The sequence below is a fragment of the Schistocerca piceifrons genome, chromosome 2 (assembly GCF_021461385.2).
Source record: "Schistocerca piceifrons isolate TAMUIC-IGC-003096 chromosome 2, iqSchPice1.1, whole genome shotgun sequence".
In the NCBI taxonomy this organism is placed as follows: domain Eukaryota; kingdom Metazoa; phylum Arthropoda; class Insecta; order Orthoptera; family Acrididae; genus Schistocerca; species Schistocerca piceifrons.
The window spans coordinates 848,994,019-849,054,966 of record NC_060139.1 but is presented as its reverse complement, the minus strand read 5'-3'; the positions used below and the strand labels follow the sequence as shown (position 1 = coordinate 849,054,966).

The window sequence follows — 60,948 nt, the reverse complement described above, 5'->3', positions numbered from 1 at the left end:
GAGACAGTAGTGTTTCAAAAAATCCCCTACCAAGTTGTAATTTGAAACATCCATATTTTCCTATTTGTGTAATAGTAAATATTGATTTATAATTTTATTACCTATTGTAAAACTAAACTAGGAGCATAGCTCGAAGTCTGGAATTCATTTCATTGTGTTTTCTTTCATTGTTGTGATGCAGGACGTCTGCGAATTTCCAAAGTGTTTCATGTAACACGGGGAAACGGTATATCGACAATAAGAGCTATTGTTTCTTTAATTTTTCTCTGCAGTTGTAATCTATGTTAAAATGTATCTTAAAACTGATCTGTTGTCAACATATTCAGTGTTCTCGTTATTTCGATAGATTTCTCATTTTTCGTTTATAAAGTTTTCCGGTTTTTGTATCTTGCTGTAGAAGGCAATCGACGGCTTTGACAGTTTGACTATTCATAGTACTGACAACATTCCGGATAAAAAATATTAAACAGAATTTGAATTTGTACGGTGAAAATACGTTAGCTAAATGTAACAAGTCGTTTACATTATTACTATTTTACAAATATTTTGAACAGAAATGGCAAAATACATGGAAATAACAACAACTTCCTACTGTCATTGAATATCATTTTTGCGCCACGTCGTTTGCGCTTCTGTAGCATGTGGACCAATCAACATCAAACACATCCAACCAAAACAACTTTGCAGTGCGGGAGGATGGCATCTGCGGGTGTGTGTCTTCTGCTATGTGTAAATTTGTTTTTTAATGTACTGATAGTGCTGGCAGGGTAAGTATGTAAAATACACGTTAAACCTTATTTGTAGAGGAGTTGCGTTTTATATCTGTAGTATTTTTTGTACGTTGTCTATCTGTACACAGTGAATCGTAAATCACATGTTCGTGGAGTATTTTATCAGAATAAAAAATGCATTAGCTGTATCACTTAACAAAATGAAAATTTCTCACTAATTAAGTTGTATGCGCGTGTACGGTTCTTAACACACTCATTAGTACCTTCACTAGTGGTGTGCCCAGCAGGTTGTGCATGTTTAAGGAAGTCCTGTTGTAATCTTTCAACTATTTATTGCAGACGTGATTTTTACAACATATTGGGAGTATCACGAAGTGCAAACTTAAATCAAATAAAGAAGGCGTATCGCCGTCTGGCGAAGGAGCTCCATCCGGATAAAAATCCTGATGATCCTGATGCTTCACAAAAGTTTCAAGACCTTGGTGCCGCGTACGAAGTTCTCTCTGATGAAGAGAAGAGGCGGAAATACGACCAATGTGGCGAAGAGTGTTTGAAGAAGGATGGCATGATGAATGGCGCCGATCCATTTGCAAGCTTTTTTGGGGATTTTGGGTTTTTTGGAGGAGGTTCTAGCAACCAGCAAGAAACACCTAAAGGTGCTAACATTATTATGGATTTGTATGTGACATTGGAAGAACTATATAGTGGAAATTTCGTGGAAGTAAGTTATACCTAATTTACTAGTTAATTTCGATCTTCATTGTTTGTGGTCTATTTGTTCACTTTACCTGCAAGTTTTTGTTTACGAGTATGTGTTACAGAAATATTGCATGTTTGATTGGGGTTTTCTTAGTTAATTAATTTGCATACAAGAACCAGCTCTCATCTCCTGTTTGAATGGATTTATATTGCTGTTACTCAATAATTTTCAGATTGTTTGTATATTTGTCTTGACCGAAGCTTCATACACTACCTAGCCCTCCCAAAAGAAGTTTTTGTAGTACAATTTTGCTGATAGCCAGAGTAAGTATAATGTAATTGATCAGATCTGCTCAAAACACAACACTATCAAAAGTGATCCAGGGAACTAGGGTCTATGTGAATTTCGTCAAGACATAGTAACGTATGTTATAAATAGTGTGAGTACTTTCGTGTTTCATTAAAAAGAAACTGGCTATTTAAAAGTTTAATTTACATCTCAGAATTGGGGGATTGAATAGTTTATATGAGCTCTTATTATATTATTTTTTGTACAGATTGTGTGAGGATGCACCGATAAGTGGTGCAAAACCGGTTGCAGATTTGGTAAAAATTTGAATTCTCCTTTATTTGTAAAGCTGTAGATCATATTAGTTGAGCTGCTAGATTTTTGGATGTTATCTATGGGAGATTAAGCATATTAAAAAAAGGTTCTATCTTGAAAACTGTTGAATTCAGAGAGACTTCACAGGTTGACCAGAACATGTTTTTAAATTTTCATGTTGTCATTGGAAACCAATTCACCATTTCATATCTTCAAATATATATATATTCTTCCCTTATAGGTTTTAGTTGTGTGACATAGTTTCATTGCTACATACTGTTATAATTTTTTTTTACATCCTTCTTTAATTGGTTAGATATGATTGTGTAGTGCTGTGCATTTTGGTCTCTGTAGAAGTCAGCTGTGTACCTGGGTCAGTTAATAGTTAATTATGCAAGTTCACAACCATTTTCTTAAATTCACAAATTTCAAGAGACATATTTTTACATGTTTATATGATGTGAGTCCTTCCTAGAATTTATCTATTCTGTATCACTTCTTTCACCTCTGGAAGTGCTTTGTTAGTTTGAAAAGTACCAAGTCACATTGTGGCTTGGAGTCTACATTATTTCTAGGTCCCCTGAAACTGCCTGGGTAAGTCAACTCAAAGATCAGACCAAGGGAAGAGCATCTTCTCTCCCATAGGTGCATGGTGTTCAAACTATATTTCAGGTTGACAACTTTTTACGGTGTGTTTTATCTTCTTCATGGTAGAAGCAGTTTGTTATATTCATGACAACAATTTTTTTAGCATACATAATTACATCTCAGTCGCAGAATGGTTGTAGAATATTTTTTAGGGACGTTTCATTGTTATGCACCAATCTCATCACTGGATCTGTGGTTGTATATGTTTGTGTAGTGGTGTACTTAATCCGGATAATGTGTTTGCCATTGTTCTGCACATTCTTCTTACAATTTATTGCTTTAAGTGGGATGTGAAGTAGGATGCTAGGACTTTATCAAGATGTCTTTGCTCTTTGTACTCAGCTTGTTTTGCTAACTGGTCTGCCTTAGCATTATGTGGAGTGTTGTTACATGCTTTCACACGTGTGACTACCCACTTTTTTTGCAGTAACACCCAGTCTACTGTGACTATCAAAATATGCCGTATTTCTTATATGCTGTGTTCTTCAGCAGGTGGAAAGCTGATGAGTAGTTTGACATTACAGTAATATCTTATGACAAGTATTTGATGAATGCCTCTAAGGTTGGTACCTGCTGTTCTGTTGTGTAATGCAAAATGGGTGTTTGTTGTATTAGTGTAAGCACTTTTGATTACATTGTTTATTTGTTCTCCCCTTTTTTTATATATATAAAAAAGAGTTGGTACTGCATATTGAGTAAGAGTTTCTTTGAGCTATTCTTGTACTAGTGGGTGGAAGTTCCTTTTTTACCCAGGGTTGTTAGGCATTGTATAGCTAGGCTTTGGACTGCGCGAATTGGGTAAATGTTCATCGGTTGACTGCATTTGACTTTAAACTTACTTAAGTTGCACAGCTGAAATGTAACAGTAGTTCTAATACCTTTACCAGAAGTGCATTTGTTGTCATCAGTTTCTCACTCCCGTACTTGCTCTTAGTTTAACTCACAGTACAGTCAGTAAAAACAAATAAATATAGGTAGCAGTACTACTAGCTTTTGGAGTTTTATTTTACATCTTCTAAGAGAAGAGTAGAGTTGGCCGAGGGAAATTTTGATGGCTGGACAGGGGATTTAGAACTTGGGCTATGTGGGCCCTAAATCCTGATACCCTGCTGCAATATTTACACTTAATACTGTATATGTTAACTGTACTATTGTGATACAGGAGGTCCACATTTGTCATTGAACTTCAGTCAGGGGATGCAGATAATGTCTCTGGACTTTTCATTGTTTAAATAGAAGAAAAAATCTTCAAGGTAACATGTTTGCAAGGATAAATTCTAGCATATGATTCCAGCTTTGATCAGTGGCATCATACTGGACCCAGTGGTGAAAAATGCACAGAATTTCATAATGGCAATAAATACTCATAAGTTTCCACAGTACCAAAATGCAATCACGAATTACAAAATTGTGGGAGCTGTTAATAATGAATATAGAAACAGGACAAGTGTGAGAAAATGGGGTTCTGGGTAGCTTGAAACTAACATATAACTTAAGAACTAACTTAATTACTAGTAAAATACATGAAAAAAGACAGTGACAGGAAGAAGATATTGCCAAAAATCGCATAATGTAACAAAGCTTGGAATTGGCTGTTAGAATTGACCTGTGTAGCACAGTTACAGAGAGAGATACCAAACAAGTAAATTATAAGGAAAATCACAATACCCTTCTAATGACTAATCACAAAAAAAAAAAAAAAAAAAAAAAAAAAAAAAAAAAAAAAAATGTGAAATCAGAAACTAAAATTTAACTGTATGGCTGAAGTACAGAGATACCAAAAAACTAATCCTAAAAAGATCGCTCTACACTCTTCACACAAAATAACAAAATCTAACGGAGTGCAATATTGAAAAAATAAATTCAGGTGTATTACACAAGGTAAGATGCCAACACAAAAATGAAAAAGCAACTAAAACATAAGGAAACTAGATTCATTAGAAAAATGTAACATACTTGACATGGAATTACAGATGAGTGAAAGATCAAGCTGACACCAACACATCACCAAAAAAAAACCATAAAATACAGTGAAAACTAAACTACTCAGATACAACTTAATCTACAAGAATCAAAACAATAGTCATACCCAGCAGTTAACAGAATGGAATGCCAAGCCATGAAACACCTCCCACACCTATTGGAACCATCTCCACAAGGAACACAGACAACACACCGCACCAACCCAACCAAACTGCTCCCTCCCTCAACTGAGCCGAGCCACCCTCTCCATCCAACTAAACAAAAGTTATTAAAAATTCCCCTTCATACCTCTTGAAAGAAGGACCAAAATACAAAAAAACTACAAAAATAGAAAATCCAACCACACTCAACTGGAAACATGTGGCCTGTACATTTTCCCAAATAATTTCATAAAAACTTGAAAAACACAAAACCTCTCCAGAATGCTTGTTTTCCAACAATACTCTTGCAAATGGACCTGAAGAACAGAGTACCACCTCTTACCCCTTTCAACAACAGATTTAATGGCTCTTCAGTATTCCTCAATAGTGTTGGTTCACACTTCAGTCTCATAATTCTTAAATTTAATGTTATGATTCACCACCAAGTGATTGTGCCACCTATGGCCCAACCCCTTGTAAGACAAAAGTGCATGAGACATCATAGTTGCCACCTCTGCTAAATACTCTTCTATTAAAGATGTGAGAACCTGTGTAGTATGATTCATTACCACCATAAAAACAACATTTGCACAACTCCTACCTGAAATAACTGGCCCAGAGACACAAGGCCAACAACATCATGTCCCCTTCTACTCCCTCTCTTCCTAAAATGTGGTTCATCAATTTCAAGTCTGTGAACCTATTCCCCCACCCCGTGCATTAAATCCCGATACTTAATAAATTACTCACAAACCGCTCAACATAAAGAAAGCCAGTCAACAACAGCACTACAAGCAACCCCAGATTCATGCATGATGTAGCAGGCAGATGATTTTGTAAAGAAAATGAGTCAACATGACAACGACCACCAGTGTCAGCATCAGATATTCTTGAAAGAGGGCCTTGCTCAACTTCATATTAGTAACTACATATGTATTACTTACAGTAATTGCTGATGACTCCTAATTTCTGCAGAATTGAATACCTGACACAGGGTCCCTCACCTGTTGCGAGAACTTCCGTGCACTAGATAAAACTGTTGCATCTGGTACAAAAATACAGAAAACATGACTAATATTTGGAATGGGGGCCTGATGACCTTAGCTGTTTAGTCCCCCCTTAAACATCCCAACAACCACCACCATGACTAATACAGAACAGTCTCAATATCTCAATACACAATCACTATTGAAATACCAATGGGCCTATCACAAGCACAATATGATAAGAAACCAAACAAATATACCACACAAATACAGGATAATACAAATGCAACCCTTAAATTACAATCATAGCTCAAAGGTGTAGTGGCGAGTAAAGGAAGCTTATTGAGCCCATGCACATTGCGTTTCACAGCCACCCCCCCCCCCCCCTCTCTCTCTCTCTCTCTCTCTCTCTCTCTCTCTCTCTCTCTGGGGAGGGGGTGTGTCTTTGAAATCTTAAAAAGCAACTCCTACTTTATATTGCAGATTTGGATTCTCCATGAAAAAATACATAACTTTTGTATGAAACATTTCTTTCGTTTCATGATAGATAGTGCCGTAATCGGCACATACGAATATGGGGTGACAATTGTTGGAAAACAGTAATATCTCACAAAAATGCACATCCAGTTCGGAAAATCAAAGTACATTATTTGATATTTGGGAAAATGCTAACATGTGACACTGTCTGCCCTCCTGCAATGCATTCTTAGACTGCATTTAGTGTTACCACTTCGCGGTGCTTGATTACTGTGAGTCCCCGTGCCTCTCACTAGCTCGCGGTCCTTGATTACTGTGAGTCACCTTGCCTCTCTCAAGTGTTTCAATGCAGCAAATGTTTGATATGTTGGCCATTGTTTCTTACACATTGCAACTCAGTGTGTGAATGACAATCCAACATGTATTAATGTCTCTGCACCAATATTTGCACTTTCATTGCGAATTTGCTGCCGCATTTATTAAGGGGTTGTTGGTACATCCATGTAAACTCTCTATTTTAGCCATCCCCACAGAAAAAATTAGCAGAAGTCAAATCGGGTGAATGTGTGGAACATCGTCCATTATTGTGGATAAAACACCGTCCACAATGTCACTTTACATTACCTTCTATGAAGTGCAGGAAAGTTACCTGCGTACGTAAAATACTGCACCAAGTGTTAACACTCCATGGGTGTTGATGTTCAACTTGCCTTATCCTATGGGGATTCTCCACTGACCAATACTGCATATTATGTCGATTCACTTGACCGCTATTTGATTCATTGGATAAAAGTATCTGTGAAATGAAATTCTAATTGACTGCCAGTTGTTCCTGTATCCAGTTGCAGAAATTCAGGTGATTGTGAAAATCGTCACCATGCAGTTCTTCACGCAGCGATGAATGAAATGGATTTCATTTGTGTGAATGCAGTATGTGCAGAACACTTCTTTGTGAAATTCCTGAGAACACTTCTTTGTGAAATTCCTGAACCTCTTGTGGTTTGGCGAGAACTAATGTGAGGATTTGCGACAACCGCAGTAAAACTCTCACTCTGTTGTTTTTGTTTGTCACAGTCCACAGTTGAACCCTTTCTCTAGGTTTAACACTTTCCGTTTCAGTAAACTGGTGGACAGTACTGCGAAAAGTCATTGCTGATGGAACAATCGTATCAGGGAACAGAGTAGCATGCCTTTGACGACCTCCAACAACATTTTTATGAGCCTGAAAATACGCGGCACTGACATCGAACCTTACTGCAATCGTTAACATCGTGGAACAATCGTGATGAGATGTGTACAGTCCGAATCACTGAAGTAACATGCACAATCTGACCGCGGACTGAGCGCATTATTGTGGTCTGTGCTTCATTAAATTGTGGAGGTGTCACATGGTAGCATTATCAAAAATATCAAAAAAAGTACTTCAATCATCTTAATCGGATGTACATTTTTTTGAGATAGTACTGTTCTGCAACAATTGTTGCCTCATTTCCATGTTTACCAATTACGGTGCCATCTGTCATGAAAGAAATTGTTCATACAAAAGTTACAAATTTTTTCATGGAGAATCCAAATCTGCAATAAAAAATGGACAGTCCTATTTAAGATTTCAAGGTCACCACCCTCTCCCCCTCCCCTCTTGCCCCCGCCCGAGAGTGGTGCAGGGGACTTGAACATTATGCTAATGGATTTCCCTCTTCGAGGTGAACAACGTTTATTACTCCTTCTTCTAATCCAATGTGTGTTTCGCCAGACATTCAGACAAACAATTTTAAATGCCTCACTCTCTCTCTCTCTCTCTCTCTCTCTCTCTCTCTCTCTCTGTATACACACACACACACACACACACACACACACACACGTGCGGGGCCTGCTATTTCTGTGCCAAATAGTGTTGGAATTGGGTTTGGCTCGATTTCAGCCACATTTGGCACAGAAACAGCAGACCTCACAACTATCAGCTCTGTGGAATTTATAACCTCCTAGCTCCAATACAGCGGAGATATGGGCAAAATGAGTCTTTTCCTGCCCCAGGCATATAGGCTGCCTTGCACGACTGTGTGGGAACAGTATTGGCCTTCCAAATCCACTTGCTTTGCAAGGTAGTCCACATGTCAGGTGCAGGTTTTCCAGTGTCTGACATGTAAGGTGCCCTGTGTGACAGGCATATTGTGTTGGAGTATTATCAGGGCCTCACATGTAAGCTGCCCTGTATTACAGGCATGTTGTGTTGGAATAGTATCAGCATGCTATATTAACCTGTTTTGCATGCTGCCTGTATGTTAGAGGCAAATAAATGATTTTTCAAGCCCCTGGTGTACAGCTTGCACCGTGTGGCAGGCAGGTGGTGGGAATAGTATTACCCCACTTTATTGAACTGTATTGCAGGGGTTAAATGGGCCAATGAACATGGATGGGGACAGTTTGATATGGGTAGAGGAGGGGATGAACACAGTGATTGTGAGGAGGAAGTGGACAGAGAGGGAAGAGGAAGGGGAGATGTACGAGATGGGTGGAAGGTGTAGAAGGATAGTGGGCAAGTAGGAAAAGGAGAGAAAAAGGAGGGTATGGACAGAGGGTGGGGAGGAAGATACAATCAGAGAGAGGGGGTGGAGGAAATGGACAAAGCGAGGGAGGAGGAGGTGAAGAGACAGAGAGTGGCAAGGAGGAGATGGATAAAGGTGGGAGAATAAGGTGGGCAGACAGAGACAGAAAGAGGTGGTTTCAGAGAAGGGGAGGAGGCTCTGTGTTCAATGTACATGTCAAATGCATATGCAGGAGAGCCCTGGGGGAAAGACTAGTATGTACATGCCTTTTCACCAGTATGCTTTTGTCACTCGTATTGCACACATCTCTTCCTTCCCCACTTTTATCTCCCCCTGTCTCTTTGATAACCTCATCTCCCCCTGTCTCTCTGATAACCTCATCCTTTAGCAGTTTTGCGCCCTAAAACCATAAAAAAACCCTCATCCTTCTGCATTTGTCTGTACATGTGCTCCTTCCGACTCTCTCTATCTCCTCTCCCCCCCCATTCTAGTCCCCCCCCTCAACTGTATCTTCTCCCCTTTGTCCCATCGTCTCCTCCTCCCCCCCCCCTTTGTCCCATCGTCTCCTCCTCCCCCTCTTTGTCCCATCGTCTCCTCCTCCCCCCCCTTTGTCCCATCGTCTCCTCCTCCCCCCCCTTTGTCCCGTCGTCCCCTCCCCCCTTTGTCCCGTCGTCCCCCCCCTTTGTCCTGTCGTCTCCTCCTCCCCTCCCCCCTTTGTCCCGTCATCTCCTCCCCCCCTTTGTCCCATCGTCTCCTCCTCCCCCACCGCCCTGTGGCACATCACCTCCTCACCTCTTCCTTTGGCCCGTCACCTCCTCCCCCCTCCCTTTCTTTGGCCCGTCACCTCCTCCCCCCTCCCTTTCTTTGGCCCGTCACCTCCTCCCCCCTCCCTTTCTTTGGCCCGTCACCTCCTCCCCCCTCCCTTTCTTTGGCCCGCCACCTCCTCCCCCCTCCCTTTCTTTGGCCCGCCACCTCCTCCCCCCTCCATTTCTTTGGCCCGCCACCTCCTCCCCCCCTCCCTTTCTTTGGCCCGTCACCTCCTCCCTTTCTTTGGCCCGTCACCTCCTGCTCGCTCCCTTCCTTGTTTGGCCCATCACCTCCTGCCTGCTCCCGTCCTTTGGCATGTCACTGCTTGTCCCCCTTCACCTCCTCCCCTCTTCCTTTTTTGGCCTGTCGCCTCCTCCCCCTTCCTTTTTTGGACCTTTACCTCCTTCCTCTTACTGTCTGTCCATCTCTTCCTCTGCCTTTCTGTGTCCACCTCATCCTGTCCACTTTTCTCACCAAGCGTCTGCCTCCCCTCCTCCTGCTTACCGGTGTTCATTTGCAAATGTAGCCCCTGAAAGACATGCTGATACTACTCACACAACATACCTCCTCCCCGTCTCTTTGTCTGCCCCTTCTGAACCCCTTTCTTTGTCCATCCCGTCCTGCCACCCTCTGTTCCTATTTGTTCCCTCTATCCACTGCAAACTTCCCTCAGCTTCGCCCTTACACACATGTAGCTCCTGCAAGTTGGGTCGATAATGCTCGCCGATACTACTCCGACAATCAGGCCATCATGAAGGGCAGCCTGTGTGTCAGTGGTTGGAAAACCATTTTTTGCCCCTGAAGTATAGGATGCACTACAGAGGAGGTCAATAGGACAGGCCAATACTACTACAACGCAACATAGAGCATAATCTTGCCTGTGACATGTAGGTTGCCCTGCAAAGGAGAACAATAAGGCAAGGCAGACCCGATAGAATTCCTTATATTTCATATCTGCTCTCTGTGTGTTTCCCAAGTTTTTATCTGGATTTGTAATTACAGTACTTTCAATATGTGTAGACCAATTTAAGTTAGTTGGAATTGACATTTAAGCTCCAAACTTGCAACAGTGTTGCAACTCGCATTGTCAGCAAGCAGCCACCACATCAGAAAAATTATTGGACTCATTGACGTAGTTTATATTATTCTTGTTGGTTATGTGAAATACCTGATTCGGCAAAAGGAGATTTTAAAGTTTCATGCCACATTGCATTTGTTATCTACAAGCTTCAGAAAATTGAGATTTTTGTCAATATTTAACTCATAGCAAATATATGGTTTAAAGTCCCTCCTACATGCACACACAATCTGAAATTCACATGTGGTGTATCTCTATAGTGTTGCTAAGCATGGCCAACACTTATTCTTAATTTTAATTAGGTCTAGAGATATAGTTTTATCTGAAATAGGTGAAATTTTTTTGCCCAGAAGGATTTTCTGTTTGAGAACTGGGAGAAACAGTTCTTTATGCAGTGAAAGTGGCTACAGAATGAGGGCCAAGAATTCCAGTTTCTGATTACTGTATTGCTGGCAGGAGGATAATTGACATCATGTGACAATCTTAAGTAATTAATTGTTTGACGTCAGCCTAAAGGAAGACTAGTACTTAATTTTGTGCTTGGAAAAAATCACTAGAGCACAAATATATTAGTGACCATGCTGCAGTTTGCTTATATAAAACAGTCAAGGAAACTTAAAGTGTAGTTCAAAGTATTGTCTACCAAACATCTCATATTCAGTAGGTCATCAACAACGTGTACTGTTTCCAGCTGCTAGTTGGGTCAGTTTGGAACAGCAGTCTCTCAATCATCTTCTGTCCTCCCACCATCTGCCCATCTGCACCTTAACCCAGTATTCTTCTTTGTTTTGCATGCAATCCTTTATTCCTTTCAGCCACCTGTCTTACGGTCTTCCTTGTCTTTGTCCCTTCCTTTTCATCTTGTGTATCTTTCTGGGTATCCTCATCTTCTCCATTTGCTTAACATGTTCATAACATCTAAGCTGTGATTCCTCTAGCCTTTCCTGTATTGTCTTCTTGTTAACTAATTCTGTGATCCTCACATTCATTAACTTATCAATCTTTGTCACGTCAGTACTATTTCTAAAGAATTTCACCTCACTAGCTTACATTTTGCTTCTCTCTCTTTCATCATCCATGTCACCGAGACATACACCTCACACATAGTTCACCCAATATGTAACCCGTATTGTGTTCCTCAGAATACCTTAGCTTCATATTAAGCTTCTTACAGTCTGCCGATATTTTTCTGCTTGTCTCTTTCACTCATTTACTTCTATGTTGTTTTTTCCATTAAGGTCCCCTGATACATGAAACTCTCCACCATCCCCAATTGTTATTCTAGTCATGATTCTCTCCTTCTTTCTGGTTGTGATAATTATTTCATACTTACTTATGCTGACTTTCATCCCATATTATTATACTATTTTTTACTATATATCCAACTGCTCCTGCACTTGCTTTTCCTTGTTTTATCAAATCGTAAAGTAGTGTGCAAGCACCACTGCTTTCATCTTTCCTTCACCAATTACTCGTGCCACTCTGGCCATTATCTCACCCATCATCACAGTGGAGAGTGTGGTGAGAGTGGTCTTCCGTGCGTTAAGCCATTCTTCTCTTCCAGCCAATGTGATCGCCTTCCTTCCATTTTTACTTAGAGCACACTCTTGTTGCACATTTCTCTTATCCTTAATACAGTCTGCTTTTTTACGTCTTTGTTTTCTAAGGACTTCCATAATTTATTTTTACATACGCTGTCATATGGTTTTTCAATGTCCAATGTCCATATTCATAGTGTTGTTCCTGTTGATGCCTTACAGTGAAAATTAGATCTGCTCTGGATGTTCCTGCTGTGAACTCGTGTTGATCTTCTGTCAGTCTTCCTTCTAATTTTATTCGAATTCGTGTTTTCTAAACATTCACAAAGATCTTTGCACAAAGGCTCATCACCATGATTCCTCAATAGTTTCTGTACACTTTCCTATTACCTTCCTTGAAGATAGTGACAATTATTCCTTCATTTTGTCTTCTGGGGTCCCCTCTCTTTCCACACATCATTGATAGAGCCATTGTATCCCAACTTGTTCTGCTGCTCTGACCATCTCTACACTCAGCTCATCCAAACCTGGGAGACTTCCCTCCTTTCATTTTTGCCAATGCACCTTGCATTGCTCTTCGTGTTAAGTCATCTTCTGTTTGCAGTCCCTCTCCTTTCTCCTCAGTTTCTCCCTGCTCACTCAGGTCTCCATTTGCGTTAAAGCATTTTTCAAAATACTCCCCAACATGATCTTGAAGAGTAATAGAATTGTGCTACATTCATATCCAGGCAACACTGGTTATTCAGCTAGTAAAAAATAAAAATGATTCTCAACTTACAAAATTGAGTTAAATGTTCAATGATTGAAATGAATTTACAGAAAGTCAGCACCTCGCTGTTTGATTCTGTTATGCAATTTTTCTAGTCTGTTCACTTCTTCTGTTCTTTTATAACTAAAGTAGCTGAGTATTCAGTGTTGTCCTGGTGCATGTTTATTCCACTTTTGTTACGTCTTCTCCACTTCCCCCCTCTCTGTCAGTCTCCTTTGATAACCTTTCTGTACATTCCCTCCTGCCCCCCCCCCCCCCCACCCCCCGCTCTCTCTCTCTCTCTCTCTGCGCCCATTTCCACCTACCCATAATTGTCTGTCCATCTTTTCCCCCCTCCCTCATACTCTCCACATTATCACAGTAACGTGTACGAAGTTTGACTGAAATTGATCCAGGAGTTTAGGATTTTTTTTTTTTATCTGCAGCTTTGACCGCATATGCATTTGTCATGTATATCTCAAATTTATCAATATATCTCACCTGCATGAGTCACTAATTTCATTCTGTAATTTCATTTTCATGCAGCTCAATGTCTGATGTCATATCTCTGGACCTGTATGTCGGACAATGATATGGTTTTGCAGGTACATTTGGTGGCATATGTGAATGCTATCTGCGAAAGGTGTTTGGAGTAGAGTTAGTAGCAAAGCAGCAATAAATTTAAAGGCGTGCATGGTATGGCACAGTGGTATCTGTAAATATTGTCTGCAACTTGTCTTGTGAATACAATTGATAGAAAAGAAGTAATACGTTAAAATGTCGTGCCTGGTGCGTCAGTTTTACTCCACGAGCAGTGAAAATGTAGTAAGGGAGAAACTTTCTTCCTCTCATCATTTTGTGGAGTTTGTCAGTGAGTAGATGTTGCATCAAGGTTTGAAATTATATGTAAAGTTTGTTGCAGGTCTCTAAGTGCTCTCATTCTCAAATACTGGAGGAATAAAGTCTGTATATTCGTGTGTAATAAGCTATACTTCATGCCGCCAAAGCAATTTTTCTCAGATAGTGAGTTATATGTACCAAGTTTGTTTGAAACTGGTTTATTGATTTATGAGGAGATGTGGAACATATAATTGTGTGTGTGTGTGTGTGTGTGTGTGTGTGTGTGTGTGTGTGTGTGCAGCCATTTTTATAATAGGTATGGACACTTAATTCCTGAAAGTTGATTTTCTTCCCCAGGTTTCTGGGTTGTTATAGAAAATGTAATACATTTTTAGCAAAAGAACATTCAGGAAGTAAGTTTATGGTAGCAGCGAAAAATTTAGGAAAATTTAAGTATGCTAACCGATGAAGAATATGTGGAACTCCATATTGTAATTGTAGGTTAGTCCAGGGGGCTTTAATCAACCTGTTCACTTTGATGTATTGTTGTTAGCAAACATTGTGTTTTTTCTTTACTTTAAATATAGTATTTTTGTTTGTATATAATGTATTAATGGACATTAATTTTTTGTCTTAGATTACCAGGAATAAACCTGTTATGAAACCAGCTAGAGGGACAAGACAATGTAATTGTCGCCAGGAGATGGTCACCAGGCATCTTGGACCTGGAAGGTTTCAGATGATGCAACAGACTGTCTGCGATGAATGCCCAAATGTTAAGTAAGCACAACACTGTAGGTTATATGGAAGCAATAATTATAAGTGACAATTGGATTATTAGCATTTTAAAAATTTAGTGCACCATAGTTTTCAAAACAATCTTCGGATTGATGTCTGCTTTAGTTAAGGTATTGTTGCAGAAAGATAAAAAAAATGCAATAAATGGGTGTTCTTTCTATGATGCATGATATATATTAATGCAAGTATCCTTTTCCATTTTTTGGATAGGTTGGTTAATGAGGAACGAACTCTGGAGATTGAAATTGAACCTGGAATGGTTGATGGGCAAGAAACTAGGTTTGTAGCTGAAGGAGAACCTCACCTTGATGGTGAACCGGGTGATTTAATTTTGAAAATCAATACAATGCCTCATCCAGTATTTGAACGTCGAGGTGATGATCTGTACACAAATGTTACACTATCACTGCAAGATGCCTTGGTGGGATTTTCGATGGACATAGAGCATCTTGATGGCCATAAAGTACAGATAACAAGAGATAAAATAACGTGGCCTGGAGCAAGAATTCGCAAGAAAGGAGAAGGAATGCCAAATTATGAAAATAACAATTTGCATGGGACATTGTATATAACATTTGATATTGAATTCCCGAAGACAGAATTATCAGAACAACAGAGAGAAGGTAAGCTACACCCATTATTTCTGTGTGATAATGGAAAGTTTTGGATTGAATACAAATAACTGAAGAAGTAAATGTACAGTTGAGGCATTGAGTGTTCTATGGGCACTTAAAAAAGATCGATAACATAACTAAGCTTTTTCAGAGCTAATTAGTACAGAAAAAAACTCGTATGAAGGGCTACATTGTCTTGGCCAACTACTTTGTCCCAGCTTTACACCTCGACTAGAGTATAAGGGGCTGTGTCGGGTGAGTGGGTGAGGGTTTGTATCATGCGAGTGGTCTAGAGAAGCAAGGAGGGGCATTGAGTGGTAGAAGGAAGGGCGGCTGAAGTTTGGGAGGGGAAGACAGCAAGAGAACATTGTAGGACAGTGGTACTGGTGAACTCATGTTGGTGAAGTCACAAGGGGTTGCATGTGGCCCAAAAAGAAATGGAGCAGTGGGTTAGTAGCATAATGAGTGAACAGGGGGAGGGAGGGGTGGGGATGGGGACAATGTTAGATTGGATGTGGGGCAGCAGCTAACAGCAATTTAGGTTAGGAGGGTTGCAGGATTAAAGGACTTATAGTCAGGATAAGTCCTCCCTCTACGTACATCAGAGAAGTGGGAATGTCGCAGAGGTGAAAAGGGGAGGTTAGGGAGGTTTGGAGAGCCAGCTGACTCAGGTTGTGGAACAGTCTGTGAAGTTTAGCAGTGTCTGTCACTGGGTGGTCAGTTCTGCTCTTGGCCACAGTTCGGCAGTGGCCATTCATCTAAGTGGACAGTTGATAGTTGGCTTTGCGAAATAAATGACTGTTGACCAGGTTGAGATTCATTGAGAGAGTCCTTAGAAAATGTAGTCCATCAACAAAGGAGGCGTCTTACAAAACACTCGTTCGACCTATACTTGAGTATTGCTCATCAGTGTGGGATCCGTACCAGATCGGGTTGACGGAGGAGATAGAGAAGATCCAAAGAAGAGTGGCGCATTTCGTCACAGGGTTATTTGGTAACCGTGATAGCGTTACGGAGATGTTTAGCAAACTCAAGTGGCAGACTCTGCAAGAGAGGCGCTCTGCATCGCAGTGTAGCTTGCTCGCCAGGTTTCGAGAGGGTGCGTTTTTGGATGAGGTTTTGAATATATTGCTTCCCCCTACTTATACCTCTCGAGGAGATCATGAATGTAAAATTAGAGAGATTCGAGCGCGCATGGAGGCTTTCAGACAGTCGTTCTTCCTACGAACCATACGTGACTGGAACAGAAAAGGGAGGCAATGACAGTGGGATGTAAATTGCCCTCCGCCACACACTGTTGGGTGGCTTGCGGAGTATAAATGTAGATGTACAGCAGACTTGGTATATAATGTGACTGTTTTCACTGGTGGTTCTACCTTTGGTAAGGAAGGATATGTCTGTTAGGACTGCAGTAGGATCTGCTGGGTGTGTGCGTAGGATAGGTCTTCCACAGGAGTAAGACCCATGTGGGAAGGAGTTGAGAGTAATTATTAGAAAAGGACTGATAGGGAGATTTCCTAGATTCTTTGAGTGGCAGAATAATACTTTGGGAGAGGTTCTGATGGCTCCCACTACCACGCATTACACTTTATGCAGCTATTGTTATATGTTAATAGAAGGTTTAGCTGAAGCTGAATGATGAACTCAAAATGACTTGACTTCTGAAAAACTGAGAAAATTAAATCTGTTAAGGAATCATATGCAATATGATAGAGCTCGCAAAACAGAGCAAAAAATATCTGTATCCTGTACTGAATCTTTTCTGGAAGAACGGTTATGTTTGAATTTTGATTTTGGTTCCTTCAGCGTTTGTTCAGAATAGTTGAAAATGCTGAACTCCATCAAATGGTGGTGATTTGTGCCAAATTAAAATGGGATGCCAAAAAATCAGCACAAAATCGTAGACTAAAAAATGAATAATTATTTCAGCCTTTTAAATAATTTTTCCGTGTGAGATTAAAATTCTGAGCATTTATTATTATGATTATGGTTTATGGTGGAGGGTCATCTGCGGAACATTTATTAATTGGTTTCCATCATAGACATGAAATATCCCTATGTTTGTGCATCAAAAATCATTTAAATCAAGGTCTGATTAATGAGCCATGCTTACATTTGAAGATAGTTACTGCAGATCACACAAAACCCCTATTCAAAATTATTTTTCCTAGTATAAAAAAACGTAGATCTAGTAACAGCTGTGTGATTCTGAACAGTTTAATAAGTTTACAAATCAGTCTCTTACAAAATGGCTATGAGCATAAAATATTAAATTTTCAGAACTAATCCAGGGCAGGGGCACTTCAAATGTAGTGTGTGGACAGAAAGTTGGAAAGTATGGGTCTCATGGGGCACGTGACAGAGATAAGTCCCTGTAGTCGCACTATTGTCTGTGTCCTCGGTGGCTCAGTCGGATAGAGCATCTTCCATGTAAGCAGAAGGTCCCGGGTTCGAGCCCTGTTCAGGGCACAAATTTTTCAACTGTCCCCGTTGATATTTATCAATGCCTCTAAGCAGCTAAAGGTCTAGATTTCATAATAATTTCAATCCTGGAAAGGCCTGAAATCAAGTGTCGTCAAATTAAGTGTCCTCCTGTACATATAAAATAATTTGTTGTTAATTACAATGGTAGCCTTTGCCGTATAAAAGAATAGGTGTTAAATACGTTGTTTTCTTTTGTGGTCTGTTTCTTCTTAGACGAAGATAATTTTACTTATGCATTTGAAATAATTTGACTTACGCATTTGAAATGTGCGTTTATTATACTAGTATAGTAATTCCCTCCCATGCAACTCTTGCAAAGATGATTCAACCTGATATTAATTAGGCAGCTTGCATTCAAAATTGACAGCACAGAAAGACATTTTTTTGTAATGATTATGGGTCAGAATACAAAGAACAGAGTATTTTTTCATATCAACGATTGTACATCTAGCAAAATGTTGTAATATTGCTAAAAGAAGTAAAAAAAGAAAATACTGTGTGGTAACCAGTCAGTTGTATTTGCCTTCATGTGGAACAGCAACAAAATGATACTGTAATGAATCATAATAAATAAACACAAATCAGTGAAAATATAAAGAAAGACGATAAATTGTTCCCAGACTATTTTAAAAATCTGCTTACTCCCTTACACAGTGTGGCACTCATTAGAAAGTGGGAAGGATTGTGGGTTAGTTATTCCCAATTTCTGTGCTCAGAAATTAGGAGTAACCAACCCACAATCCTTCCCACTTTCTAATGAGTGATTGCTACTTAAAGCTTGGCCAGTGACATTAAGTTCTTCCTGTGTAGAGTGATATGGGTAATTGGGAGGGGGAGGGGTATCTGATCCATCTGCTGCTGATCCATATGGTTGGTTGGAGGATTAGAAGCATTATGTGGATATGGTGGAAAAAATTTGCTTGGAGCCTGGTCTTGAAGGGTAGTGCCACCTGTCTGAATGTCTTAGTAAGAGTTTCAGCACACTTTGCAAAGGATTGCTCATTGTTGCAGAAGGGATAGCAGCTATCAAAATGGGAGGTGCTGTTGATTGTTGGTGGCTTGATGTGGACAGAGGGTTTTGTGGAATCATTGGGGAAGTGTAGTTTCTAACTACCACTCCCTTATTAACTGAAAGTTACAAGTTTCAAATTAAGTCAGCAAGAGGTACGTTTTGATCACTATGTAGTTCTTGAAAACAGTAATGGGAATCCCTGGCTTGAGCAGTACATAAAGTAAAGGAAAGACAACTACTCAACCCTATTGATTCAATGTGTGGAGTACAGACACACGTAACGGAAAACAGCATTCACAGTAACTTTCAAACACTAGCTATTTTTCTAGCAAAGGTACACACACTCGCAAACACTACCACACAGACACCCACACTCACACTCCCATGGTCACAGCTAGACTAATTATGATAATCAATTATTGAAAGCAGTTGCCGAAGCTGAGTAAGTAATCAGTAATAAATCATATCAGTTGTAAATGTGTTATAATAAAGAAAATATCCAAAAGAATTAAATATATCAATAATAAACAAATCATACAAAATTTTCAGGAATGAATATGCAGTTCTCAAAAGTATTTTACATTGACACATGTAATATGCATACATAAATAAATGACCTGGTAGGAAACTCCCAGGGGGCTCGCCACTCTTTCGCCGGTTCGTGCTTGGCTACCACGGGGTCGCAGCCATTGCAGCATCTTTTCGCTTCCGTGCTGCATGTTTCTCCTCTAGCTACGCTTTTTCCCCTCGCTTGGGGAACATGTGGGGTGTTATTGGGAATGTTCTGCATTGTCTGTCGCTGGCATAATAACAGTCTCACCACTGTTTTTTGTTCCCTATTGCTTTCTTTGTTTACCTTCTCCTCTCGTTACTCTGCTTCGACATTTGAGGTTCCTCGTTTTCCTTCTTCTTCCCTGTGCGCTCCTAAAGGCTGGCCCATGCATCTGATGCGTAACAGGTGACTGGGTAATGCGCAGTTCCCAGCTCCGGGTCGACAGGTAGGGATCGCATGTACCCCTCCAGTGCAGGCCAGGCCAAAGGAGAGGTGATTGTCTGAGCTACGAACTTCCCAAATGGCCAATTGGTCTCTCCATCACATGTTCTGAAGGTGTGAACAATCACCTAAGTCTTGTGTGCCTCATTGTGAAGGGTGCCCCCAGTTGGAAGGAGCGCACCATCGAAGATGCTGGCAATCATGGGGGATTTTCTTGCAATGAGCCAATCATCTTCACAGTCAAATGTCTATGGAATGTAAACATAATGAAGCTATTGATTCGGACCATTCCAGCTGCACCACAGTTCCTCATGGTCTCATGTACTGAAGACAGTCAGTTGTTCGCCACAGTAAATCCATTTATTATTCAGAAAGGTGTTGATGCAATTGCTGCCCTTGTGAAATCCTGCTCTCATTTGCACTCTTGTTCTCATCTTTGATAGAGTGGTGCTTCTGTCCAAGATCGAAGCAGGCTATGAAATTATCACAGTCTGACCGTACATTCCAAACCCGATGCATTGCTACCAGTGTCATTGTTTCAACCACACTAGAATGTCTTGTTGGTACCTCGCCAAATGTGTAACCTGTGGTAGGGATGCGCTTGAGGGTGATTGTCCGTTCCCATCACCCCACTGTATCAATTGCAATGGCGACCATGCCGCCTCCTCTTGGTATTGCCCCGTGTGTCATGATGATCAGGCTGTCCAAGAGATCTGGGTAAAGGAAAAGTGCCTTACCCAGTCATTCGCAAGTTATTGGCTCGTCGTAAACCCTGCGTTCTCCCGGCTGGCACCCATAGTTCCGTTCTTGTTACCCCTCGATCCATGAAGGACATGGCCATGCAGACATGTGACCTCAAATTCAGCTCTGAGGTTGCGAAATGGCCCAGTGTCAAGTTAGCATCGCCTTCCCCCATCCAGCCACAAGCCCTTGCCTCAAGGGGAAAAGCCACCAGCTACACAACTGGTAGGACAAAAGGAGTAATACTGTGAAGACTTTCTACGTTCCTCCAGCCAAACAACACCTGAGTTATCTTTTGCTAACCGGAAAGGCTTGAAGAAGTCCACCAAAGGCAGATGGTCTTCTCCTTCGCCGACTCGAAGATCCTCTTCGACAGTGTTGCCATGTGATACCTTAGCCTTGCCAGCCTCTGTGTTGCCAGTGTGCACCACCAACCGTTTTTCTGCATTGGACTCCACAGACCGACAGCACAAGCAAGCCAGTGCTTCTGTGGACCTTATGGAGCATGATCCTCCTGCTTCTGTGCCCTGTAGCAGTGACTCTTCACAGCTGTCACTCGGCAGCTGCCGAGGTGACACCCCTTCATCTCTTCCTCATCTTCACTCTCCTCTAGTGGAATGTTCCCGGTCTTGGGTCCCAGAGAGAGGATTTACGGCTGCTTTCAGCATCACAGTGTCCCGCATTACTCTGCCATCAGGAAACAAAATTGCATCTTCATGACCACTTTGAGCTTTCACATTTCTTCCCAGTTCATTTGGACGTTCCCCTTGAGGTCAGCATTCCATCTTATGCGATGTCATGCTGCTCAAATGTGATGACTTTCATAGTAAACTCATCTCCCTGACTACTCATCTTCAAGCTGCTGATGTTAGCCTTTTCCTTCCTCATGTGACTTTTTGTCTCTGTACCATTTATGTCCCTCCATCATTCGGTGTCACCAGAGCAGACTTCCTTCAGCTTATTGGGCAACTACTCATCTTCAAGCTGCTGATGTTAGCCTTTTCCTTCCTCATGTGACTTTTTGTCTCTGTACCATTTATGTCCCTCCATCATTCGGTGTCACCAGAGCAGACTTCCTTCAGCTTATTGGGCAACTACTCATCTTCAAGCTGCTGATGTTAGCCTTTTCCTTCCTCATGTGACTTTTTCTCTCTGTACCATTTATGTCCCTCCATCATTCGGTGTCACCAGAGCAGACTTCCTTCAGCTTATTGGGCAACTACTTACCGCATTTCAGCTACTCAGTGACTTAAATGCGTATCATACCCTTTGGGCTTCTCCCAGAACCTGTCAGAGTGGTGCCCTCTTTGCTGATCTTAATCAACTCAATCTCGTCTGCCTTAGCACTGAAGCACCCACATTCCTTTCCGACACCTCACACACCTATTCCCATTTGGACCTATCCTTCTGTACTGCCCAACTTGCCCATCATCTTGAATGGTGCGTTCTTTCTGACACCTAATCGAGCAACCATTTCCCACATGCTATCTGTTTGCTGACTCCTGCCCCACCTGCGTGCACACCCAAACGTCAGCTTGCTAAGGCTAACCGGCAGCTTTACTTCTCCCTGGCTACTTTTGAAGAACAGGATTTCTGCAGTCGTGATGACAAGGTGGAATATCTAAGAAACGTTATCCTTACCAGTGCAGAACGTTCCATTCCTCTCACTTCCTCTTTACCGTGCTGTGTCAGAGTCCCTTGGTGGACTGAGGCATGCCGTGACGCACTTTGTGGATGGAGATGTGATCTCCACATTTCTAACAGTCATCCAACAATGGCAAACTGCATTTATTATAAACAGATGTGTGCAAAGTGTCATCACGTTCTTCAGGATAGCAAAAAAGCTAGCTGGATTTCATTCACTAGTTCTTTCAACAGTTCCAGCCCTCCCTCTGTCATGTGGGCCAACTTCTGACAGCACTCTGGGATCAAGATCCATTTGCCAATTTCCAGCCTGACAGTAGCAGACGATGTTATTGTGGGCTCTGTTGCTATTTCCAACACCTTGGACCGCCATTTTGCAGAAATTTAGAGTTGTTCCCACTATTAACCTGCCTTCCTCCTTCAGAAACAAGTGGAGGAGTGAGTGCTACAATGCCACCTTTACTATGAGGGAGCTAGATCATGCTCTCATTTCGTCCTGATTCTCTGCCACAGGGCCAGACACTGTCCACATTCAGATGTTGCAGCACCTTTCTCTTGCGGGCAAGCGATCTCTGCTTAACACGTACAACCGCATTTAGGCAGAGGGCACATTTCCTGGATTTTGGCATGAAGCCACCGTCATACCCATACCTAAGCCCCCTAAGGACGCAAACCTTCTTTCTAGCTACCACCCCATCTCTCTCACCAGCTGCATTTGCAAGGTGATGGAATGTATAATCCATGCATGGCTGGTATGGTGGCTCGAGTCTCGCAGTTTACTAATGACTGTACAGTATGGATTTCGAGCATGGTGTCCTGCAGTTGGCCATCTCTTTACTTTGTCCACCCATGTCATGAATGGTTTCCTGCGGAAATCTCAGATTGTGGCCATGTTTTTTGATTTGGAGAAGGCCTACAACACCAGCTGGAGAACTGGTATCCTCCGTACTCTTTATACGTGGTGCTTCTGTGACTACCTGTCCTGTTTCCTTCAGGAATTTTTAAAAGACTGAGTTTTCAAGGCGTGTGCATTGTCAGACACCTTTATCCAATAAAACAGTGTGTCTCTGGGTTCTGTCCTGTCGTCCTCTTTGCTATCATTATTAACCCCATAATGGCCGGTCTCCCACCAAGTATCTCCAGCTCCCTTTGTGTTGGTGATTTTGTCATCTGTTGCAGTTCTCCACTGACCTGTCTTACTGAGCAACGTCTTCAGCAATATCTTGGTTGTGTTTACTCCTGGAGCATCGACAATGGCTTTCTTTTTCCACTGACAAAACCGTCTGTATGAATTTCTGCTGGTGCAAATGGGTTCTCCCACCATCTTTACACCTTGGTCCTGTTGCCCTTCTGTTCGTTGAAACTACGAAATTCTTGGGCTTCATGCTCGATAGGAAACTCTCGTGATCCTACCATGTGTCTTATCTGGCATCCTGCTATATGCAGTCCCTCAATTCCCTACGTGTCCTCAATGGCACTTCCTTGAGTGACAATCGAACCACCCTCCTCCCTTTGTACCGGTCCCTTGTCCATTCGAAACTAGACTATGGGTGCTTTGTCTGTGCATCTGCACGTCCATCCCTATTACGCGGTCTCAATACTATTCACCATCATGGCATTCATTTGGCCACTGGTGCCTTTTACACTAACCCAGTTCACAGTCTGTATGCTGAAGCTGCTGATCTACCACTGTCCTACAGCTGCGACTTTCTCCTCAGCAGGTATGCATGCCATTTGTTTGCCATATGTGGCCACCCATCCTATACCTCCTTCTTTGATTATTTCTTTGATCACCAGTGTGGGGTGCATCCCTCTTCTATGTTACCTCCTGGAGTTTGCTTTCGGTGCTTTCTTCAGCAGCTCAACTTCACACTACCTGCAACTTTCCCGGTAGATGTGAACCCTTCACCACCTTGGCTTCATGAAGTGGCTCGTGTTAATGTTGGTCTTCATCGGCTTCCTAAGGACACTACTCCAGCCTCTCTCTATTGCCTTCAGTTTCATGACCTTTGCATGAAATTTCACGATAGCACCTTTGTGTACACTGATGGCTCTTGGACTGACCGTGGTGTCAGGTGTGCTTTCATCACTGGCGCCCACGTCTTTAGGTATCAGCTTCCGGCACACTGCTCAGTATTAAAAGCCGAGCTCGTTGCCTTGTATCAGGCCACGAAGTGCACCTGGTGAAATCGACTTTTCAGTTGTGTCGTGTGCTCAGACACTCTCAGCGCCCTTCGAAGTCTCTGTACGCTGTCCGCCACCCATCCCTTAGTGCAACGGGGCAAGGAAAGCTCATTTGCTCGCTCCTGGTGGAGCCACTGTGCAGTTTATGTGGGTTCATGGTCATGTTTGTCTCCAGATGTTGCTGCCCAGACTGCAGTCCTCGTACCTCAACCCGCGAGTTCCTATGTCCCCTCTGATGATCTCTGTGTTCCTGTCTATCAGGAGGTGATGTGCCTTTGGCATTGCCATTGATCCTCCCTTCATGGGAATAAGCTCAGGATTATTAAACCTCTCCCAGCGGCTTGGACAACCTCCTCTCAGCCCTCCTACCAGGAGGAGGTCATTTTAACTAGGATGCTTATTGTGCACTGCCTTTTTAGCCAGCATCATTTGATAAGTGGTGCTCCCCCACCAATTTGTACACATTGCACCCAAGTTTTAACTGTCCACCACTTCCTGACAGTGTGTCCATTTTTTTACCGATCACGTTCCTGCTTGGGTTTGCCATATGAGGTATCAGCCGTTTTAGCAAATGACGTGTGGGCTGTAGAATGCATTTTTACTTTTTATCCATCAAAGCAATGTGGCAAAGACCATTTAATTTTTAGTTTTGGGCCTCTGTTTCTGTATGGTGTCTTTAGTAGTCCTTTCTCTGCGACCCTGTTTTTAGCTGTCTTATGTCAGTTGGGATTGACATTTAGTAGTTTTTTTTAACTCTTCCCTGTTTTTATGTTCTATAGTTTTGAAGTGGGTGCGTATGACTCCAGTTGTTTTTGCACTCTAAAACAAAACAAAATAAAACAAACAAACTTGCTAGTAACAGACAGAGAATGAGGACTTTGTGCATATTACAAGTGAAATATGTGTATCAGGTTGCATACTAAAGTGATGTATCAACTGATGTACTAAAAATGAGTGTGAGGCATTGTCCAGTTTCATTACGAAGTCAACATCCAGGAATGTGGTACGTTGAGCTTACAAGGACTGTGTGAAGTATGTAGGAGAGAAGGTACTGAGGCTGTGGAAGAATGAGATCTGAATCATGAAGATGTGCTTGGGAGTCTAGGACGAAATCTTATAGATGTCTTGTAAACAGGTTGGCATATGCAGTTTCCAATGTCTGTGCTGCAGATTTGTTTGTATGTCATGCTCTTGAAAGACATTTGTTGTTGGTAAGGATTTAGTTGGTCTGACGTATTAAGTATGAGGTGGTGTGTTTGGAGGGGTAGTATTTGACAACTGCAAGACCATGCACATGGGGAATATTGTTGTGTATTTAGGTGGCATCAAAAGTAATGATTCGGTGTCTTGTTGGAAATTATATGGGGACAGTTGAGGGATGATGACAGAAGTGGTTCCTGTTAATATGGAGAGCTAGGGTGCAGCTGATGTGTTGCAAGTGTTGGCCAGTAAGAGCCAAGATTGTTTCCATGGGAGCACAATACAATGGGATGATTAGGTTTCAGTGATTTTGAAATGTAGGAAGTGAGTGCGCAAGTGGTTAGTTGGGCTAAGGACGAAGATGGACTTGGTGGAAGAGGTTCTGAATGAGGCCTAGGGATTTCAGTAGGTGCTGGAGTTTGCTGGACTTCTATGATGTGAGCACTTTGGTAGGGCTTCCAGGCGGAAGAGACAGACAGTTGGGGTACCTTCTGTCATGTACACACACGGTTCGTCATTACAGTGGTGGGACCTTTGTCTACTCTGTTCTAATTTTCCCTCCCATTTCATTCTTTCACTTCACGATGTTTCTAGGACATATCGTCTCCCTCTTCCTCCTCCCCCTCCCACCTACCTGAGCCATGGAGCACTAGCAGTGCCATATGTTTATCATCTTCTCTTGCTGGCTGTCCCATCCAACCCTCAGCTGCACTCTGCTCCAACAAGGCCTTCTCCTTCCTCTCTTTCTTCCTCTCTCACATCACTTGATCTGACATAACCTCATAATGTCAGCTGAGCTGCTATGTGAGGACAATGTAGCTCATATTTAGCTCTGAAAGAAGTTGACCAAAAGCTTAGCAGCATTTTCAGTCTTGTTTGTATGCTTATCAGTGCTCATTGCCACAGATATCACCCTTGTGTTATGAACAGAATATTTGAGTACCTTGCTGATATGTGTAGGCTTTTGTCTATTACTATATCAGCCGTGATATTAGAAAGGACCATAACTAAGGCACTGAACAGTAGATAGGCACACAAACTAGGTGTATAAACTAGTTTCCAACTGTTACTTGTGTCCTACCCAGGATTTTCCAATGTAATATAACATAACTGTAATACCTGGCATAGTGTACCATATCTAAATAACTGTTTTTTTTTCAGATATAAAGAGAATATTGAACCAAAATTCAAATAACAAAGTTTACAATGGCCTCCGTGGATTTTGATGATAAATCTGCAGCTATTGTAATTGAATCAAAAGCATTGTGAAAATGCTTTCCTGTACATATTTTCAAGAAATAATGACAATTGTGTGAGAATCTTGTCAATGAAAGTGTGGAGTGCGTGAATAAAACATGGGAAGTATTTTGAATATTGTGAACTTCATGTACCAGTGTTGCATACCATGCATATTGATGTGATACTTTATGTATAGGACCTAAACAGCTGCAAGATACTTGTGTACATTTGTAATTTGCGTGTGCCAAGTAGTGTGCTGTATACAATATGTTCCTTACGGACAATGGGATTTCATTTTGAGAACTTGTTTAGCTTCACAGTGGAGCTTGGTAAATGTGGATTCATTGAAGCATGATGCTCCTGTTTGTTGTAGAGCACCGTAACTGATATTAGTTCTATGTTTTTGCGGCATGAATTACAGAAGTTTGTAGCTTATTTATTGTTATGGAGTTGTCAGAAATGTTTGAAGTGAAATTGTTGGGTATTTGTGTTAAAGCAGCTATGTACCAAGTCATTTGAGTGGGAGATGTTTCTTATATAATATTACTTCAGTTTTGCAAATTTTTGTAACAATTGTTGCAATCATTGAATCGAGACCTATCATTTAGTACATTTTCACATTCGCAAATACCTTCACAATTTTAAATGTACAAGAGTGTTTCACTTTCTGTTGAAGAATCCCTTTGTACCTGACTGTGTGTTTGCTAGTGAGATTTAGTTCTCACATATAATCTTACATGAATTTAACAGTCATATTTATGAAAAAGTGCTTTCTGAAGAATTTTGTAGTAAGTGTGAAATTTCACAACATAACACAGTTATGACTGTAATTGTTTTAGAAATGAAAGTTATAATGCTGCAAATATGTTCAAATAATCTAAAAATCATTTTATAGTTGCTGTTTTGAAATTTTCGTACAAAATTTATTATTTTGATTTCTAACTCTGTATTTTGTTTCTTCCATTGCATACTGCCTTTGAGGATGATTTATTATAGTTCCTGCAGTTTTGTGAGATAAGCCTGCTTTTTATTACACACAAATAAGTTACTGCCACAGACTGATATGCCATACTAGATCTCCTTAAAGACTGGATCCCTATACCATTTATACACAATTTTTTGTTGTATTATTGTACTGGAAAGAGAGAGAGAGAGAGAGAGAGAGAGAGAGAGAGAGAGAGAGAGAGAGATGGAGATGTTTCTTGAGCCTAATTGGAGATTATGCTCCAATCAAACATTTCCTAGGTCACACCACTGAAATTAAACTATTTGTGTTTGAAAAATGTATGAACGTGTGCATCTACAGTATGAATAAACATGACAGTTACTGTTATATTGAAGACTGTTTGAATGATTCTGAATTTCCATTGCATATGGAACACTTATGATTTATATTTCATGTATATTCCATTTGCACAATAATGGATTTGCAAAAGTATGAGTCACAGTAGGTGTTAACTAATAAGTATTACCATACAGTAGTTGCATAATGTACAAAATCCTCAGTAGTTCATTACAAATTAATGCTAAAGCCAAGCAAAAATTATTGCAACTAGACATTCAATTAAGGAAGGTTTATCTGTCCAGTACTATGATACCTGTATTGTCAATGTTCCGTTATTGCTTCAGTGAGAATGCACAAAATTTTAATCCACTTGAGCCTTCCTGTCATTTCATCTTTTTCTTTTGTCATAGCTACTCATCTTTATTGGCAGAATCAATGCTCAATGGATACAGCAACAAAGCATTAACACTGTTATACAGTTGATGTAATATTAGAATAATATGGGAAATAAGCAAGTGCAGCGGACGTAATATTATGTTTTGCCAGTTAACATGTTTTTCCACAGTGTCAAATATACATTTTGATTTCTGCAAATGTGTATTGGGTGTACAGACTTACATGTTGATAGCAGCTGGCATCTGGATAAAAATTCATTAGTATTGAAACATTCCTTACTCTCAGTTTGTAGATGTTAGCTGACTTGCTGACTCTTTTTCCAGCATTTTGTGTGTTGTGTAGCTTTCATTTCAAGATGTTTACTTATGAGGAGAAAATGCCAAAAGTACTAAAGGAGGCAAAGGTGAAAGGAAGAGAACAGGTATTCTGCCACAAAAGAAGTATTCTTGCATTGCACTGGAAGGGTAATAGAGAGACACAACTACAGTGCAGAGTGTGACAACAAAGACATCCACTGTTAAAATGAAAGCTGTGGCAGTTGCTGAGTGGAGTGACCTGTTTCATCAATGTTTGACATTGGAGCACTGCACACAGTACAATTAGTTGGTGGAGAAAGCTGGCTTTTCATTGCATTGTAATGGCAGTATTGAATGCATGCCTGGTGCACAACATAATGACAAAGGAGAAACTGTCTACAACAAAGTTTATTGAGAAAATGTGTAAATGATTTTTGTTGTCAGCTGTACAGTCAAGAAAGGTCAGGAAAAGTAGCTCAGCTTTCAGAAAAAGAACACTTCCTTAATTGCATCACTATTGTAGAAGATAATAAAAAAGAAAAAGGTGGTATAATACATAGATGTAGTGCGGGAGATGTTTCCTAACAAGTTCCCAAAAACAACTGTATCCCATCGTACCATAACGACTTACGAAGAAATTTCAAGAGACAGGTTCAGTGTTAGTTCCAGAACAAATTCGTAGAGCCCCGAAGTTACAGCTGTGCAAGAACAGAAAGATGCTTATCATGAAAAGCAAATCCCTTACTGCAAATGGTTTACATCTTTTATGGAAAGGAATGCCATATTCTTGATGTCGTGTTCTATACAGAAGGTTCTGGTTCCATCTTTCTGGTTATGTTAGCACACAAAACACCTGGTTGTGGCCAACAGAAAATCATTGTGCTGTGCTTGAAACGCCATTACATGAGCAAAAATTGGAGTGTGAGTAGCAAAATCCAGATGGAGCATTATTGGGTCTGTATTTTTTGAAGAGACCATGAACAGTGAATGTTATTGTTTAATGGTAAATGGTACATGATCTCATTGATGATGTAAAGGAAGACAAAATTAGTACTCATGGTTTCAACAAAATGTTGCTACTGCATGCACAACTAACTGTGTTATGTGTCTTCTGGAAGAGTTTTTGGGGAACGTGTGATCTCAAAAGACCTGTGACCACCTCACTTGCTGGATCTTATTCCACCAGGCTTTTTCCTTTGGGGAGCAGCAAAATCTGTAGTGTAACACAATTGTCCACATACAGCTTCGTGACTTAAAAATGAAAATAACTACACATGTAAGAAGCATGTCACAACTAGATCTGCAGAAAATGTTTTTCAATAAAATTAAACTGATTCAGACATGCATAGCTGCCCACTGATGTCATTTCCAAGATAGGTTATAATTGCACATGAACTTTCCAAACATCTATCATAAGTTGGCAGTGCCAAACATTGCATGATTTTTACATATGGAGCAGTCCATGATGGGACAGCATGTTGTCAAAGTGAAAACTTATTACAAATGTGGTGAATGTGACAGACTTCACAACTCTGTGGAATGATTGATCAACATACGCCGAATAAGTCGACTGTGTTAAGACTGATTGCTAAATTTAAGAAAACTGGTTTGGTTATGGATATTAAACTCTTGGACCATCCACATGTTAGCCCTTGTGTGGGAAACATCACTGCTATGAGTGATGATGTTGCTGTAAACCCACTGAAATCTGTTCGCTAACATTCACAACAATTGGATATTTCCAGCATCAGCATGCAGTGAATGCTGGTAGATAATCTGCACCTTTTGGCCTAAAAAATCCAACTGATAAGAATTGAAGCCAATTGATCATGAAAAAACACAAGCCTTTGCCCATTGAGTGTTTGTGAAACAGACAGTGGACACAATTTCATCAAGATAATAATGTTCACTGATGAGATGCACTTTCTGCTGAATGGCTTCATGAAGAAGCAAAACTACAGGATTTGTGGCACATAAAACCCTCTAGTAATTCTGGAGAAGATGTTACACCCATAACGAGTGATTGTGTGGTGTGGCATTTGGGCTGAGGGCTTCACTGGGCTGTACCTCTTTGAAGATGGTCCTGGAAACCCATTAACAGTGGATGGCGAATGCTATTGCAATATGTTGGGAGAGTTTATGTGATCTGAACTGGATCATGTGAATGCTGAAGAGGAGTGGTTTCAACCAGATGACGCATGTCACACATTGATTGCAACAATTAACTTCTTATGAGAGAAGTTCCCTGCCTGAGTGATTTCTCACAACAATGATGTGAATTGGCCACTCAGATCTTGTAATTTGACACCGTGTGATTTCTTTCTGTGAGGCCATTTTATATCTTGAGTGTATGTGTCAGCAAAACTTGTTTACTTCCAGAGCTTTAGGCCAAGATTCAATGTGATTTTGGAACTAGAGGTGCAAGTTTGCCTGAAGGTTATGGAAAAATTTCATTGAAATGAGTGTGTGCTTGCAGTCATAGAGGGCATTTGAGTAGTATCATATTTCATACATAATTACACGTAGCGTACACTACAATAAAATAATACATAAATTACATAATTTCATCAATAAATTTGTGTGTGATTACGCACTCAAAAATGTCGTTCTTTATTAGAATCGAGTTACAAATTGGATACGAAAAACAGAGGTTAGAAGTCTCTATAATCTCCACTTCCTGTTTAATCTAATATCTCCTACAAAACCAAGAGAGAGGCCATAGGGATATGTTACTGAACTTGAATTCTGGAGGGGAGCAGTTCAAATTCAGCCATCTAGGTTGAGCTTTTCCAATCGTTTCCCTAAATCACGTAAGTCAAATTCCTGAATATTTCCTTTCAGAAAGGTCAGTTTCATCTAGGAGAGCATTATTTTATGTTTGATTTTTAATTAGTTGACTAAAGAAAATAGGGTAGAATAACTATGCAGAACTGTTTGATTAAATTTTGGCTTTAACAAACTGCATGTTTACCTAAAGACAGACATGTTATGGAAGATTGAAATAAATTTGTTCAGGGGTAATATTTCAAATGAAGGTAGGAAAAGAAGTAAAAAAAGTGAGACAATACACAGAATGATGCTTAATATTCGGAGTATGACATAAACATTACGGCCACTGCCCACCTCAAGACTGAATGCTGCCTGGTTGCACTGTGTGCACTTTGCTTGGTAATAAAAGTATAGCAGAGATGAATGAGGAAATCCTTCTAGTGATGACATAGGCCGCAAGTCCATTGACTTAAGGGCAGATTGTTGTGACCCACTGGCTGCGAAACAAGCATCTATGAAATGGTGAATCAGGTTGGCTGTTCATGTGCTAGTGTCATGACCATCTACGGAAACTGGAAAGGCAGTGGAACCACCAGCAGGTAACAATGTGTGGGACATCCATGTCTCACCAGAAAACGTGGAGACTGGAGGCTTATCTGCTGTGTAAAGCAAGATAGTTATCGATCTGTGGCAGATTTAATGACAAACAGTGCTGGTGCATTTGCAAATGTTTTGGAGCACAACAGTTAGACCGCATTGTTGAGTGTGGTGCTGCTATAGCAGGTGACCTTAACATCTTCCTTTGTTGATATAATGATATCTTCAATTGAGATGGCAGTGGGCTTCGGAGCATTGAGATTGGGCCATGGATAAATGCAAACTTATCACCTGGTCAGACAAATCACTTATTTGTTACACAAGGTGGATGCTCACTTCAGAATGTGCCACCATCCAAATGAACTGCTGCTTGAAACATGCACCGTGCTGGAAGATACGTGAATATCTTCAGTAGAATAATAATGCTCCCCAGTAGAATAACACTGTTTCCCACTGGCCTGCACCTGGAGTATTATTCTACTGGGGACATTCAAGTATCTTCCAGCACGATAACTGTCCATGTTACAAGACCAAAATCATTATACTCAGCCCAGTCAACAAAGACCAGAATAGGTCGATTAGGGTTGGAAATCGTGTAATTGGGAAGTTTTACACAACAGTAGAAGGGAGTGTCCTGAACAATATACTGAAAATCCTGACTGTTGGGGTGGTGTGGGGGGTGTTTAATCCACAATTGCTCACACCTGTTGCGGTCAAGCAATAACTTCCATAATGAAGTTTTCACTCTGCAGCAGAGTGTGCGCTGATATGAAACTTCCTGGCAGATTAAAACTGTGTGCCCGACCGAGACTCGAACTCAGGACCTTTGTCTTTTGCGGGCAAGTGCTCTACCATCTGAGCTACCGAAGCACGACTCACGCCCAGTCCTCACAGCTTTACTTCCAGAAGTAAAGCTGTGAGGACCGGGCATGAGTTGTGCTTCGGTAGCTCAGATAGTAGAGCACTTGCCCGCGAAAGGCAAAGGTCTCGAGTTCGAGTCTCGGTCGGGCACACAGTTTTAATCTGCCAGGAAGTTTAATAACTTCCATGTTAGGTATTTTCTAACAAAGGTAACTTTTATGTTTTTAGAAGTTCCATACAAAACTACATTTATCAAGTAAATTTGTTCTTCATTATTGCAAATAAATTATAAATATGTATTGGTCATTAAATGAAACATATATATTGTTTAACCTAAAAATATTTATGTATGTAATGGTCATAGTTTAGCATTCCATTCACAACATCTCTCCTAACAGTACTTCAACACAATCATAGGTAGTGAACAACTAATGTGAACCTCACTTCTGTTTTACCACACTGAGTCAGATTCACCTTCTTGTGACTTTTTCACATCTGTGAGATATGTATAAAACACAGAGCGCTGATATTTCTCCAAAATTTTATGTGGACAGTTTCAAGCACTCTGTGAACAAGCTGCTACTATACTGTGTAAAATATCTTTGTTTGTGTCAATTACAATGTCTGGAAGAAATAATTTCCAGCAATGCATTTTTTGTTTCCCCCTTTAAGCCTGGAAAAAGTATGATAGTATTCTGACAAACGGTTTTTGCAGGAGGAGCCCCATTCTTGAACGATTTTGTTTTCCAGCCCTTCCCTGATATGAATCACGGTTTGCCGAAGTTGGAGGTACTATTGACGCAGTTTCAGAATCTCTGTCCAGCTGCTAAGTTGCCGTGTCAGTTTCTTCATGTTCAGATTGCGCGTCAGAGGACACCACCTGTGGATATTCTCATCCAGTGATTCTTCTAGCCACATCAGTAGTAATTCATCTGACAGATCTTTCCTGTAAAATTATATACACTTACGCATGTGATAGAGCATGTCATGTACTCGGTGTACGCAACTGCTTCACTCAATATATAAAACCCAATAAGAAAAATCACCTTGTATATAAAAGACGTAATATTTGCAGAGAAAGTCCTGAAGAAAAAATTAACCCACTCGGATGTTAATAACGCAAAGAATCACAGTAAGACAGAAGTGAAGCAGGTTTTCAGGAATACGGAAGACATTGCTATGTAATAAATCATATGTGAGGAAAAAAATGGAACAATGTACACTGCTTCAAACCAACTGCTACTAGCTAGTTTTAATTGTGATTTGTCCAATGAAAGACCCATCGATTGCAGGTAGAGATATCAAAGAAAGCACTGCTAGATCAACACTTCAGTATCTTTAAGATACATTGAAATATTTCACTAAAATTGTGAAATTTATTTTTCAAGTGTATATGAATGTGGATTAAAAGTCAATGTCTTATTTTTTTATTATATCTCAAAAGCTGGCTTCTAACGAAAATCTTTCCTCGAACAAAATTAAACTACATTAAATTCTGTATGAAAAAGGTCTTACGCATTTTTTCTCAAGGGCTAAGTTTCCATGTTGCAGGGGATTGAAAAATTGTAGAGCATAAAAAAATATCATTCTAACGGTACAAAATTAATGTTTTTCATTAAATAAAGCGGGTTAAAAACAAATGTTATAGGCAGTACCACATCTAAGTGTGCTAGAGCTCTATTAAGGGATAAATTGTATTCTGGGAGTGTAACAGGATTGAGAGGGAGGGGGAGGGGGGATGGGGGATGGGTGGTGTAGAAGTGCAAGGGAAAGTAGGTTACTGTATTGTGTTCATGTACTTCCCTCCTTCATACGTCTGCAAACTGAAGATCAAGCAGATGATTCTCCACTCGGTGTGCTCCACTACATCACAAAAAGTGACTACAGGGTGTTTTACAAAGTTATTTTGACCCTCCACAGCATGCGTTATGAATCACAGGTGACACAGTGCACAGACATGCATGGGAGGGTGTTCATTTTCCACAAAGTTTGTTGACACTAATGCTACATAAAAAGCAGATATGAGTTTTTATTAATACTGTAGGGGTCTGGGACTCTGAGCTCATAGTGTAGGGGTAGAGTCTTTAATTACCAATTGAAACATCCTCGATCGCGGGTTCAAACCCAGCCACCACTTAAATTCTGAATAAAAATCATCAGCAATGGCGGCCAAAGACTTCTGGCATAAGAAGTCACATTCATTCTGCCAACAGCCTTGTCAAAGAGGGCAGAGGACAGGACAGAGGTTTAGGGCACACTCTTGCCCTTGGGGTGGGAAACTGTCCCCAAAGGTGGAAGAATCAGCAATGATCAATGACATGAGAATGCAGAAGGCAATAGAAATCACTGCATTAAAGACACATAACGCACATCCACAGGTTGTGTGGCCTGCAATTCAAAAAGAGTCATGATGACCTCTCCATTGGCAAAAGATTCCAGAATAGTCCACCATTCAGATCTGTGGGAGGGGACTACCAAGGGGGAGGTGACCATGAGAAAAAGATTGAATAACTAACAAAAGGATAATGTTCTAAAAGTTAGGGGTGTGGAATGTCAGAAGTTTGAACATAGTAAGAAAGCTAGAAAATCTGAAAAGGGAAATGCAAGGGCTCAGTCTACATATAGTAGGGATCAGTGAAGTGAAATGAAATGGAAAGAAGACAAGGATTTCTGGTTAAATGAATGGAGGGTAATAACAGCAGCAGAAAATTGTATAACAGGGGTAGGATTCGTTATGATTAGGAAGATGGGGCACAGTGTGTGTTATTGTGATCAGTTCATTGATAGCATCGTTCTTATCAGAATCGACAGCAAACCAAGACCAACAATGATAGTTCAGGTTTACATGCTGACATCGCAAGCTGAAGATGAAGAGAGAGAGAAAGTGTATGAGGGTATTGAATGGGTAATTCAGTACATAAAGGGAGATGAAGATCCATTAGTTGTGAGGGACTGGAATGGGGCTGTACGGGAAGGAAGAGAAGAGTGGGTTATGGGTGAATATGGGCTAGGTACTAGGAATGAGAGAGTAGAAAAACTACTTGAGTTCTCTTATACATTTCAGCTAGTAATAGCGAATACTCTGTTGTTCAAGAATGACAAGGGGAGGAAGTATACTTGGAAAAGGCCGAGAGATACAGAAGATTCCAGTTAGATTACATTATGGTTAGACAGAGATTCCGAAATCAGATACTGGATTGTAAGGCATACCCAGGAGCAGATATAGACTCGGATCTCAATTTAATTGTGATGGAGAGTGATCTGCAGTTTAAGAGACTAGTGAGGAAGAAATGGCGTGCAAAAAAGTTGGACATGGAAAGAATAAGGGATGAAGAGATGCTGTTGAAGTTCTCTGAGACAATAGATACTGCGATAAAGAATAGCTCATTAGGCAGTTCGGTTGAAGAGGAATGGACATCTCTAAAAAGGGCTATTGCAGAAGTTGGAAAGAAACACATAGGTAGCTGCGAAGAAAACATGGGTGACAGAAGAAATACTTCAGCTGATCGATGAAAGTAGTAGTTCGGAAATGTTCAGGTAAATTCGTGAATATAGAAATACAAGTCACCTAGGAGAGAAATAAATAGGAAGTGTATGGAAGCTAAGATGAAAGGGCTGCATGAAAAATGTGAAGAAATCGAAAAAGAAATGATTGTAGGAAGGAGTGACTCAGCATACAGAAAAGTCAAAACAATCGTCAATGAAGTTAAGGCAAGACTGGTAACATTAAGAGTGCAATGGAAAATCCACTCTTAAATGCAGAGGAGAGAGCAGATAGGTGGAAAGAATACATTAAGGACCTCTATGAGTGAGAAGATCTGTCTGAGGTGATAGAAGATGAAACAGGGGTCGATGTAGAACAACAGGGATCCAGTATTAGAATCAGAATTTAAAAGAGCTTTGGAAGACTGAATGTCAAATAGGTCAGAATGGATAGATAACATTCCATCAGCATTTCTGAAGACATTGGGGGAAATGGCAACAAAATAACTATTCATGTTGGCGTGTAGAATGTATGAATCTGGAAATTTACTTTATGACTTTTTGGAAAAATATGGTCTACGCAATTTGGAAGACTGCAAGAGCTGACATGTTGGAGAATTAACGCACAGTCAGCTTAACAGCCCATTCATCCAAGTTGGTGGCAGGAATAACACACAGGAGACTGGAAAAGAAAATTGAGGATGTGTTACACTACTGGCCACTAAAATTGCTACACCACGGAGATGATGTGCTACAGATGCAAAATTTAATCGACAGGAAGAAGATGCTGTGATATGCAAATGATTAGCTTTTCAGAGCATTCATACAAGCTTGGCGCTGGTGGCGACACCTACAATGTGCTGACATGAGGAAAGTTTCCAACCGATTTCTCATACACAAACAGCAGTTGACCGACATTGCCTGGAGAAACGTTGTTGTGATGCCTCTTGTAAGGAGGAGAAATGCATACCATCACGTTTCTGACTTTGATAAAGGTCGGATTGTAGCCTATCACGATTGTGGTTTATCGTATCGCGACATTGCTGCTCGCACTGGTCGAGGTCCAATGACCGTTAGCAGAATATGGAATCGGTGGGTTCAGGAGGGTAATACGGAACGCCGTGCTGGATCCCAGCGGCCTCGTATCACTAGCAGTCGAGATGACAGGCATCTTATCCGCATGGCTGTAACGGATCGTGCAGCCACGTCTAGATCCCTGAGTCAACAGATGGGGACGTTTGCAAGACAACAACCATCTGCACGAACAGCTCGACGACGTTCGCAGCAGCATGGACTATCAGCTCGGAGACCATGGCTGCGGTTACCCATGAAGCTGCATCACAGACAGGAGCGGCTGCGATAGTGTACTCAATGACGAACCTGGGTGCATGAATAGCAAAACATCATTTTTTCGGATGAATCCAGGTTCTGTTTACAGCATCATGATGGTCGCATCCGTGTTTGGCGACATCGCGGTGAACCCACATTGGAAGCGTGTATTCGTCATCGCCATACTGGCGTATCACCCTGCGTGATGGTATGGGGTGCCATTGGTTACACGTCTCGGTCAGCTCTTGTTCGCATTGACGGCACTTTGAACAGTGGACGTTACATTTCAGATGTGTTGCAACCCATCGCTCTACGCTTCATTCGATCCCTGCGAAACCCTACATTTCAGCAGGATAATGCACGACCGTATGTTGCAGGTCCTGTACGGGCTTTTCTGGATACAGAAAATGTTCGACTGCTGCCCTGGCCAGCACATTCTCCAGATCTCTCACCAATTGAAAACGTCTGGTCAACGGTGGCCAAGCAACTGGCTCGTCACAATACGCCAGTCACTACTCTTGATGAACTGAGGTATCGTGTTGAAACTGCATGGGCAGCTGTACCTGTACATGCCATCCAAGCTCTGTTTGACTTAATGCCCAGGCGTATCAAGGCCGTTACTACGGCCAGAGGTGGTTGTTCTGGGCATTGATTTCTCAGGATCTATGCACCCAAATTGCGTGAAAATGTAATCACATGTCAGTTCTAGTATAATATATTTGTCCAATGAATATCCGTTTATCATCTGCATTTCTTCTTGGTGTAGCAATTTTAATGGCCAGTAGTGTAGATGATGATCGGTTTGGCTTTAGGAAAGGTAAAGGACCAGAGAGGCAATTCTGAGATTGTGCTTGATAATGGAAGCAACAGTAAAGAAGAATCAAGACACATTCATAGGATTTGTCAACCTGGAAAATGCATTTGACAATGTCAAATGGTGCAAGATGTTCAAAATTCTCAGGAAAATAGGGATAAGCTATAGGGAGAGACGGGTAATATACAGTATCTACAAGAGCTAAGATGGAACAGTAAGACCAAGAACAAAGTGCTCAGATTAAAAAGGGTATAAGATGCAGATGTAGTCTTTCACTCCTACTGTTCAATTTATACACTGAAGAAGCAATGATGGAAACTAAAGAAAGGTTCAAGAGTGGAATTAAAATTCAAGGTGAAGGGATATTGGTGATATGTTTGTTGATGACCTTGCTATCCTCAGTGAAAGTTAAAAAGAAGTACATGATCTGTTTAATGGAATGAACAGTCTGATGAGTACAGAATATGGCTTGAGAGCAAGTCAAAGAAAGACGAAACTAATGAGAAGTAGCAGAAATGAAAACAGTGCGAAATGTAACATCAGAATTGTTGGTCATGAAGTAGACAAAGTTACGGAATTCTGCTACTTAGGTAGCAAAATAATCTATGATGGATGGAGTAAGGAGGACATAAAAAGCAGACTAGCACTGGCGAAAAAGGCATTCCTAGTAGTAATAAACATAAGCCTTAATTTGAGAAAGAAATTTCTGAGAATGTATGTTTGGAGCTAGTGAAATATGGACTGTGGGAAAATTGCAACAGAAGAGAATAAAAGCATTTGAGATGTGGTGCTACAGATGAATATTGAAAATTAGATGGACTGATAACTACAGGAATGAGAAGGTTTTGTACAGAATCAGAAAGGAAAGGAATATATGGAAAATACTGACAGGAAGAAGGGGGAGGATGGCAGGACATCTGTTAAGATATCAAGTAATAACTTCCAGGTACTTGAGGGAGCTGTAGAGGGTAGAAACTGTAGAGGAAGACAGAGGTTGGAATACATCCAGCAAACAATTTGACAACATAGGTTGCAAGTGCTACTCTGAGATGAAGAGGTTGGCACAGGAGAATATTTCATGGTGGGCCACGTGAAACCAGTCAGAAGACGGATGTCTCAAAAGAAAAAGAAGGGGTCTGGGTTGAAACACCTACTGTTGCTGGGATGAGGGAGCATGGAGCCCAGTGGAGCAGGCTGGTCGGTATACTGGGTGCTAATGATACATTAGTGGAACGAGCATTTATTCCATTAATATGTACAATCATGTACTCTTCTTAGTGTTGGCACCCATGCCAGCTGCAGCCTAACATTCGGCGATGGAACATGCTGATGCTGTTTCAGCAATCTCGCAGAGGGCGCTGCCCACAGGCAGCCGCTCATGTAAATATGGTGTTGGGTAGGTAGTAGGCCTCACTGGTGGCTGTTGTAACCTGTACAGCAGGCATTGCTGCCCAGGACAGCATCTGTGTACTTCCAGAGTACTTTTGAGGACATCGACTGCATGACGTGGAGATGAACAACAGTGTAACCCTTCCACCATAGAAGGCCAGGATGTTGTTGACTGCTTGGAGGTACCAGTTGAAAGCAGCAGTGGTTAGTGCACCTCCTGAGTACTGCAACAGGTGGATGGTGCATCTAACATCATCAGTTCAACTTAGCAAGCCAGAGGTAGAAGTCTGCAAGTCTCCTCATCAGTGGCTGTGAGCAGACAAGACAAGCAGCAGTCTTGAAGGTAGAAGTCATCTTGGTGAACGGTGGCAGGGCATGACTGGTTTGGCCTCGTAGTTGGTGTAATGCAATATAAAGATGCCAAGGCTCAGAGGCCTGAGTATTTATTACTGCTTGTCTGAGGCAATGTCATTATACACTACTGGCCGTTAAAATTGCAACACCGAGAGGAAATGCAGATGATAAACGGGTATTCATTGGACAAATATATTATACTAGAACTGACCTGTGATTACATTTTCATGCAATTTGGGTGCATAGATCCTGAGAAATCCGTACCCAGAACAACCTCCTCTGGCTGTAATAACTGCCTTGATATGCCTGGGCATTGAGTCAAACAGAGCTTGGATGGCATGTACAGGTACAGCTGCCCATGCAGCTTCAACACGATACCTCAGTTCATCAAGAGTAGTGACTGGCATGTTGTGACGAGCCTGTTGCTTGGCCACCATTGACCAGATGTTTTCAATTGGGGAGAGATATGGATAATGTGCTGGCCAGGGCAGCAGTCGAACATTTTCTGTATACAGAAAGGCCTGTACAGCACCTGCACCATGCGGTCGTGCATTATCCAGCTGAATTGTAGGGTTTCACAGGGATCGAATGAAGGGTAGACCCACGGGTCGTAACACATCTAAAATGTAACGTCCACTGTTCAAAGTGCCGTCAATGCGAACAAGAGCTGACCGAGACGTGTAACCAATGGCACCCCATACCATCACGCTGGGTGATATGCCAGTATGGCGATGATGAATACTCGCTTCCAATGTGCGTTCACCACGATGTCGCCAAACACGGATGCGACCATCATAATGCTGTAAACGGAACCTGGATTCATCCGAAAAAATGATGTTTTGCCATTCATGCACCCGGTTTGTCGTTGAGTACACCATCGCAGGCGCTCCTGTCTGTGATGCAGCATTAAGGGTAACCACAGCCATGGTCTGCGAGCTGATAGTCCATGCTGCTGCAAACGTCGTCGAACTGTTTGTGCAGATGGTTGTTGTCTTGCAAATGTCCCCATCTGTTGACTCAGGGATTGAGACGTGGCTGCACGATCCGTTACAGCCATGCAGATAAGATGCCTGTCATCTCGACTGCTAGTGATACGAGGCCGTTGGGATCCAGCACGGTGATTCGTATTACCCTCCTGAAGCCACCGATTCCGTATTCTGCTAACAGTCATTGGATCTCGTAAACGCGAGCAGCAATGTCGCGATATGATAAACCGCAATACCGATAGGCTACAGTCCGACCTCTAACAAAGTCAGAAAAGTGATGGCATGGTACACATTTCTCCTCCTTACAAGAGGCATCACAACAACGTTTCACCAGGCAACGCCAGTCAACTGCTATTTGTGTATGAGAAATCGGTCGGAAACTTTCCTAATGTCAGCATGAGGTGTCGCCACCGGCGCCAAACTTGTGTGAATGCTCTGAAAAGCTAATCATTTGCATATCACAGCATCTTCTTCCTGTCGGTTAAATTTTGCGTCTGTAGCACGTCATCTTTGTGGTGTAGCAATTTTAATGGCCAGTAGTGTATCTGGCCAGCTGACGATGACCAAATTTTTTTTTTTTTTTATTTTACATGTCTAGTTCCGTAGGACCAAACTGACGACCAAATGTCCAAGATCATGGAATGTGTCAGTACATGAAATTACTACATAAAAGTAATAAAAGATAAAATGAAATGTTTGTGAACCAAAAAAAAGGCAAGCCACAAGTTATAAGTAAACACAATAACAATATAACGCAGGAATTGGCTTATTTTTTCAAGGAACTCCTTAACAGAATAGGAGTGTCCCATGAGGAAACTCTTCAGTTTCAATTTGAAAACGTGTGGATTACTGCTAAGCTTTTTGAATTCTTGTGGTAGGTTATTGAAAATGGATGTTGCAGTATACTGCACACCTGTCTGCACAAGAGTCAAGGAAGTGCAATCCAAATGCAGATTGGATTTCTGCCTAGTATTAACTGAGAGAAAGCTGCTAATTCCTGGGAATAAGCTGATATTTTCAATAAGAAACAACAGTAAGGAATATATATTTATATATATGAGTCTAATGTCAGAATACCCAGATTAGTGTACAAGGGTTGACAAGAGGTTCACGAACTTGCACCTCTTATTGCCTGGACTGCCCATTTCTGAACCAGAAACATCCTTCAGAATGGAAAGAGTTACCAAAAAATATAATACCATACAACATAAGTGAACAAAAATATGCAAAATACACTAATTTTCATGTCAAATGATCACTTACTTCAGATACCAATCAAATAGTAAAAATAGCAGCATTAAGTCTTTGAACAAGATCCTGAACATGGACTTTCCAAATCAGTTTATTATCTGTCTGACACCTAGAAATTTGAACTGTTCAGTTTCACTAATCACATGCCCATTCTGTGAAATTAAAACATTGGGTTTTGTTGAATTGTGCATTAGAAACTATAAAAACTGAGTCTTACTGTGATTGAGTGTTAATTTTCTACAAGCCATGAACTTATGTCATGAACTGCACTATTTGAAACAGAGCCAACATCCTTTACTACCAAGCTAGTGCCATCAGCAAACAGAAATATTTTAGAATTACCTGCAATACTATATGGCATACCATTTATATAAATAAGGAACAGGACTGGCCGCAACACTGATCCCTGGAGCACCCCCCATTGAACTGTGGCCCACTCAGACCCCACATCACAGCCATTCTCAGCACTCTGAATAATGACCTTCTGCTGTCTGTGGTTAAACTAAGAGGTCAACCAATTGTGAGCTTCACCCTGTATTTAATAATGGTCGAACTTCTGGAGCAATGTTTTGTGATCAACACAATCAAATGCCTTAGTTAAATTAAAAAATGTGCCTAGCATTCGAAACCTTTTGTTTAATCCATCCAGTACCTCACAGAGAAAAGAGGATATAGTATTTTCAGTTGTTAAACCACTTCTAATGCCAAACTGTACATTTGATAGCAAATTATGTGATATAAAATGATCGCTTATTCTTACATACAAAGCCCTTTCAACAAATGTAGCAAATACTGATGGCATAGAAACAGGACTAAAATTGTCTACATTATTCCTTTCTCCCTTTGTATAAAGCAGCTTTACTATAGTAGAGCATCAATTATCCGAACGTCGGTCAACTGAATGACCGCTTAACTGAACTGTGTACTCACTCCCACCTGTTACTCTCCCACCCTACTGCCCATCATCCCCCTCACTCCCAAATCAAGCAATAGATTGCCAGGAATGTGATGAAGAAGACGTTCATGAATGGATGACTATTGATGATGCAGATCCAGGACACCAAATCATGCAAGATAGTGAGATTGTAAACGTCGTCACTGATAAAGATGACACCGCCAGCATCTCATCAATCAGTGCTCCAGAAAGTGAAGATGAAAGTATACCAACAGCTTCTGAGGTGTTCACTTGTTTAGATACTGCCTTGCGATGGTTTGAAGCCCAAGATGAAAGTGACCAGTTTCAGATATCTGTAATGAAAAAAGTACATGACTTAGCTGCTCGTAAGCTTGTATACTTGCTTAGACAGACCAAAATAAAGGATTTTTTTAAATGTTAATTTTGTATACTGTGTGTATTGTTCATGCAAAATGCGTATTTAATATGTATATATTTTTGTTTAATAAACTGTACCACATACTATATATTCCTACTGAAGTTGCCTTTGTATGTTACTTTGTAATACTAAAAGAGATGCCTGTTTTTATGAATAAATTTACTGTACAGTACTTCTTTTTGGCAAATAAACATGTACAGTTCGATTATCCGAACAAACCAGTTTTCGGAACACCCATGTCCCCCAATTACTTCGGATAATCGACGCTCTACTGTACTAAGTATTTTAATCGTTTAGGAAACTGACAATTCTTAAAGGAAAAATTACAAATATGGCTAAGTATAGGGCTAACATATGCAGCACAGTACTTTAGTATTCTGGTAGGTGCTCCATCATATCCACGAGAGTCCTTAGTCTTCAGGGAATTAATTGCTGACTCAATCTCCCCCTTGTCAGTATCACAGAGGAGTACCTCAGACATCAGTCTCGAAAACTGTTTTCCTAGAGTGTTATATGATTCCCTGTAGAAACTAAGTTTTTATTTAATTTACCAGAAACGTTCAGAAAATGATTGTTAAGTACTGTACATATATCTGACTTATCAGTAACAGAAATATTTTTACTATGAACTGACTTTATATTGTCAACCTTGTGCTGTTGACCAGACATTTCCTTCGCAACTGACCATATTGTTTTAATTTTATCCTGTGAATTAATTATTCTATTTGTGTACCACATACTCTTTGCCTTCCTAATAACATTTTTAAGCGCCTTACAGTACTGTTTATAATGGGCTATGGGAGCTTGATTGTGACTTCTTTTATCATGTTGATATAATTCCCACTTTGTTCCCACTAGTCAGCCACCCAGGCTGCCTTTTACTGCTAGAACCCTGTTCTAATGGAAAGCAGCTCTCAAAAAGCATGAGAGATGTCTTAAGGAAAGCATTATATTTGTTATTTATGTTTTCAGCACTATAAAAATCCTGCCACTTTTGTTCCTTAATGAGGTTTAAAAAATTCTATATTGTCGATGTATTACCTTTCCTACATAGTCAATAATAATAATAATAATAATAAATAATAATAAATAATAATAATAATAATAATAATAATATTTGTGTTATGCTCTTGAAGAGCTCATTTCCCTGTTGTTTTCTCTTTATGTTATGCCCAAACTTCCCTCATTTGTGTGTTGTTTTTCTGCTTCTGTTCTTTGGTCCACTTTAGGTCCTGTGTTCTCTTCGTCTTCTCTTTTTTCCTGTTTGCCCAGTGTTCTCTCATCCTCTGGCTGTGTTCTTGTCATCTCTGTTCGGTCCATTGTGTTTGTTTGTTGTGTGATTTCTCTTGTAGTTTGTTTCTCCTGATCAGGTTCTTAAAGAGTGTTTTGTTTTGTATAGGTTCATGTGTGATGTTGAGTTGTTCCACGTCATTTCTTACTTCATTCATCCATTTGTTGTTTTTCCTTGTGCTAACTCAGTCCAAGATCTGTCTCCTTATCCTACGTGTCGTCATCCTATGTGGTGCCAATCTGCCGAGGCGTCCGTAAAACTGTAGTCTTCATTTCCTGATTTGGTCTGTTATTTTCTCTGTATGTTCATATATTCTTCAGCTGGCCTCTTTATCCATACCCCGTCTTTTTGCATTGCCCCGAATATTTTCCTGATTATTTTTTGTTCTGTCTTCTCTGTGTGTTTGATTTGTGTCTGTCCTTATACTACTGTGGTCTCAGCTGCGTATAGTGCTTCTGGTAGTACCACTGCCTCGTAGTGTCATAGCTTGGCGTTTTGTGAGACAGCTTTCTTATTGTAGTGATTCCAAGTCAGTTTGTAGGCCTTCTGTAGTTTCGCTCTTCTCTCTTCATTAGATACCTTATTTATTCCTGTAATCTGTATTGTTTCTCCTAAGTACTTGAAATTTTCTGTTCTGTGTATTGTCCCATATTTTGTGTGTAGTGATGGGTGTTTTTGCGTGCTCGTGAACTGTGTTTTCTCGTAAGATATCTGTAGTCTGGTCTTGGCTGCAATTTCGTGTAGTTCCTCTATGGCTCTTATTGTTTCTGTTTCTCATACCGTTGCGATGGCTAAATCACCTGTGAATGCTAGACACATGACTCTTACTTTTCCTAACTGGACTCTTTTTCTGTGTCTCTTCCCATTCCTTCACTATTTTGTCCAGTACTATGTTGAACAGCAATGATGAGAGACTGTTGCTCTGCCCGAATCCTGTTCTGATTTTGAATTGTTCTGAGAGCTCTCCACAGAACTTCACTTTAGATGCTGTGTTTATTAGTGTTTGCTGAATTATGGTTAGTGTCTTCCTAACTACTCTGTATTCTTTCGGGATTGTAAAGAGGTTTTCTCTGTCTGTTTAGTCATATGCTTTCTTGAAGTCGATGAAGGTGATGATTATTTTCTGTTTGTGTTGCAGTATCATATTAAGGTTCCATATCTGTTCAGCGCACGACTTTTGTTTACGAAACCCAGCCTGGTATTTGCCAATCAGGTGGTCTGTTTGCTTTTCTAATATATTTAGCATTGCTTTCAAATGTATCTTACATGTGACAGGTAACAGTGAGATGCCCATGTAGTTGTTTGGGTCCGACTTATCCCCTATCTTGTGTAGAGGGTATATCAGTGCTGTGCACCATTCTTTCGGTATCTCTTCTGTTTCCCATATATGTTTCATGATGTTGTGTATGTGTTCTGTGAGATCCGGGTCTTGTAGCTTCCAGAATTCCACGATCACTCCATTGTCTCCTGGTGCTGTATTGTTCTTGAGGTTCTTGATGATTTCTCTTACTACTTCTGTCAGTGGTGGTTCACTATCTGGGTTTGGTGTGGATTCCTCTGTGACCAGTTAGCCTCTTGGTTATTTGTATTTTGCTAGGAGGTTACAGTTGTTCTTGGTAATGGTCTCTAGTGTACTGTCTGGTCTCCTAAAGCAGAGGTTTGGTGCTTGGTATTTCATGCTGTTTTTTCTGAACATCCTGTAGAAATTCCTCTTGTTGTTCTTTGTGAAATCTGCTTCTATCTCTTCTAGTTTCTGTTTGTCATAGTTTTGTTTTTCTTTACAGATAATTTTACTTGTCTGTTTCTGTGTTTTGAGAAATTCATCCCAGTTTTCTGGTGTATTGTTGCTATTGAACTTCTTCCATGTGTTGATTCGTCTTCCTTGACGTGCTGGAATTCTTTACAAGAACAGGATTTGGATGTATAAACAATTCAATGTGCTAAGTGAATTGAGTAAAAGGTACACCTTCATACTTCCCATAAAATTTTATTACTGTATTTTATGGACTATGAAACACACTTTTTTTTTCTTCGAAAAATTTCCTTCAAAATTCAGGTGCATCTCATAGTTGAAATTAATAAAAAAATTTTCAGTGTTTGACTTGAAATTCCCATCAGTCTTAAAAATGGCCATATATTTTGATGCCACGGGAAACTTATCTCTATCTGGCAAATTGTATTCAACTGGCAGCAGCAGTGCACCAATACGACAAACGTCAGTTGCGGGGATTCACAAGCTTGCTAACACTGTTTGCCTCATGCCTGGCCACCAGCAACCCAGAACACTGTCTTTGCAATCTGTGGTGCTAGTGAACTTGAAATGAAAATGATTTGTGCTAATTTATATGATGTGGCTTTAAATTGAAAGTAATAGCATAGGCAGACAAACATAGAAACAGAGCAGCTGAGCAACATTTCAGCCCTTCACCAACAGAGAAAAACCATTTGTAGTTGGCGAACTAAACTGAAGAAGACAATGTGCAAATAGAGGACTGAATGCAAAATGGACCAAACAACATGATGACTTACTGAAATGGATTCAAGGACACCTCAAAATGTGTGATGAAGCTAGCTACGATCTCTTTACTTCCTCTTGTTTTGCCATCTGCCTCCTTAAAATCAGTTTATTTTAATTTTTTTGCATAATTACTATTAACATGAGTATAATCAGCATTTCCATAAAAGAGAAAAGTTGGCCCTCAGGCTTAGAGAATATAGCACCAGGTCTAATTTTGTGCTTAGCTTTATGTATGTAATTAATTTCCCAGTTCGTTTTGACCATTCCTAGTTAGTACTTTTGTTATAGGGTGAAGTCAGTAATTGTTTAGTGACTTAAATTCTATTGTTGACTTATAAACAAATTTAAATTGTGTACTAATCATAAACATTTGGAAGAAGAACTACTAGAATTCTTAAAATATTTATTTGGTTTTATTTAAAAACGTATTAGCAAAGCCAGCCCTTAATTAATTCCAAAATAATTACCAGCTTTGTGAAAAGTATTGTTTGTATAACTATATCAGTTAATTTCATTATTTAAACAATAATTCAGCCTAACCTTTATGATAGAAGAAACTGTTAAAAAGAAGGAATTTGTTGATGTATTCAGTTAATTGAATGAGTTATGTTTTAATCGTAATTTCCGTAACTTAAAACATCAAACAATGTATAGTTTCAGTGCCTATTATTGTGAGGATATATAAAGGACTGATTTTTGGTCCCAAGACAGTCAGTGTTGAAATTTCACCCCCCCCCCCCCCCCCCCCATTTTTCATCCAGTATAACAATGCAGTACATCGGCACCGAGGACCATCAACAAAGAAATGAAGCAGGTAAACATCACAATTGACATTGGAATTAATACAAAAATGATATAAATCCACACTGATAAGCTAGTGCTACAGTGGATCTTAACAGACTTTAGGGGTGGAGTTGGTTGATGCTTCAGGTTTTGGAAGTGTCATGGACTTAGCATGCGAACCAAAACCAAAACACCTCCGAAAATGCCACAGGAGTATGAAGAGAGAATATGATCTATCCATCGCTTTATTATTCAACATCTAAAGCAAAACCATTGTGGAACTAAGTCAAATAGCAAATTAGGACAAAACTCCTCTGACATTTGATGTGCCGACTAAAAGAACTGTTCCCTCAAAAGGTGCTAAAACTTTAAATATAAAAACAAATGGACATAAAAAAATCACTACACTACTGTTCTTTCATATTGTGGTGACAATACTAAACTTGTGTAATCCAAAGATAATTATAAAGTGCAGAATAATGCCAAAACCTTCTGAAACTCCACCAGGTGGTGGTGTTCACATACATGACAGGGGCTGGATGTAAAAGACTGGTATGAAATTATGGATTAATGGAGAGTGGGAGAGAAGGAAAGGTGCTTTATTGAAGAAGAGTTCTCCTCTTGTGCTAGACCGGTTTGGTAGTCATTTGAAAAATTCTGTGAAAGACAGACTGAGACAGAGCTTGCTGTTATTCTGGGAGGACTTACTTCACAATTTCAATCATGATGAATAAACCATTTAAAGTGTGTATGAGAGAGAAGTGGAAGAAATGGACTATGGATGAAACTCAACATGAATTCATGCTAAATGGAGCTTTAAAATGACCTAGAATCAAACAAGTATGTCAGTGGATAAAACAATCATGGTCTAGAATGAGAGAACACATTATTGTTAAATCTTTCAACAAGTGTGGCATAAGTAATCTAAGAATTTTTTTAGTTTGGCTTTGCAATCTAAAATGGTAAAAATGCTGTTTCTTAAAAAAAAAAAATTGCTTAAAAGTTATGGTGCCTCTTATAATCCGCAATGTCTTACAGTCTGTGAAATATGGTACTCAGAGGGACATAGTTGATCCATCACTAACATCAGATTAACAGTCAGCCCTGATCTCCACAATTCTTACAGTTATGTACATTTTCAAACACTTGCTTCATTGTTAGTATTACAATTATTAGAGATTGCAATTAAAAGTTATCACCTCAGGTTAATTTGACATACATACAGAAATGTTACAATTGCTCTTATTTGTTTCATGTTCTCACTTTTGCTAGAAACTGATGTTACCACATAGATTTCCATGAAATAAGTAGAATGAACAATGTTTTTTAAAACTTCATTAATTTATCAACTGCAAAATTAAATACACTATTTCTACTATGTTTTTGATATACATATGATCAGAGCTTCTGTTATTCTTTAGTTCTTTTACACAAAAGGTATCTTCCGGTAATTTGTTTACGCATATTTTAGATTTCATAATTTGCAAAGTCTTATAATTATTTCGAAAATTAGCGAATTTAGCTATCTACATAAGTTATACAGATTAATAATAGCAGTACATATGTTAATCCAAACATTAAACAAAGGAAAATCCAGGATGGAATAATGACAATAATATGAAAAGGATAGATTGCTATTGGCTATATAGTGGAAGTCACAGACAGGCAGTCACAGACAGGCACAACAAAAAGACTAGTAAGCACATAAGCTTTCATCCAGAAGACCTCCTCCTCCTGAAATTGTCAAAACACACACACAGACACACACACACTTATTCACGCAAATACAGCTCACACACACATGACCATTGTGTCTGGCTGCCGAGCCCAGACTGTGACCAACTGTGCATAATTAGAGAAGTGACGTGGATGGTGGGTGTGAGGAGGAGGTTGGGACATGGAGGAGGAGGAACTGCAGGGTATGGGTGAGGGATGATAAAGTGCTGTTTGTGGGAGTGTACAGGGATGAGGTGGAGAGAGGGTAGAGAAGTTAGGTGCAGTCAGGTGGTTAGACGGAGGGCAGATGGGCGGGGGTGCATGGGTGGGGGGGAGAGAGGTAAAAAGATTGTGGGGGCATTGGTGAAATAGAAGGCCGTGTAGTGCTGGAGTGGGAACGAGTTTGGAGGTAGGTGGGTGAAGGGCAATGACAACTAAGGTTGAGTCCAGGAGGTTTAAGGGAATATGGGATATATTGCAGGGAGAATTCCTTCCTGCACAATTCAGAAAAGGTGGTGTTGGTGGGAAGGATCCAGTTGGCACAGACTGTGAAGCAATCATAATAATGAAGAATGTTGTGTTGGGCAGCATGCTCAGCAGTTGGGTAGTCCAGCTGTTCCTTGGCCACAGTTTGTCAGTGGCAATTCATATAGACAGACAGCTTGTTGATTATCATGCCAACATAGAAGAAAACACAGTGCTTCTGGCTTCACATCTCTGGTTTCACAGACAGCCTTGCCTTTGATGGAATAGGTGATGCTTGCTACTGGACTGGAGTAGGTGGTGGCTGGAGAATGTATGGTACAGGTCTTGCATCTAGGTCAATTACAGGGATATGAGGCGTGAGGCAAGGATGTCCCTGTAGATGCAAGACCTGTACCGTACATCCTTCAACCACCACCTACTCTTGTACAATCAAAAGCATCACCTCTCCCATCAAAGGCAGGGCTACCTGCAAAACCAGTGATGTGATCTACAAGCTAAGCTGTAAGCACTGTGTGTTGTTCTATGTGGGCATGACAACCAATAAGCTGACTGTCCACGTGACTGACCACTGACAAACTGTGGCCAAGGAACAACTGACCACTCAGTTGCTTAGCATGCTGCCAAACACAATGTTCTTTACAGCCTGTGCCAACTGGATCTTCTCACCAATACCAGCTTTTCTGAAATGCACTGGTGGGAATTCTCCCTGCTATATATCCTACATTCCCTTAAAGCTCCTTGTCTCAATCTTCATTATTCATTGTCCTTCATCCCTCGCTGCCCCAGCCTCCTTCTTACACTCACCACTGCTGCTCCCATCATGCGCTGTTGCTTGCAGTCCAGACTCAGCAGCCAGAGACAGTGGTCATGTGTGTGAGAGCTGTGTTTGCATTTGTATGAATGTGTGTGTGTGTGTGTGTGTGTGTGTGTGTGTGTGTGTTGTCTGTTTCAGAAGAAGGTCTGCTGTACAAAATTATGAAAAGGATAGACTGTTACTTCCTATAAAGAGGAGATGTTGAGTCGCAGACAGGCACAACAAACGACTACTTAACACATAAGCATGTGTTTAGTAGTGTTTTTGTTGTTCCTGTCTGCAACTCAACATCTCCACTTTACGGGGAGTAGCAGTCTATTCTTTCCATAATATTGTCATTCATCCAAACTTTGTTTCATGTATTTTGGCTATCAAATGGAACTGAGTAGTGTGGAATAACATGATTTTATTATATGCTAATTAGAACAGAATGCAATAATTTCAGATGTCTCTACCAATTAACCGAGTTCTATAGGTTTGGTATGTTGGTATTTCATAATCATTTACATATTATATCAATCATAAAGTAGCGATTGCTGATTCTGATATTATAATTACCTTGTTAATTGTAATCTGGATGATCACTTGGTTTTAATGTATAGTGAATTGTAGTTACAGACTTTACAATATGCCTTGTGCATTGATCTGTTATTTATCAGTGCTCCTGCCCCCTCCCATACCTCCCTGAAGAGTACTGTACATCTCCAGAATGTGCAAGACTCTTCCAGGCAATCCATGTAACAGAGAACCAACAATGAGAACAAATTTAAAGATTGACAACAAAATTTTTGAACAGAAATGAATTCAAAAGATAAGAAGTAAATAGTGCTACACAAGTACTTAATATTGAACAATTTAGTATTACACGGATTCTGCAAAGAAAATATATTTTAAGCATACAAGCCTTTAACTTTTCATAATCTGACACGGATTCTGCAAAGAAAATATATTTTAAGCGTACAAGCCTTTAACTTTTCATAATCTGACTTCTCCTCCTCTTCCACTGCAGAAGGTTATTATCGCTTCCAGTCATTTAGTCCTAGAAAAATCACAAATGTGGTCACATTTTCTATCAACCAAACCACTTACTTAAAGCAATGTATATTTCTTGTAGATGATTGACAGGACAATGAGAAACATAAGGTAGAGAACATGCAATGAAATACACAAAGATAAAATGAAAGTTTCAGTGCTAACTACAATTATGTGCAGTAAGATAACATTGCTTGTGACCCAGTAATGTGGATAATAATTCCCCTTCCTCTTGCATTTAATATTAAAGGGTAATTGTTCTTGTTTATTGGCAAGAAGAGAAAGTGGAATTATGTTAACAGCAAAAGCTGAGGCAGAAATCAGTGTAAACAGTGATTTTTGGCTTGTTGCTAACAGGGTGATGCATGGCCTTGAGAATACACATCAGTTAGTAATTCAATGGCAGCTTTTGTTTTGTACTGCAGAATTACTTTAAAAGGTGTTAGACTTCATTAGAAGAATTTAGAGTAAATGCAGGTTCTTTTATTGACCATATGATAAGCATTCAGAGCTGTAGCATTGGCAGCTGATAAGTAGCATCATTATATAATTTATTTTTCAGATTTTTGTCTGATGCTGTAGATGATCTTATTAGTTGTTTAATTATTATGCACCCCAACATGTGTGTAATCAGTCTGACACATCACTAATGTCCAAAATATGCACAGCAAGCATCCATGTTAAACCTAGTTTCACATCTATCTTCGTCATGGTGTCTGAATATCTTTAATGACACTCAGCATTGACAGTCAACTTCGTCTTACATCATTGGAATTGTCACTGAGTGCATACATGGGAAGGACTAACAGTCAGCTGATGATACTCTAAAGTGGCTACTGTGTTCGCATCTCTGCCTGTGTGGAGTGCCTCATTAACCTGCTTATGGAATACTTTGTCTACAAATTAAACCACAGAAAATCATTTGCTCTTGGGATTGCATCCAAGTAAGTGAAGTTCACAGTTTTGTAAAGCATCTGCATTGGCAAAATTATTTGTTTGCACTATGCAACACACGCCAAACACAAGATCTCACTCACAAGTTACCCTGTCTATAAGTCCCCTTATCCCAATTTCAAATGTTTAGTTGCTCTTAGGTACACCCCAGATTTAACAATAGTTTTGACACAGGTTTTGCTTTAGGGGTTCTGTCATTCATGTTACATAGACATGTCTCAAATTCATCCCATCACAGATCTCATTATTTTTTAATGAAAAGCAAAATATTTTCATGATGTATATGTAAAGAATATTAGTTTTACATTTATCTGTATCTTTTTTGTTCTTTAGAAAAATATTTACAGTGCATGATAGTACCCTTCTATTAGTGAACTACTGGTTGGGTAGTTATTAGACCAATTCTATTTTGAGGATTTTTTACTGTACAGTCTCAACACTATTCAAGGCTTGGACAACAGATTTTTGTCTGTTCTTTGAATGTAGTTTCATCTACTCATAGCAGAATAATGACCATGCATACATACCAGATACACACAAACTGAACAGAAAATTCTAAAGATAGGCTCAATGACAGGAGCATCATGTTTTATTATATGCTCAGAATTTTCATTAAAATATTTGTCCTTCACTTCATTACAACTACTTATCTACTTAAAATTAATGAACTAGAAGTTTCCCTCATTCAGGCTCATGAATCTTGATTTTGTAAACACAAATTATTAAAATATAGTGCAGCTATATCCAAACCAATAATTTCATCGGAAGCATTTTCATTTTGTTCTCAGCACTCTGCTTGAGAGCTCACATCAACTTCAATCATTTCACTGTCACGGTCAAATAACCTATTATGCACATAATAAAGGTAGCGAATACCTTGAAGATAAAACTACTTCTTTAACCTCCATCGAGGAAAACTAAGAGTCTCTTTCTAGACAAAATTTTAGACTTGTACCAAAGTACTTCCCTGTCTTAAGCATCCGTTAGTGGCACAGATTGGCACACTGTTCATGGAGTACATCTTCTTGCAGTATATTGTTTTTTTCATTCAGACTTGAACTATTACGTAGGAACTCATATATATAGATATTTCTTGCTAAACAGTTCAGGGTGTTACGCAGCATTCGTTGTACTTAAAGGTATTGGTATATAGCAGTAAAACTGTTCAGATAATGGTTTATTTCAAGTATTTCCTTACAGGTACTTGATAGCTTAGTACAATGACTACACAAAAATTGTTTTTCCCCTCCTTTTCTTATTTTTCTTCTTTTTTATTTTTATTTTTTTCACTTGCATTCATATATGAAATTCCTTAAAGTATATTTTCACGTGAATCACTAGCCAAGGAATACCTTTTACATTTTCTCACTACAAGGAATTTAATCATCGCTATTACCCATTTAGATATTTTTCAAATCTTGGCAACTCTAAAGTCCTTCTATTTTGTTTGTTTTTGGAAAAGCCAAAAGGTAACTACTTGGGTGTGGAATCCTGATAATCTTGTATGGTCCTATTTACTGCTTCTTTTCTGTAGGGCAGAAGGTTTTGTGCATGATTTAAACAATACATTCTTCCCAACTAAATATTCATACACATATCCTGACATTTTGTCACAGGTGTTCTGTCTAATGCTGGCATGTTTAGTGAGTGCAGTCAGTGTATCCATTGTCTTTTCCTCCAGTGTAGATTCTTCTTTATGCAGGTGTGGCAATAGGTTTATCCAGTCATTAACTTCTTTACGTTAGTTCACAACTCTGAAGGGATTTAAGGGATTGCGTAAATTGGCAAATAATTTATGATGTATGCAATATGTTGAGTAAATTCTATTCAACATGTATGTTGTGTACTTGTGGATGCACACATAAATTGATTAAATTCTTGGAAAATACATTCAATTGGATTAATTTGCAGATGTATTTTTTATATAATAATATGTTTGATGTCACAGTATTATGAGAAGGAAAGTTGCTACTCACCATATAGCGGAGATGCTGAGTCACAGATAGGTACAACAAAAAGATTTTGGCTGAAAGCCTTAAGTGTGAAAATCTTTTTGTTGTGCCTATCTGCAATTCAGCATCTCTGCTATATGGTGAGTAGCAACTTTCCTTTTCATAATATTGTTACATTCCACCCTGGATTTTCCATTGTTTGTGTTTGAAAAAAAAAAAAAAAGAAAAAAAAGAGTAAAGGGCAAGTAAATGCTTAACTCCACATTTTGCTAAGGGTACTGGACTGGTAACATAGAATGTAGTTCTGTGCAGTGATGCTTATTTCTGAGTTTAATTTTCTGACAGATCAGACAAGTTTTCAACAATTTTGCTACATATCTTCGCATATTCTGAAAATAACAATAACAGTATTGTATGAGTTTCTCAGATTAATTTTACGTGAGTAATGTCTTTACTTTGTTCCAGCTAGGCTCTGCATCTTATACTGTGGCCATTTTATCACACACATCTAGATAGTATTGTTTATAATGGGTCTCTTTCATTAAGGGAATCCAGAAATCAATGATTTTTTTCAGGATAGTCCATAAGATCACTTAGACCTTGCGGCAGATGCAACAAGGTGTGTGCTACTACATTGTCTTTACCTTTCATCTACATTATTTCAGAACTATATTCCTGTTGTAATACTGTCTACTTTGTGATCTATCATGGAGTAACATACAGGTGAACAAAAATCTCAGTGCATGGTGATCATAAAATACTTTAATGTGTTTAGTGTAAATGTAGTAGTTAACTTACTTGAGCACCCATACTATGGCTAGGACTCCCACCTCAGTAGCTAAATAAACATGCTCACATTCTGAAAGTGTTAGACTTGCAAAACTGATCATGTTAACTTCAACTCTATTGTCTTTCTCAGGTATTCGAAATAGAAAGGCTCCAAGTCCAGAAAAAGGTGTAGCCATTGCAATAAAAAAATCTAAATTCATGTCAGGATAACATGGAATCTCAGAATTTACAAACCATTTTTTATAGCATCAAAATCTGACTGACATGTCTCCATCCTACACCATATTGCATTTTTATTTAGTAAGCTTAAGAATGCTGGGCTACTGAGCAGTTTGTTAGGAACAAAGTGACAAAAACAAGAAGAAAAAGAACAGAGGCCAGTGAATGCCTTTAGCTGCTGCTTTGCTGTAGGAGCTTATTTTACTAGGATCAGGTGTTATTCCTGAAGGAGGTATAATGCGTCTTGGAAATTTAATTTCTTCGTTACCATATTTTAATTTTTGTAAGTTGTCTGTCACTTCAGCCTGTGAAAATTTACAAAATGTTCCATCAAATAAATCAAGATGTTCCTCCCACATAGCTGTAGCAATTAAGATGTCATCTACAGATAGTGCCACTTTATCTATCAGGTCTGGTGCAAGAATAAACATACCATAACTTACAATGAGCCCAAAGAGTAATACTCAAAATGGTAACTTCTGCCAATATGGACAAAAGCCACATATTTCCTAGATTCATTAGACAATAGAAGTTGCCAGTAGGGAGCTTTGAGATTAATGCTCATTAGAAAGCATATACTGTGAAACTTCTGCAGTAGACCCTCTAAATTTTCAGGTTGTATAGACTGGCACAATTATTCTGTTACTGGCACATGCACCCAAGACTAAATGACTTTGGCCACAAGGCATATTGATTGCTAGTAATGAACTATACTACAGGGAGTGAGATGGTTCAATGGCATTCCAGTGAAGCATTCATTTTATTTCTCGGACAACAGCCTCTCATTTTGCCCATGTGCTGCAGTATGATTTTTGGCAAAATGTGTCTGTGGCATCACGTCCACATAGTACACATACGTATTTTTATACCTAGTTTTCATCAAATACACGTAAATTTTTCGTAAGTGTATTGCTTAATTTTAGTTGTTCTGAATGGAGTTATGATTAGTCCATTACTTTATCGTAGGTATAAGCTTTGTCGTTTTCACACTATCCACAGAGACTCGAAGAATTATTTTCAGGTGCACTCTTTGGTTTCACAAATTTTATCTTAAAATTCTGATAGCATTTACCATGTTATACTGGGGTTTGTATTAAATCAACTGTGGTATCTTTGTCCTCAGTGCACAAATAGCATTTACCTTAAAAAATCTAATTTTACATACTTTTCTTGGAAAAACTCCATGCCAAGTAAATGTTTGACTGAGACTGCTCAAAATTAGGAACTGGCATAGCATAACTTGATTTCTAGTTATAACAGCCATTTGTGTCTGCCATTTGACAAGTTGCAGTTTTGCAGCCAGAGCTGTAGTTACGCAACAGTTTTGTACTGGGTGAATCAGCACTTTTTTATCTCCTTAATCTTGTTGATCAAGTTCTGTGATATAACATTAATAGAGGCATCTGTACGTAGAATAATTGAAGTACAAATTTTCCCAAGTATAGCCTTAATTAAGCTTGAACAATACTTGTGGGTGATGATAACACTTGTTGATCCATATTCAGTTCATCTCTTGTATCAGTTTTGTCATTAGATCTTAACAGGTTAGTGTGATTGCCCCACCACATGAAATGCCTGTCATTGGAGTGCTTAATGAGGCCAGGATTAGTTTGATGAAGCGTGGTTATTGGTAGCTGGCTGTGGCTCATTGGTCACTTCAACAATGGTTAGTGACTAGCTTTGATTTTGCCGCCTACTATCAGATGAAACATGGTGTATCTGATTATTTTGTGGATGAGTATTCATATTCTCCTGGTTCTGGTTTGCAGTACATGAATTCCACTAACCGTAAGTGTTATTTCTGTAAAACTGTCTGCCGCATTTCAATGGTAGCCAGGATGATACTGATTAGTGTATCTTCTTCTGTCATTATTCAGATTTGACGGGCAGTGGTCAGTACACTGTGTGTCATTGCAGAGTAACATAGGAGGTGACATCATTTGGGTAGCACAGTAGCCATTTGGTCAGCCTGAATTGTGATTTTGGATGCGCAGCTGACTTGTTGCTGGTTGCACTATTGTAGCCAATACTGTTACTATGACTAACCTATACATCTTCATATACCAGGTCTGTGGAGTCAAGTATGGACATAATATGTTCTAAGTTTCATCCTGTACATTTACTAATTTTTTGTGAGCTCTAAAGGCAACTTTGCCTTTAGAATTCTCAGCGCAACTTATGAGAAATTGGCTCTTCCCAATACCTAGGAAGTTTTGTCGAAGTACGTCTCAAAATATCTGAAGAGGCTACCCAGTTTAGCATGAAATGGTTCAGAATTGAATACCTGTTTCCTGAGTCTCTTCTGCATGCATCCTTACCAATATTTAGGTAAAAATTTTCTCTCAAATTGTTCATATGTTTGACAAGATTCACCCATTTAAGTTGTCTAAAGGATGCCATCACCCTTAATATAGCCTGTTGTGAAGTGAATCTTTTGTTCTTCATTCTATGATTGAGGTAGCACACCTCTGAAGCTTTTATGAACACAACTGAATGTTGGGTATGTTTATACAATGAAAGACCTGGAATTGTCTGTGCTTAAGTAAACTGTTTTCAAGTTGGATAGAGGCTAGTAAACGTGCAACCCCTTCTTTGCGGCTTGATGATAAATCATTGGAATTCATTTTTTTATTGTACATTGCATGATACTCAGCAGGATTATTGTAACTATCACATTTTATTAGCAGTTCGTGGGGTGTCTTGACCTGTTCCTTTAACTGTGCAGAATTCCTGTTGCAGAGTAGTAATCTGCATTGTAACTTGGTCATGGTATTCTGGTAAACATTTGCTTAAAGCAGATTTTCTTTCAGTTAAGTCTGACTTTATTGATTCACCAATATTGTCCCTTTTGGTCATAGCAGCTCTGACTGATTTATTTGTGACACATTCTAATTCTGAATCAAGTTTGCTACTAATTCTTCATTCTTGTGTGAAAGCCATTGCAAAAAGTGAACAACAGTGTGCTGGCACCAATTTTCATTTTGTGTCTGTATTTAATCCCCCTGCTCTTGACAAAAGTATCAACTTTATTTTCTAACTGTCCTACAGTATTCTTTGTTTTTGTCCCATAGAGAAAGTAGGTATAGGACAAGGAACAATGATAGTATTAAATAAATACATTATGACTTTCATGCAATTATTATTAGTCTAACAATGGAAACTTCAAGTTGAGATAACAATGTGGGAAAAGGTAGATTGCTACTTACCATAAAGATGATACATTAAGTTGCAGACAGGCACAATTAAAAGACACTTACACATAAGATATACATCTTCATATACATCAGAAAAAGAAAGAGAAACTCCCACCATTCATTCAAAGAAGCAGCAATGCCTCATGCAGGGACCAAACTGCCAGCAGGTGCAGTGTCAGGGGGTTGAGAGGCATGAGGTGGCAAAAATGGAGCGAGAAAGGAGAGGAGTGACGAAAGATGGGTGGGTTCATTGCCAGAGGTCATCAAACAAAAGAGAGTGGGAGACAAGAATGGGGAGGAGGTGATAGATCACAGTGGATGGAAACTGTTTGGAAGAGTATGTGGAGACAGGAGGACACCGTAGATTGAGGCTGGGATGATTACAGGAGTGGACAATGTGTTGTAAGGATAATTTCTACCTGTGCAGTTCAGAAAAGCTGGTGGTGGAGGGAAGGATCAAGATGGCTCAGGTAGTGAAGCAGCCATTGAAATAAAGTATTCATCTGCATGTAGTGCCACAGGGTGGTATACTTTACTCATAGCCACAGTTTGACAGTGCCCATTCCTCATGGTGGCCAGCTGGTTGGTAGTCACACCAATATAAAAAGCTGTGCAGAGATTGCAGCAGAGCTGGTATGTGACATGGCTGCTTTCACAGTTGGCCTGGCCCTTGACGGGGTAGGATAAACTTGTGACAGTTCTGGAATAGGAAGTGCTGGGTGGATGGGTTGGGCAGGTCTTGCACCTGGATTTTCCACTGGGATATGATACCTGTGGCAATGAATTGGGGTTGGGAGTGGCTAGGGCTGAATGAGGGGGGCTGTGGGGGTTGGGTGCATGAAGAAACACCACTTTAGGAGGATGGGAAGTATCTCGGGTAGAATCTCCCTCACTTCAGGGCATGGTGATAGGTAATCAAAGCCCTGGTGAAGGATGAGGTTCAGTTGTTCCAGTGCATGTTGGTACTGGGTGATGAAGGCGACACTCCTCTGTGGCTGGTTCTTGGGGTAGTGTGAGGATATGGGGTGTGAGTGGAAATGACACAGCAGATCTGTTTATGGGCTAGGTCTGGGGGATAATGCCTGTCTGTGAAGATCTTGGTGAGACCCTCAGCATACTGAGCAAGGGAGCTCTTGTCAACACAGATACACCATCCCCGGGTGGGAAGCCTATTAGGGAGGGACTTCTTTGGTGTGAAAGGTATGACAACTGTTGAAAAGCGGGTACTGTTGGTGTTTGGTGGGTTTAATTTGGACAGAGGTGCAGGTGGAGCCATCAGAGAGGAGGAGGTCAACATCTAGGAATGTGGTATGCTGGGTTG

The 60,948-nt window shown here is 40.0% G+C and overlaps 1 protein-coding gene across 1 annotated transcript; it reads left to right on the top strand.

The window, feature by feature from the left end:
- Window positions 1-609: 609 nt before the first annotated feature.
- Window positions 610-28,068, top strand: LOC124776213 (dnaJ homolog shv). Its single transcript, XM_047251064.1, has 5 exons — window positions 610-767; window positions 1,071-1,452; window positions 14,463-14,605; window positions 14,834-15,246; window positions 26,658-28,068. The coding sequence occupies exons 1-5, from the start codon at window positions 640-642 to the stop codon at window positions 26,720-26,722; spliced, it is 1,131 nt and encodes a 376-aa protein (XP_047107020.1). The 5' UTR covers window positions 610-639; the 3' UTR covers window positions 26,723-28,068.
- The last annotated feature ends 32,880 nt before the right edge of the window (window positions 28,069-60,948 follow it).

Coding starts and splice junctions, on each gene's coding strand:
- LOC124776213 (XM_047251064.1), top strand. CDS start 640: ATGTGGACCAATCAACATCAAACACATCCAACCAAAACAACTTTGCAG. Junction 1,453..14,462: donor ATAGTGGAAATTTCGTGGAA/GTAAGTTATACC, acceptor TTTTTGTCTTAG/ATTACCAGGAATAAACCTGT. Junction 15,247..26,657: donor ATCAGAACAACAGAGAGAAG/GTAAGCTACACC, acceptor TTTTTTTTTCAG/ATATAAAGAGAATATTGAAC.